The following is a 60948-nucleotide window of genomic DNA, read 5'->3' as shown; positions in this document are numbered from 1 at the left end:
ATGTGGAATAAGTCAAGGTGTTTGAGTACTTTCCGAATGCACTGTAGGTGTTTTTACACTACAGGTGTGTGTGAGTGAAAGAGATGTGCTCAAAGCTCTGTTTGTTTGCACAAGGGTTTGGCCATTTGTAAGACATACCACATGCATTTGACGCAGAGAGTCAAATGCAAGACAGCTGTAATTTATAGTAGATGTATAATACTGTCCTATTTTTATTGTTGCAATATTTGAAATATACGATATTGTAACACCTGGGGTGTAGTGGGTGAGAAGTCAGGCGCAGGAAGCAGAGTTCAGGGTAGTGCTAACTTTTAATGCACAACAACGGTGAACATACGCCAATCAAAACAAATGCCCCAAACACGGGGGACTTAAACAATCCGTGACACATAGCCGCGTACACATGTACATCGAACAATCCCGCACACAGCTGCTGGTAAATAAAGCCCAACCAATCAGCCTAAAACAAACACAGGTGAAACCAATAAACAGAAAAGGGGAAAAGGGATCAGTGGCAGCTAGTAGGCCGGTGACGACAACCGCCGAGCGCCACACGAACAGGAAGGGAAGCTACCTTCGGTAGGAGTCGTGACAGATACCTTTTTGCCTAACTGTAGAACTGTAATACTGTTGCATGACTTTTGATATTTTAAGTTGAAATTGTGCAGCAATATAGATTTAAAACAATCTGTTATATCAAATGAAGTGCTGTTAATATAGACCACATGGATAATTAAGTAAATCAGATTTACAAATAAAGGCTTGCTAAAGTGCCAAAATTCAGCATTTTAACCTTTTTTTTTACTCTTGAGATGGGAAGACATGTTTTTTTCTGAAATTTATGACAGAATGCCAAAATTAGGTGAAATCAAAAACAATGAGTTTTAAAAAAACCTCAGAAGGCACTAAATTGGTGGAACGCCCCATATCTAAATTCCTCTATCTTTACTCACCTTATTCTCATATTTAGCCACTAGATGTCAGGCTATACATTCAAACCATGGTGGAACAGGCCTTAACGCAAAGGAGGATAGCACAGCAATGACAGCGAACCAGATCCATCCAGTGAATGATTGTTACTTGAAATGGTGCCATTGATCATCTCATCAGCCTCATCTACACAAACACAATGCTATCTCAGGGACTTGGGGACGAGGCACACGTGCTGCTGTATCATCTGCTTGTCTGTCTACTAATTAGAGGACTCTGAATATTATTATCCTTTTATGCATAAATACATGTTTTTCAGTGAGGAAGTGAGTGAGATGTAGGGAGAAACAGAGAGATAGGATGGAGAAGATCGAGAGCGCAAGAGATAGAGATGGAGAGCGATGCCTGCTGTCAGATTTGATCTAGGTCAACAGGGGGAGTGCTCATTCTTTGATGCACGCCTGCGTACCAAATCTGTGATTGAACATTTTCTGTTACTCAGGCCTGCCACCCACAGTCTCTGCTCTCATTTTATCATGTGTCATTCCTGCTCATTAAATACTCATACATCTGTCCTGGCTGCCATGATGTAGTGCCTCCGAGCTCTGGTAGGGAAGGTGAAAGACCACTTGATTCTCTCTCTCTGTCTTTAATGAAAGCCAAGGGCACAGGGATGAATTGGCGGGTGATCAAATGTGTTCGTCAAATGTGTGATCATATCACCAACTGCACTGTGCTAATTTCAGTGGTTTGAAAATGAGATACCGATCGAATTCTGCAATGCTTCTCTGAAGGAGAGAGAAAAGAGCGCGAGAGAGATCTTTATATCAGGTGTTGCACATCCTGTACACAGCTGGGCCTAAAGTTGATGATTCAAAGTGCTTGATTACATATCTGAAATGATTCAAATGGGGTCTGAGCACAGTGTCAGTATTGTTGTGGATGCAGGGAGAGCGCTCCAGCCCACCCGTCTGTCACATGGAGTAAGGGGAAAGACATTGTGTGTGTTGGAGTCATCCCTGTTAAAGAGATTCTCCAGTACTTTTGTATACTTTTTAGCCAGTAGTTTTGAAAGCCAAAAGTGGTCCCTGAAAATGGCATACTACATCTATGCAGATGCACCACGTCATTGAACTCTATTGCACTCTGCTGTGTGTGCCTCTTGCTAGCTGTTACTTAAATGGCAAGGGGCTCATTGGATAGAACTCTGATTGCTAGGGGCTGGAAATGTAAGGAAAATGGCTCATCACAGCTTCCAGAAAAACAGTCAGCTTTCAAACTAGGGATTTTGTAAATGTGTTCATAGATTATGTTTGTATGAACTACACATTGACACATCCAGCCAAAGGGGGAGGTTTAAGATATACTTACAAGTCGCCAAAGTGCATGTCTTTAACACGGCTAGGCCCTATTTTCCTCTATCTGCTTGTTTACATCCCAGATTCCAGACTGTTAACCTTTTGCGTCATCGCATCGCAAGACATGCTTTACCCATTTACAACAGCCTAAACTCTATGTTTGGGTGCCGGACAAAATCGCAGCGATTGGGAGATTAGTTTTCTTTTCCATAGTAATGGTATGTGGTTATGATAAGGACTGGAGTCTGAGACAGTGTGGGTGTCGGGGAAGCCGTGTCTGGACCTTTCTCTGGTCGATGTCCTTTAAAAGAAGTCTAGCTTTCCTGTTCGTGCCACATTTGTGCCACCTTACCGAGCAGGTGTTGTGACATCCCTGCCACATGGCGAGTAGCAGGTATTATCCTTGGCTGTACCACACAATGCCAGACACCAGTGCCAAGATGCGAAACACATTCTCAGGGACGGGATCGACAACAACAATGGACGTTTTACAAGACCCAAAACAAAGCCTCTGCTTGCCTTAAGTGGAACAACAATGCAGATATCACATAACGAAATGATACTGCATGGTTACTCAGTTATCACTTCCGTTGTGATGATGCAATGTTTTGAAATGGAGAGGCTGGTGACCTGATGCTGTAGCTGAGGTGGCAGTGCAGGCTGGCGGCGAGCCTGTCTGTGTCCCTGTCTCCCAGGGCAGGCTGGGTGTACTCCTGCTTGGAGCTCCTCAGCTCCACTCCGTACTGCTGGGATCCAGGGTTCTGTGGGATCCGGGGGAGCCGACACTGTTACCTCGTCTGATATGAAAGCTTGATCAAAGCTGCCCCGTTCTGCCCGACCGATTTCCACAGGATTAAGGATTAGGGAGACATGAAGCTGGGAGAGAGGCACAGAGACCATCTGAGAGAGAAGGGGAGAAACAGAGGGAGGGTGAGACAAAGTCATAGGGATGTAGAGAGAGACAGAGCAATAGTATTAGAGAGAGGAGAGAGAGAGAAGGGGGATGGGTAATGATGGACAATCACTGTTATGAATGAATGGTGCTTTATGCAGCCATTTGGACTGGCACGTGCATCTGTTCCTAAATGAAAGTAGGAGTGCACAGCAGGGCCACTGAGGATGGAGTCATAGTGACAAACAGGCTGTAAACAGCAGGAACATGTCATAACAATGATGATGAAAAGGTTTATCTCTGTCTTTTAAACAATACCAGTAAATTCATGTTTATGACAGTTTGTGTCATTGATATGTCATCGATAGCTAGTGATCATTTGCCCTTTCAGTTCAATGTCGATCACTGGACTTGATGGAAGTGAGAACTCTGTTGAGATGATGAACACAAGATGCAGAACTTGCTAAATTCTAGAATTTGGTTGCGCGATACATTTCCTGTATATGATCAGATATGCTTATTTTTCAAGATGTAATTTGCATGTCGCAGTCTTTTTCCCCACACACACGCACCCTCAACACATTCTTATGTAATCAAAAGGGCAAATACCTAGACGTTCTAAATGCAGCTTATAGGAAATCCACAGTAAATCTTTCAATGACAGTCATTTTGTCTCAGCAGAATCATCAGCATAGCAGAGATTTGTCTCTTCAGATTGAGGAAAACCATGTGACTTTAACTCACACAGGGAGTGTGTATGGGCACCAGAGCAAAGATTGTATACCTGGTATTTTCAGGTGGGATTAGAAATAAAATAACAAAGATAGACCACAAAACTGTCTTCGACATTCTTGTAACCTTTATGTACTTTTTGGTCAACCTTGTGTTTTATTACACTGAAAATAAATGGTACCGTACGCTAGGGCTGGGCGATGAATCAATATCAATAATTATCGAGGTAATTACTTCCCTCAATAACGATATAAAAATGTTTAGATTCATTTTCGATAATGTCGAGATAGAATAATTAGGTACAGCAGCCCATTTGACCTCTGACGCAGCAGGAACGTGCGGAGAAGTGACAATGTGCACGTGGAGAGGTACACGCCCACTAGAAACCACTTAGCACCTCGAGTGATGGAGTAGCCACTATTAACCACGTAAAATGAGTGATGTAGGCGAAAACGGTGGCAGTGATAGCCATGGAGAAGGAGCCGCTTCCAACGAAGAAATAAGTGATCAAAATGGTTCATCTGTTTCAGTCATTTGGATTTTTGAAGTCCGACAAAGAGCAGAGCAGTGTTCGGTGCAAATTGTGCTGTGGACAGGTGGCTACGAAGTCTGGTAATACGACAAACCTTGATAAACGCCTCTCAAGCACCAGCCAATCAAGGGATGTTTGCCTGAAGCAGTCAACACTGACAGCGTGTATGCCCTACAAGCAAACATCGAAAAGACAAAGACATCACAAATGCTATTATGCATTGCATTGCTAAGGATATGTTACCAATTAGCACAGTCGAAAAAAGGAAGGTTTCAAGAGGCTTATCAATTGAATTGACCCCAGGTATGTGCTCCCTGGCCACAAACACGGAACTACTCTTTTACTATAAGTAGAATTGTATGTGTAGCTCATGTAATTAAAGAAAAATGTAACCTTTATTTAAGTAGGCAAGTCAGAACAACTTTTTATATACAATGACAGCCTATCGGGGAACAGTGGGTTAACCGCCTCGCAGATCTTTACCTTGTCAGCTTGGCGATTCGATCTAGCAACCTTTCGCTTACTGGCCCAATGCTCTAACCACTAGGCTGCCTGCCTAGTGGTTTGTTCAGGCATTAGGCATTCTTGAGTCTGAAGCACATATGCACCTTTTAATATTGTGATGATTATCGTTATCGAATGAAAAAATATACGGATATCGTGATAATTGATTTGCCATTTCGCCCGGCCCTACTGTACGCCACGCTTTTCACCAGTGGCAATGCAGCATATACAATCAGGATTGTATGTCAAATCAACTGTATATGTAAATGTAGGGCACTTACTGTATATATTCAAATCCCTTTAGGTATAAGAAAACAAGATGCTATTCATGCATAAAGATGGTCACAATGACCAGGTTATTTTGTAGGTGAACGTGTTGTAGTTAAAGTTGCATATGATAGTGGCAATGAATTGGGTCAAGAAGACATTGTTTTCTTATGAGGCAACTTCAGGGAGGCTAATTCATGCCTCGAGAGAATGAAAGGAATAATTTAGGTGGCAAACTGTGGATTGGACCATATCCCGTCCTTTATGTCTATGGTTTGGCACATCACATGTTGTTATTGGAGGTTATAACCTCTAGGGAATTCTAAGGGGAGACAAATAGGTAGAGCCATTCTCCTCCCCTTGGTTTCTATCTCTCTCTTTCTCTCACTTTCTCTCTCTACCTCTTTTGCCAAATTACTGGTTCTTAAATTGTACGGATGAACAATTCCTCATGTCCAGTCTTCCTTACAGGGTGAGAGTGAGAGAGGCAGACAAAAAGTGAGAGACTAGAGAGAGACTGAAAGATTGAGTAGCTAGCACTAGCTCATTTATGACCCATAACCCAGCAGGCAACAAGGAGGGAGAGAGAGGCTGCAGTGGGACAATGACAAGCTTCCAACCCCCCTCACAGCATCTGCCTGTCAGGCTGGATTAACAGGTCTGGTTGAGGGGTCAGGGGTCAGTGGCAGACATGTCTACTAGTACCTTACCCCAACAGATGTGCTGCTCCTCACTGGATCTAGTGAATTCATTGAGCATTTATTTCATAGCATTTATTGAGAGCATGGTGTACTTTAGGAGTTCTAAGAATTACAGTTCTCATTTCCTCACCACATCCCCAGCAATCTGATACTGGGTTTCTTTCTCCTAGCCAAGGGGTGTGAGAAGACTTCCTTTACTGCTATTGGCTCAAACCGAGGAGTCTCCTTACACACACACACACGGCCCTTGTCCTTAATGATGGATGTGCAGTCAACGTCATGCAGTGGCTTCAGCAATATAACCTTTGTGTGTGTGTGTTCCCTTGTTATGGGTATAAGCAGAAGGCCTGTTTTTACCAAAGATAGATGAGGTGATGAGAACAGCAAGCACCGCCCCTTCACATCGCATAGTAGCATTTTTAATTTGTCAGCATATCTATCTGTTCTTCGTTAGAGCCAATAGCAGTAAAGGAAGTGGTCCCTCTGTCACAGAAACTGTTGGCACGGAAACAGCACATTACACCATTATCCAATCCCCCTCCCAGTCCCCTAGCGTCATCCCTCCTCTCCCGTCCCTTCATCTCCCCTCCACACTTTCTCTATCATGCATGCTATTCTAGACATGAATGAAACCACAGCCAATCCTACTGTTGCCTTTACATAGACCAGAGAAAGAGAATAAGCAGGGTTGTTATACATTGAAAAACACACATAACCAGTCCTTTCTATTGCTGCTCATAGTGGTCTCTGTCTGTTTTTATTTCCATGTTTTACATTTTCCCTTCATATTGCAATGCAACAAATAGATTGTATTGTATTCTGTTTTTGTCACCACTCTGTGTTCTGTTTAGCTTGGTGCCATTTCCCCCCTCTGTTTCTCTCATGATTTAATCCTGTCCATTTCCCCCTTCTCTTTATCTCTGCTGACTCCTCCCTTCTCTTTATCTCTGCTGACTCCTCCCTTCTCTTTATCTCTGCTGACTCCTCCCTTCATTTCCCTCTCCCTCCGCTCTCTGACACACTCAAACACGCACACATGCCCTCCTCCCCCATCGCTGCAGTGTCTCAACTGCCTTGGAGCAAACCAGAGAGGAAATAGAACAGACAATAATAAGAGAGACGAGAAAGAGGGGGATAGAAAGAGAGAGAGTATGAGTGGAAGAGAGAGTGTGTTATAGGAGAATGTTGGACTAAGAGTGGATTGCACACTGCTTATCTCTCCCATGCGAGTGTTTGTCTGCAGTATCCCTGGTGAACGGACCCTGGACGTTGAAACGGTAAGCCTGCCTGCTTTATTTTCTCACACTCTTTCTTTTTGTCATCACCACTAAGTTGGCCCTCTTTGTTTGGCTGGGGTGAGGAGTTGCTGTGTAATTGGATTCAAGTGGAGGAACAGGATCTTTTTTTCTCCTCATGAAGGTGATGTTCTGAGATGGCACCAAGGCAAGGCTGTTTCTCCAGTTCCCTCCTCTCTGTGTAGGTGGACTAGGAGAGCCAGTGTCTGTGTACATATCCTCCTTGATACAGCCTTCATAGATACAGTATATGGTTATGTTGGGTAATGGTAAATAGGGATGTGTGCGTGCTCTGTCCATCTCATCGTTCATGAGCGAATGAGAATGAGAGAGGTAAGAGAAGGAGAGAGGTAAGAGAAGGAGAGAGGTAAGAGAAGAAGAGAGGTAAGAGAGGAAGAGAGTGAGAGAGGTAAGAGAGTGAGAGAGGTAAGAGAGTGAGAGAGGTAAGAGAGTGAGAGAGGTAAGAGAGGGAGAGAGGTAAGAGAGGGAGAGAGGTAAGAGAGGGAGAGAAGTAAGATAGGGAGAGAGGTAAGAGGGGGAGAGAGGTAAGAGAGTTGGGAGATAAGTAAGAGAGGAGGGAGAGAGGTAAGAGAGGGAGAGAAGAGAGGTGGGAGAGAGAGGGGTAAGAGAGAGAGAGAAGTAAGAGAGGTGGGAGAGAGGTAGGAGAGAAGAGAGGTGTGAGAGGGAGAGGGGTAAGAGAGGTGGGAGAGGGAGAGGGGTAAGAGAGGTGGGAGAGAGGTAATAGAGAGAGAGATAAGAGAGAGGGAGAGAGGTAAGGGAGCCAATAAAAGTACTGTCACGTAGGATCTGCTGATGACTGGCTTAGCGAGACAATGAATGTGACTGTGCGGTGGGAGGTGCACACACCCCATGGAGTGTTGCTCTGCAGGCAGGCACTGGGCTGGACAGATGAGCAGTGGCTTCACACCGGCATTTTAGCATCTGCCCTTGCAGCGCTCTGCCTGCCATCCCACATCAACAATAACATCAGCACATCGATCGAGAACCGTGTTGACCCAGGATGGGTGTGTGCGAGTGTGATTCTGAGAAAGTGACAGAGTGTGTGTGTTTCCTGCTCTCCAGTGGCCACAGCAGTGAGGGTCATTTGTGACATTTTGTGTCTCTACAATTCCTCATATCGCTAATGGAGCATTGCCATGACTCGTGGAGTGGGGGTTATTCGGCAACGCAGGGGTGTGTGTGTGTGTGTGTGTGTGTGTGAGAGAGAGAGAACCTGCGCAGGGAGGGGTCGAGAGGCTAGGGGTTTTAACAGTAGGGAGAGAGGAGAGATGGAGAGAATGTAAGGATAAACATTGAGGGGACAGGGCTGTTTAGCCAAGTGTCAGCTGGAGATGATGGACGATGTTGACTTGAGAACTGGCTGCATGCGATAGGCCCAAAGAATGAAGTGAAACAGCCAACATCCAGGCCCTCGGACATCTAAAAATGGAGGCAAAAATTGTGGAATAAAAATGCCTTGGGAACCTCTGGAGGAACACAGATAGTGAAATGAACCAGAGGATGTGAGATGAATAGCAACCTCTCTTCTGCTCCTCGCAACCTACAAAAGCAGACCACATTGCATGAATTTCTTTGCAATATTAATGTAAACGGGGAGAGAATATAAATGCACCGACGACGGCAAACTGAAATCAAGACTAGCATTTATTATAGCACTTGATGATACAGGCTGGCTTTAATGTGATTATACCATATTCATGTCATGAAGTGCCTATTAAGCAAACATTGGAGGAATACAGGATCTGCTTTCACAAATGAATGTAATGTAAGATTACATACACAGACTACTAACAGATCACTGTTTTTCTCTCCTTTTTACAAATTGTATGGCAATATTTTATATATCATTTTTCTGGCTATGTAACTGCAGTGTAACTTCTACATACAAAGGATAGACAGCCAAAGCATGTCTAGTGTCACTCTTGCAATCATCAATCCCAATAAATCAAATAAAATCATTGTTCAATCTAAATACCTATCATATTTTTGATGTGATATTATAATAAATGTGATGAATTAAAATCTATAACAATTTCACCTTCAATGTGTAAGATGTTAGGTTTACACATAGAATGTGCTAGAAGGACCATGTAGAGTAAAAATGTGACGTGTACCAAGCAAATGTAACAACAACCAAGCCCAAATATACTATATATACATCAGTATGTGGAACCCCTTCAAATGAGTGGATTTGGCTATTTCAGCCACACCCGTTGTTGACAGGTGTATAAAATGGAGCACACAGCCATGAAATCTCCATAGACAAACATTTGCAGTAGAATGGCCTTACTGAAGAGCTCAGTGACTTTCAACGTGGCACTGTCATAGGATGCCACCTTTCCAGCAAGCCAGCTTGTCAAATTTCTGCCCTGCTACCGCTGCCCCGGTCAACTGTAACAGCTGTTATTGTGAAGTGGATATGTCTAGAAGCAACAGAGGCGAAGTAGTATGCCACACAAGCTCACAGAAAGGGACTGCTGAAGCACATAGTACGTAAAAATCATGCAACACTCACTACCGAGTTCCAAACTGCCTCTGGAAGCAACATCAGCACAAGAACTGTTCGTTGGGAGCTTCATGAAATGGGTTTCCATGGCCGAGCAGCTGCATACAAGCCTAAGATCAACATGCACGATGCCAAGCATTGGCTGGAGTGGTGTAAAGCTCGCCGCCATTGGAATCTGGAGCAGTGGAAGCGCTTTCTCTGTTGTGATGAATCACGCTTCACCATCTGGCAGTCCGGTAGACGAATCTGGGTTTGGCAGATACCAGGAGAACGCTACGCACAGTGCCAACTGTAAAGTTTGGTGGGGGATAAATAATTCTCTGGGGCTGTTTTTCATGGTTCGGGCTAGGTCCCTTAGTTCCAGTGAAGGGAAATCTTAACGCTACAACATACAATGACATTCTAGACGATTATGTTCTTCCAACTTTGTGGCAAAAGTTCGGGGAAGGTCCTTTCCTGTTTCAGCATGACAATGCCCCCGTGCACAAAGCAAGGTCCATACAGAAATGGTTTGGCCTGCATGGAACACTAACCTCAACCCCATCGAACACCTTTGGGCTGAATTGGAATGTCGACTGCAAGCCAGGACTAATCGCCTAACATCAGTGTCCACCTCACTAATTTGCTTGTGGCTGAATGGAATCAAGTCCCTGTAGCAATGTTCTAACATCTAGTGGAAAGCCTTCCCCGAAGAGCGGAGGCTGTTATAGCAGCACAGGGGGGACCAACTTCATATTAATGCCCATGATTTTGGAGTGAGATTTTCAACGAGCAGGTGTCCACATACTTTTGGTCATGTAGTGTAGGTCCGACATTTCACATCTTGGTGTGCTTTACGTTATTGGGGTATGGCAACGATTTATACTGGTAACCCTAGAGAGAAGAAACTTGACCCATAGTGATGTTTGGCACTATCTCAAGTAGCTGCCATGTCAGTAATAGCTCCTTCTGCATTATGGGAGACGTCCACCAAAGACAGAACTAGTCTGGTCTTTCAACATATGCCTCATCACTCCTACAAGGGATAATTAACGAGGAGCTATGCGTTCTTTGGAAAATAATGAACATCATGGACGGTGTGTTCCACGACGTGCTTGTATCATGGGGTGAGACCATGGTGCGGCAGGGTAGCCTAGTGGTTAGAACATTGGACTAGTAACCGAAAGGTTGCAAGTTCAAATCCCCGAGCTGACAAGGTACAAATCTGTCGTTCTGCCCCTGAACAGGCAGTTAACCCACTGTTCCTAGGCCGTCATTGAAAATAAGAATTTGTTCTTAACTGACTTGCCTAGTTAAATAAAGGTCAAATAAAAAATTAAATGGTATAATACAATTCTTAAACTGGGGGGTTAAAGCCCTGAATACTGACTGACTGACAGCCTTGGTATATCAGACCGTATACCATGGGTATGATAGAACATTTATTTTTACTGCTCTAATTATGTTGGTAACCAGTTTATAATAGCAATAACGCACCTTGGGGGTTTGTGGTATATGGCCAATATACCACTGCTAAAGGCTGTATCCAGGCACTCGGCATTGCGTCGTACGTAAGAACAGGCCTTAGCTGTGGAATATTGGCCATTTACCACACCCCCCCGGGCCTTATTGCTTAAATATATCCTCAAACAAAAACATCCAGTAGCCTAAGATCCATCATTCTGTGTCTGTCTTTACTATTACACAATAATAAGTAGCTCTCTGGAAATAACTACTGAACCACAGGTCAGGGATCTTAAAAATATTAACTTAGAACATTTCCCCACTTCTATTTACAGCCTAGATGACACTCTATTATGATGTGGCTTGATCACCCATGCAATGAGAGTGTGTTTGAAGCCTGAAGTTGGGCTGAGAGGAGAGGGAATGTGGCTTAACCAAAGCAGTCAGGGGCAGAGTGTGTGAGCGGAGTTGAGTGGTCGAAAATGCCGCTCATGGAGCGCTCTGGCTGATGCTCCACGGTCTTTCCATTTGCTCTGCTAAAAACCACTGATGCTCCAAATTAGCTCCATTCATTAAAATCACAATTTAACCAACACCTATCAATGGTTGTGACTACCTGGCCCTACCATTTGGTTTTGAAGTATTGAAACCATATGATTTAAATGAAAAGTATTATAATAAACATGAAAAGGTGAATGTAAGAAGTGCTCATCTTTTCAAATAGGTTACATGTCAAATGAAACAGCATATAAACTCTCTAAATAGGTCAGGAGCCAGACAGGGAGCCTAAGAAGGAGCAAAAATGAATTATTTAGGCTATATTATTTAAATTATTTCAAAGCTATAGCCTAAAAAGAAATACATTGTAAAAGCATTTGCGAGTACGACACACTAGGCTGGTTGTCGGGGACATTAAGCGCTCAGCATTTAAGCAACATTTTGTTGTATTAAATCATTATAGTCTATACATTGCGCATATAGGCTGTTATTTACTTAGAATTATATATAAATTAAACGATGCCTTATTAGGCTCAGTCTACAGTGCATTTGAATCCATTTTTAGAAACACCAGTTTGGCCAGAGTCTGTGGCTTCACGCTCATGTGGTGGTCCCAGGAGAGCCGGTCAGCAGTGGAGAATATCCTCTCAGCATTTGCAGAGCCACTGTGGATGCTAAACACCCTTTTGGCCACTTTTGCCAGGCTGGGCAGGGATGCATATTTTTTTTCCTCTATAGGGAGGCCTAAAGGCTTTTAGGCAAAATAACCCAATCAAAACAGAAAGCTCTTTGCAAGTTGGAATACGCCAGGCCTATGGGCCAAAATCAATTATGACCTATTGTATAGATAATATAACAAAAATGAAGGAAACTTTTCAGAGATCAGATTTTTTTGTTAATAAATACTTTGCTACAATGACACGTAATTAGCTGCCCACCTCGTTCCTTTATTTTAGCATGTGCCGTAGTAAGTACACCATCATGCTTTCGGGATATGTGTCTTTTCAGATTCCACAATGATTCTTTAGTTGTGGACACTACATCACCACACTCCCTCTCCTGATCCTCCTCATCTTGATTTTGTCACCTTGATTTTGCACCTGTGTGTTTCTTTATGAAAATATTTAGCGAATTCCATTACAGTAGCTAAAGCAAGGGGCTATAGCAGCACACAAATACATGCTGGGCCGGGCATGCCCCGAGCTCATGAAGTGAGCGCCATTGGAGTGGGCTGGAAGGCCGACGCTCCAGAATCTCGCCCTGCGCTCCAGTCCAACTGGGTACGCGCTGCTCCTTGCTCCTCTCACATGCTCTGGTCAGTGGTCACTGGTAACCTTGGCTGTAATGATGGATGACAGGGATCAGCTTGTCATACCAAAGTAAATCACACTTCTCCATTGAGCGCGCTAAGGTTTTTCACACAAATTGGTTGAACTCACACACACACTCACGTCATGCCATGCCATTGCCCATGTGGTGCCATACATGACACAATGTAATATAACTGCCATATGGGTCTATATTACATACTTGAAATACTGGCACAGCAGTACTAGCGTAGCACAGCATGTTTCTGCCATTTTGAATGGGGCTTTTAATAACCTGCCAGTAAAGTTCCCCAAAGAACATATCAAACAGGACAAACAACAGTTATGTTCAGTTTCACCCCTGCTAACCAATCTCTAACATTGCCTCAGCTACTCCATTGTGTGACATAATGGCTTGGGACTGTTCTAGGGACAGCTCTAGCTTTAAAGTGTCATGCCCTTGTAGGGAGTAGACCTGGCTGACTTTACCACTTAAATCGATGATATTATATAGTACAGGGGAAATGATACAAAATGCCCCTCTCCTCTTGCACTTAAGTACAATGATTTCTGTGGACACATTCATGTTATATCATATTACTCTAGGCCTGCAGGCTGTGGGAAAAGCCATCAAATTGTTCTGCTAATTCCTTCAGCAATTGAATAACTCTGATAACCCACTCTGGAATGCAGTAAACACATAAATAACGCTTACTGTTAACTGTTTTTAGCAGGATACACCTTTCTCTTTGTTATTCTGTTAGGTCAAATACTGTGTCATGTCTTGTGACCCATTGTGCGAACTGGTTCTATCTCTGCTGGCACCTGAACCAACCAGTTTCTCTGCTTTTCTCCCCAGACTCAGGATAGGTGTTGCTCTAGTTACAGTGCCTTGCAAAAGTATTCATCCCCCTTTGCATTTTTCCTATTTATTTGCATTACAACCTGTGCTTTAAATTGGACATACACAAAATAGGCCAAATTGCTGAAGTGGAATGAAAAAAATGACTTTTTTTCTAAAAGAATCTAAAAAATAAAAACTGAAAAGTGGTGGGTGCATATGTATTCACACCCTTTGCTATGAAGCCCCTAAATAAGATCTGGTGCAACCAATTACTTTCATAAGTCACATAATTAGTTAAAGTCCACCTGTGTGCAATCTAAGTGTGACATGTTCTGTCAGATGATCTCAGTAGATATACACCTGTTCTGAAAGGCCCCAGAGTCTGCAACACCACTAAGCAAGGGGCACCACCAAGCAAGTGGCACCATGAAGACCAAGGAGCTCTCCAAACAGGTCAGGGACAACGTGGAGAAGTACAGATCAGGTTTGGGTTATAAAAAAATATCAGAAACTTTGAACATCCCACGGAGCACCATTAAATCCATTATTAAAAAAATTGAAAGAATATGGCACCACAACAAAAATGCCAAGAGAGGGCCGCCCACCAATAAAATCAGAGAGAGAGGATTTCTAACTCAGTTGGACTGAACTGAATTGGGGTGGAGCTTTGTCCGTTCATAGTAACATTACAGTAAATAAGGATTCGATTATCATTGAGTCTTATGAAAATCTACGTCAATTCATTTATATTTCTCTAGTTCCTTCCTCTCTTTCTCTCTAATCCGCTCAGAACCAGTCCCTGTGTGTATGCCTGAGGACAATGGGCCCTCTTCCCAGCACTCCTTACTGGGCGTAGAGCAGAGGGACTAACAGAGCATCTTTGTGTTCCATTCCTCACACATAACTGTAGTCATATGACAGACAGCAAGGAGGTGGAGGAGGGGAAGGGTGGTGGCGGGGAGGGATGGAGGAAGAGAAGGGTGGTGGCAAGGAGGGATGGAGGAAGGGAAGGGTGGTGGCAGAGAGGGGGGACTGGACTAGAGGACCATCGGGGGTGTTGAAGAGTGTTTCAGGGGCGACATTATTTGTGTGTGTCTGTGCTGTGACCATAGCTGCTGCTGGCTGTAGGTCAAGAACCTGGACAGCACGACCAAAGTGTCCCAGGGAAATAAATGAAGCCTACCTAGCTGGCGCATTTGGTTCCTTGGAAGTTGTGGGAACATATATTCACACAAGCCACATGTTTCCTGACAGGTAAATCTGAACTTTTTTTTTTTTTTTTAGTTCTGAGAACGGAAATGAACATTCTGCCTGTTCTGGGTACATAAATATTTAGGTTGCAGGGAGGTTCTAAGAATGTTTGTCTATGGTTCCTTGAATGTTTTCCTGGGAGGTTTTATTAACGTTCTGAGAACAGAAATTATAGGTTATTTGAAGGTAATTAAATAACGTTCTGAGGACATTTTTTTCAGTAAGATATACAGTGAGGGAAAAAAGTATTTGATACCCTGCTGATTTTGTATGTTTGCCCACTGACAAAGAAATGATCCGTCTATAATTTTAATGGTAGGTTTATTTGAACAGTGAGAGACAGAATAACAACAACAAAAATCCAGATAAACGCATGTAAAAAATGTTATACATTGATTTGCATTTTAATGAGGGAAATAAGTATTTGACCCCCTCTCAATCAGAAAGATTTCTGGCTCCCAGGTGTCTTTTATACAGGTAACGAGCTGAGATTAGGAGCACAAGGGAGTGCTCCTAATCTCAGTTGGTTACCTGTATAAAAGACCTGTCCACAGAAGCAATCAATCAATCAGATTCCAAACTCTCCACCATGGCCAAGACCAAAGAGCTTTCCAAGGATGTCAGGGACAAGATTGTAGACCTACACAAGGTTGGAATGGGCTACAAGACCATCTCCAAGCAGCTTGGTGAGAAGGTGACAACAGTTGGTGCGATTATTTGCAAATTGAAAAAACAAAAAAGAACTGTCAATCTCCCTCGGCCTGGGGCTCCATGCAAGATCTCACCTCGTGGAGTTGCAATGATCATGAGAACGGTGAGGAATCAGCCAAGAACTACTCGGGATGATCTTGTCAATGATCTCAAGGCAGCTGGGACCATAGTCACCAAGAAAACAATTGGTAACACACTACGCTGTGAAGGACTGAAATCCTGCAGCGTCCGCAAGGTCCCCCTGCTCAAGAAAGCATATATACATGCCCATCTGAAGTTTGCCAATGAACATCTGAATGATTCAGAGGACAACTGGGTGAAAGTGTTGTGGTCAGATGAGACCAAAATGGAGCTCTTTGGCATCGACTCAACTCGCCGTGTTTGGAGGAGGAGGATTGCTGCCTATGACCCCAAGAACACTATCCCCACCGTCAAACATGGAGGTGGAAACATTATGCTTTGGGGGTGTTTTCATGCTAAGGGGACAGGACAACTTCACCGCATCAAAGGGACGATGGACGGGGCCATGTACCATCAAATCTTGGGTGAGAACCTCCTTCCCTCAGCCAGGGCATTGAAAATGGGTCGTAGATGTGTATTCCAACATGACAATGACCCAAAACACACTGCCAAGGCAACAAAGGAGTGGCTCAATAAGAAGCACATTAAGGTCCTGGAGTGGCTTAGCCAGTCTCCAGACCTTAATCCCATAGAAAATCTGTGGAGGGAGCTGAAGGTTCGAGTTGTCAAACATCAGCCTCGAAACCTTAATGACTTGGAGAAGACCTGCAAAAGAGGAGGTGGGACAAAATCCCTCCTGAGATGTGTGCAAACCTGGTGGCCAACTACGAGAAACGTATGACCTCTGTGATTGCCAACAAGGGTTTTTCCACCAAGTACTAAGTCATGTTTTGCAGAGGAGTCAAATACTTATTTCCCTCATTAAAATGCAAATCAATTTATAACATTTTTGACATGCTTTTTTCTGGATTTATTTGTTGTTATTCTGTCTCTCACCGTTCAAATAAACCTACCATTAAAATTATAGCCTGATCATTTCTTTGTATATATTTTTTTTAATATTTCAATGTGCGGGGTACAGGTTAGTCAAGGTAAGTTGCACATGTAGGTAGGGGTAAAGTGACTATACATAGACCATAAACAGCAAGTAGCAGCAGTGTCGGGGGGGGGGGGTCAATGTAAATAGTCAGGGTGGCCACTTGTTCAGTAGTCTTATGGCTTGGGGGTAGCAGCTGTTAAGGAGCATTTTGGTCCTAGACTTGGCACTCCGGTACCACTTGCTGTGTGGTAGCAGAGAGAACAGTCTATGACTTGGGTGACTGGAGTATTTGACAATTTTTTGGGTCTTCCTCTGACACCGCCTAATAGAGATCAACCGATTAATCGGAATGGGCGATTAATTAGGGCCGATTTCAAGTTTTCATAACAATCGGAAATCGGTATTTTTGGACACCGATTTGGACGATATTTTTTAAATATTTTTTTACACCTTTATTTGACTAGGCAAGTCAGTAAAGAACACATTGATATTTTCAATGACGGCCTAGGAACGGTGGGTTAACTGCCTTGTTCAGGGGCAGAACAACAGATTTTTACCTTGTCAGCTCGGGGATTCAATCTTGCAACCTTACGGTTAACTAGTCCAACGCTCTAACCACCTGCCTTACATTGCACTCCACGAGGAGCCTACCTGTTACGCGAATGCAGTAAGAAGCCAAGGTAAGTTTCTAGCTAGCATTAAACTTATCTTATAAAAAACAATCAATCAATCATAATCACTAGTTAACTACACATGTTTGATGATATTACTAGTTATTACTATCTAGCGTGTCCTGCGTTGCATATAATCGATGCGGTGCGCATTCGCGAAAAAGGACTGTCGTTGCTCCAACGTGTACCTAACCATACACATCAATTGCCTTTCTTAAAATCAATAAACAAGTATATATTTTTAAACCTGCATATTTAGTTAATATTTCCTGCTAACATGAATTTCTTTTAACTAGGTAAATTGTGTCACTTCTCTTGCAACAGAGTCAGGGTATATGCAGCAGTTTGGGCCGCCTGGCTCGTTGCGAACTGTGGGAAGACAATTTCTTCCTAACAAAGACAGCCAACTTCGCCAAACAGGATGACTTTAACAAAAGCGCATTTGCGAAAAAAAAGCACAATCGTTGCACGACTGTACCTTACCATAAACATCAATGCCTTTCTTAAAATGAATACACAGAAGTATATATTTTTAACCTGCATATTTAGCTAAAAGAAATCCAGGTTAGCAGGCAAAATTAACCAGGTGAAATTGTGTCACTTCTCTTGCGTTCATTGCACGCAGAGTCAGGGTAAATGGAACAGATTGGGCCGCCTGGCTCGTTGCGAACTAATTTGCCAGAATTTTACGTAATTATGACATAACATTTGAAGGTTGTACAATGTAACAGCACTATTTAGACTTAGGGATGCCAACCGTTAGATAAAATGCCGAACAGTTCTGTATTTCACTGAAATAATAAATGTTTTTTTTTTTTAAATGATAGTTTCTGGATTCGACCATATTAATGACCAATGGCTCGTATTTCTGTGTGTTACTATGTTATAATTAAGTCTATGATTTGATATTTGATAGAGCAGTTTGACTGAGAGATGGTAGGCAGCAGCAGTCTCGTAAGCATTCATTCAAACAGCACTTTCGTGCGTTTTGCCAGCAGCTCTTCGCAATGCTTCCAGCATTGAGCTGTTTATGACTTCAAGCCTATGAACTCCCGAGATTAGGCTGGTGTAACCTAGGTGAAATGTCTAGCTACTTAGCGGGGTGTGCGCTAATAGCGTTTCAATCGGTGACGTCACTCGCTCTGAGACTTGGAGTAGTTGTTCCCCTTGAGCCGCAGTTTTTGTGGAGTGATGGGTAACGATGCTTCGAGAGTGGCTGTTGTCGATGTGTTCCTGGTTCGAGCCCATGTAGGGGCGAGGAGAGGGACGGAAGCTATACTGTTACACTGGCAATACGGGTACTTCTTGTTTTAGTTTTTTCTTGTAAGCAGGAATCAGCAGAATAGAATAATGGTCAGATTTGCCAATTGGATGTCGGGTAGAGCTTTGTATCTGTCTCTGTATGTGGAGTAACGGTGGTCTAGAGTTTTTTCCCTCTGGTTGCACATGTGACATGCTGGTAGAAATGAGGTAAAATGGATTTAAGTTTCCTTGCATTTAAGTCCCTGGCCACTAGGAGCGCCGATTCTGGATGAGCATTTCCTTGTTTGCTTATGGCCTTATACAGCTTGTTGAGTGCGGCCTTAGTGCCAGCATCTGTTTGTGGTGGTAAATAGACGGCTCCGAATAATATAGATGAGAACTCTAGATAGTGTGGTCAGAAGAGCAATACTTCAAGACTTCTTTAATATTCGACATTCCGCACCAGCTTTTATTGACAAATAGACACACACCCCCGCCCATCGTCTTACCAGACATAGCTGTTCTGTCCTGCCGATGCACAGAAAACACAGCCAGCTCTAGTGTCGTCGTTCAGCCACAACTCGGTGAAAGATAAGATATTACAGTTTGTAATGTCCTTTTTGGTAGGATAGTCTTAATCGTAGATCATCAAGTTTTTTTTCATATGATTGCACATTGGCCAATAGTACTGATGGTAGTGGTGGTTTACACACTCGCCTCCGAATTCTCACAAGGCACCCCGACCTCCGCCCCCTGTTTTCTCCATCTTTTCTTCACACGAGTGACAGGGATTTGGTCCTGGTCTTGAGAAAGCAGTATATGCTTTGTGTTGGATTCATTAAAGAAAACAATCTTCGGCCAGTTCGAGGTGAAGTCATCGCTGTTCTGATGTCCAGAAGCTCTTTTCGGTCATAACAGACGGTAGCAGGAACATTATTTACAAAATAAGTTACAAACAATGCGAAAAAAACAAACAACACACCACGGTTGGTTAGGAGCCCGTAAAACCTCAGCCATCCCCTCCGGGAGCATTATGCATGAATAATGCCTAAGCAAATTAATTTCCATATGTCCTGTCTGTGCTAGGAGTTTAAAACAGTTAGCCCAAACTAAGCTAGCAGTGTTATTGAAACATTATTTAGTTACCTTCAAATAACCTATAATTTCCATTTTCAGAAGGTCAATAAAACCTCCCAGGAAAACTTTCAGGGAACCTGTCACGCCCTTAGGCCAGGGTGTGACTAGGGTGGGCATTCTATGTTCCTTTTTCTATATTTTTGTATTTCTTTGTTTTTGGCCGGGTATGGTTCTCAAATCAGGGACAGCTGTCTTTCGTTGACTCTGATTTGAGAACCATACTTAGGTAGCTCTTTCCCACATGGGTTTTGTGGGTAGTTGCTTTCTGTTTTGTGTTTTGCACCTGACGGAGCTGTTTCGGTTGTTCTTTTTGTTACTTTGAATTTAGTGTTCAGTTCTATTTAGTAAATGACGAACACGTACAACGCTGCGCTTTGGTCCTCACCTTCTTGCACCAACGGCTGTTACAGAACCATAGATAAACATTCTAAGAACCTCCTTGCAACCTAAAAATGTACGTTCCCAGAAATTGCTTCATTCCCAGAACCAATGGGAAACCAAAAACGTATGTTCCTGTCACACCCTGGTCGAAGTATATTGTGTTTGTCTTTATTTATTTGGTCAGGCCGGGGTGTGACATGGGTTTATTTGTGGTGCGTTTTGTCATGGAGTTTTTGTGGGGTGTCTAGCAGAGTCTATGGCTGCCTGAGGCGGTTCTCAATCAGAGTCAGGTGATTATCGTTGTCTCTGATTGGGAACCATATTTAGGCAGCCATATTCTTTGAGTAGTTCGTGGGTGATTGTTCCTGTCTTTGTGTTTGCACCAGATAGGGCTGTTTCGGTTTTCACATTTCATTATTTTGTAGTTTTTTCCTTCATTAAAATATCATGAATCATCATCACGCTGCATTTTGGTCCGACTCTCCTTCACCACAAGAAAGCCGTTACAGTTCCCACAACTTCCAAAGAACCAAATGTGCTAGCTGGGTATGCTAATGAGGATACCTTTTGTATTCATGCATTCCAACTATGCCAGTATATAGGAAACAGAGTGAATTATGTTATGCTGCTTGATGAAGTTAAACAAGTATTCAGACTGATTGAACTTTCGAAACGACATTTTATTTCAGATGAATTTTCCTCATCATGGCCCAATGATGAAACCACCAACTGCAGGATGTAACTGACAGTGGCTTACAGCATTATGAGGGTTTCAGTCAGAACAGAGTTACAGAGGGTTTCAGTCAGAACACAAAATGACGGTTCCCCCACAGTTTCCAGTCTGTTGCAACAACAGCATTTTTGACATGACCAATATGAAACTGTGTTTGTGCATGTTAGTAGAAGGCAATTCCACTGTAACAGAATTGCGCTGAGACTTAGATTTTTCACTTAAAATGTATGCCAAACAAAAAACATTGATTTCAAAGTTTAACAAACCATACATCTGCACAATGACTGCCTTTTAACAATTTACACGGAACATTTTACAAAAACAAGTACAAGAACTATGCAGATGCAATGAATTTCAGTAAAATATCCCTCTTTTTTTTAAGTGACCACATTTTCCCACAACTGTTAAGTATCTGCTGCTTATGATTCAAGGATGTCTGCAGAAAAGAATGGGGTGTAATTTATGACATTACACCTGGTTATTTAACTACAGTAAGTGAAGAGGATTTACACCCGTTAACAGAATTGCGGTTATGGAATTTTATCATGGGTCCCTGATCTGTACTACACAGAAATGCATAATTCTGGATATGAATGTCATTCTCTTCATGGTGTTGTATCCTAAATAGGTACACAAAGGTTGAAATATCCAATATCCTCCTTTGGATATGTAGGTATTATTCTACACACTGGCTATTATTTGAATGAGATCCAACATCAAACAAGACCAAATTCGGTTGGTCCAGACCGGACAAAATCTGAACCAATCATAGATGCCTATATTTAACAAGTTTGGACATCAAAGTAATAATAATTAGGTGGATAATAGTTTCAGTATAGTTTTAGTTTTTTAAACAGATTTGTTAATTATTTTATTTCAGTTTACTGAATTGTTTTTTCATGATTTGGTTTTCATTTTAGTTTCAGTTTTAGTTGAATGTAATAACCGTGGTGTACTCAACTGTGTACTGAAGTATACTTTACTTTTCTTTACTGTACTACTGTACTGTAATGTACTGTCCAAACTTGTTAAACATAAACATCTATGATTGGTTCAGATTTGTTTCAGTCCGCAACAAGTCATGTACGTCGATGTCTGGGACAAATGAAGGCCATACGTCTGTGGACATTGAAATCTGAATAGGATGATTTTGCAAACTAAATATAAGAGTTATTAGTTGGCAGGGGTCTTTACTTCAACATTGTGTTTATATGTATTTCTGATAGTTCTTAAGACTTTCTAGTAGATGTTTTCTAAGACCCCTTTTCTATCTGTTTCACAATAAATCAAAGCCTTTACACGCACACACACACACACACACACACAACTTGGAGAAAATAGGCTTTGTACACATCAGAAATAATGTCCACATAAGTTGGAGGCAATTGTGTTTCCTCAAGGTCATTGATCATTACACTATGTGATGAAGTACCAAAGGCCAAAAACACAGTCTAAAACTTTGTGGATTCATGCTTGAAGTCATCAATTCCCGTTTTTAGGCAGAAAACAAGCACATTCTTGCCTTGTCTTTCTATATATCCCTTTTGTTAGGGAGAGAGAATGCCTGTATCTACAAGCCATGGTAGTATGCAGGCGAGCAAGCATTTCATGAACACGTTCTAGACCGAGGACAAGAGGGAGATGCCTCTCCATGTAGATGGATCATCTGGAACATAGTCTTTTTATGATATTCTGTGGATAAGAGCACCCTTCCATGAGTCCGGTACCTTTCCATTCATCAGACAGACTGACACACACACATACACACAGCTTGCTGGACTCTCTCCACCTTGTACCATCCTTTCTCTTGAGAAGGCTGGCTTACTGCTCTGCCTGTGCACAAACGTGCCATTGTCAGCACCGGCCATACAAGCAGTGTACCGAAGGGTATCCAAGCATAGACCTCTTAGCTAAATACCCAGGCCCAGAAAAAGAGTAAGTGAGTGTACCAAATGTTGAACAAACACAATGGTCAAGGCCAGATCTTCAGTCTACACTGTAAGTGGCCCATGCACAAATGTTCTCAAACAACTGAATGATTGCCGGGGTTGAAAACCAAAACATGTATCAAATCATTCAGTTAAATAGCTATTATTAGGGCACTTGGTAACGTGTGTGTTGTGTAAAAGACCACAGCATACAGTGGGTTTTTGAAAGAAGCTTAGTCATTGTGCTGGCGGAGGAAGCATTACTTAATACTGTGTGCTTTCTGTGTGCGTCCGTATTTGGGATGTGTGTGATGAGACAAGTTTTATGGGTTTGGTAACACTTTATTTGAATGTTCCCTCTTAATCTCTACTTAAGATAATCATAAACATGAATTACATTGTAATTCTAAGTGTAACAATAGTTTACGACAACAGTCTGTGCTGTAAACATGTTATGACAGAAATGTTTGATTAAGTGTTACAGTGTAGAAGAAAAAAAGAGGTAAGAGGAAGAATTCTCATGATAATATTCCCTCGATGACGTTATCCCTGGCAGGAAAGAGTAATTGTGAAGTTGGCCCGCAGTCCTATCCCAGCAGCCCCAATAGGGGAGTAAATGCTCTCACTATGACCCAATCCCACACATCCCACACCCAGCTCCCAGAACAGGGGAGGATGCCTGGGATTTCCTGAGGCCAATTAAAAGTTCTGGAACGAGTCTGGAAGAAAGAAACTTCTGGGTGTCCTCTGATGTACCCCAGGAGGCTTAGGAAATTAATGATTATAATAAATGACTTGAACTTGCTGATTGAACACAAGGGCCCAGATCTGGTTGCAGCTCTGATCCATTTATCCATATAGAATAGAATGAGACTGTCAGAGGCCCTGAGCTTCACCTCATATGACAGGAATTCTGGGTAATCCTGGGGGAAAGTCAGCTGACACATCTTGGAGTAGTTAAGGTGTTATCTGCTAACCCCCTCTCTCCCCTCTCCACTTCCCCACTTCCCTCTCACTGTCATGTGGGAGAGAGAACTCAGACCCAGAGTTCTGATGATGGACTCATTTTTAGGGATTTTGAAGACTCATTTGGCATTTGTGATCTAAATGCATAGTTTGATTCAGTGTACTATCTGTGCAAATTCCAAGTCTACTGGGTATCTGACAGTCACACTAATGTCTGATAATGCGTTGTATATAGAGGCCTGTTTCCAAGGTTTGATGTATTTTAGCAGCATTCCATTCCTCAAGGACAAAGGACAGGAAGGTAGGATTATGAACTGGAATCATGTCTGGGTCATTATAGGGAAACCAGGACCAGTCAGAGCACCAACCAACCAGCATATTGAAGCAACAACTATTTGGGCCAAAGTCCCAATCTTGCATAAAGCAACACTGAAGATCAATCAGTCTGCGACCTACATCTCCTATGGTTCTGACGTAGGACGGTACGAGCGAGCTCACCGGCAGTGACTCACTACAGCGAGACAGACCATTTTCTAGGTTGGAAAATGTGTACTTCAATTGTTTCCAGACTGCAAAGCATTTTCACTTAATGTCCACATTTACTCAACATACGAAGCCAGTCATCATTTTCAGAGGCAGGTGAACATTGTGCTGTCTGCTTGTGATGGAAGGCTGTAGTGGATTTACAATGATCTATTTCTCTGCTGCCTGCGGGATATTATATTGACTTTTTGGTTCTGGTCTGAGTTTTTAGACGGCAGAGGAGCCTGCTGGTTTTGTATGCTTGGTTTTGCTTCAGTTTAAAGCTCTATTTTAACACATTCTTGGGTGAGCATTTCGATCTATTGGATCAAATTCAATACATTTTGAATTATAATAAAATCCATCGCTAATGAAACCCTAAAATTGATTCACGCCTTGGAACGTCTAGGGTGGTCATGGGTCATTCCTCCTCTAGTTCTTTAACCAAATACTGTAAATCAATCATCTCCGGTTAATGAATTTTGCAGCACAATGCAGGCGATGCATTAATAATTACAGTGATTTCTCAGTGTTCCAGTATCAGCCATGTAACTCTCGCTGCCTCAGTTTATCATCGAAAGTTTCCACCACAATGTCAATATCCGTACTTTTTACTCAACCAGTTTGTTAATCATTATTTAAATTGCCAGTTTTGTGACTATGTATTGTTTTCTTCTAGCTACTTCAGTTTAGCTCAAGTTCCCGGAATCCAGCACACTATTAAACACCGATTTACACTGTTATTAAACTGTAGGTTAATCCCTCAACTGTTAAATATGATTCTTAGCAGCATTATGCTGTTAATAATCCAGACCTTTTGGACCTTTAAACACAGTGACCACCCACTTGTCCACTGATAAGGTGTTTTTCCCCACCCGGGCTCTAGAACTAAGACCACTGCTTACTGTCTGGCAAGGTTAGTGGGATTTTCTCAGTTTCAATTGCATTTGTGTAAGTAATAGGTTAACTTCTTAATGGTAATTTGGCAAGCAAGTTAGCTAGTTGAGTGAACAGAGACTGTACTTTAGATAGATGTGGGAGGAGTGAGTTTTAGGATTGTTAAATTATTGTAAATATTTGCCATTCTATGTCGTACATGCGTCACTAAACAACTATAGTAAACACTCCTATTAAAATAAGTGCTAAGTGCTACTAACTTTACCCCTCCTCATCCACTCCCTTTCTTTCTCTCGCCATCTGTCCTTCTCTTAACTTTATATTTCTCTTCCTCTGCCTCCCAGTCCCAGAGTACTTTGCTTTGAGCTAAGTTCTCAGGAACAATTAAATGGCTGATTTAAGTCATGTGTACCCCATCAACCAGTCAGACGTCACAGTGTGCCTCAGAATCCCTAGCTTGGTGCGAGAAAGATTTAAAACTCGTGTCTTCAATACAAATTAGTAATTTTCTACAGAACAGGAAATTCCAGGGCCCTGCTTTTTCTAAGTAAATTAACAACACATATGTGGCTCAGTATTATTGCACGGCCTCATCCCATTGTTCACTAAATGATTTATTGGAACAAAAAGCCTGTGTTGGCTAAATAAATGATTTAGGCCCAGAACTGTCTCATGGTAAATGTTTTGATTTACCATTTTTATTGCATTACTAGTTTGTTGACAATGGTTTTACTGATCAGTTGGATGGTCACAAGGCTGGCAAGCCATTGTCTCTGTGTCCTTGTCTGTCTATTGACACGTTCACCTGCAGCCCTCCCATCCAACCAGCTAGAATTCACAGGAATATTAGGTCCAGATTTAGTCCACTCTAAGACAGATCCTTGAGTTTTTTGCAGAGGAGGCTGGTGGGAGGAGCTATAGAAGGATGGGCTCATTGTAATGGTTGGAATGGAATAAATGGAATGGTATCAAACATATGGAAAACACATGTTTGACTCTATTCTATTTATTCCATTCCAGCCATTACAATGAGCCCTCCACCTAGCTCCACCCACCAGCCTCCTCTGGTTTCTTGGTAGCCTAAGAGAAAGAAAGATGCTATGATTTTGACTCAACATTTATTACTTTTAAGGTGGTCTAATTCAATCACTTTAATTCAATATTAAAACAATCTAATTGGCATCCTACTTTTTAGTTTGGCGATGACGACAAAGAAGAAGAGGTAAAATTACATGTCAAGCAGCATGGATCTAATTTCTTAGTATAACTGCACACAGATCCACATTCAGCTGTATGAATGCCAAAGGCAGTTTGGACAGCCTCATGCACACCATTGATCGGTGTAAGTGATCAGGAGTCCCATCAGGTCAGCTCTTCTTTCACCCCCACCTTTCTTTACCATAATCTCGTTCACCAAGCTAAACTTGGCACCGCACGTGAGCCTACTCACAACCTATTTAGGTTGCACTGCATTTCTCATTATGGTTGAAAACTCGATAGGCAAATGTGTCGCTCAGCTCAATTGTCTCCATGTCTACCAGGGGAGCCAGGTCAGGGAGGGTAACTGACTGACCAGTGAGTCTGGTGTCCTCAGTACCCCCAGTCTACCAGGCTGCTCTGTCACCACAGGAACCCTAGCCTCCGGCAGGGAGTAAACCTTCTACCCTCCATCTCTCCCAAAGCACTGTCCCTGCACTGCCATGGACCAATTGGTAAATGGAACATTAAACGCATAAGCATTGTGCAAAATGATATGAGTGCTATTTCAGAGGAGGGTATGCGGTGTGAGGGGGAAAGGGTGGTATGAGTGTGTGAGGGGCGTATGCGTGTGTTTGGGGTGAGGGGGGTATGCGAGTCTGAGGGGGAGAGGGGGGCATGCGTATGTGTAGACATGAGTGAATGGGGCATATTGCAGAACGTAACTGCTGTCGAGCTGCTTTACATAACAACGGCATTCATTAATAAGACAGAGATGCCATTGCACTTTTTGTCAGAACTTACATAACAATCTATTTATTGCTCAAAGCCAGGCCTGTTCAGTGGCAGGAGAGATGAATTGGTGGCATACTAGGTAGGCCTCGTAACCCTGGGCCTGGGGCTGCATGCTGAATGCACTCAGGACCATAGAGATCAAACTGCCCAGGACTGCTGTCTACAGTTTATCATATCTAAAACACCACATCTATAGATGTATTTCTGACTTTTAAAACAGCACTTCTGTATACCAGTATTTCGCTTATTTAGAGCGTTGGGCCAGTAACCGAAAGGTTGTTAGATCAAATCCCCAAGCTGACGAGGTAAAAATATGTCATTCTGCCCCTGAACAAGGCAGTTAACCCACTGTTCCTAGGCTGTCATTGTAAATACGAATTTGTTCTTATCTGACTTGCCTAGTTAAATAAAGGTAAAATAAAAGAGTGTACAGTATATTTCAAAACATATGAGTCTGGCTGTTGGAAAATGGACAGTACAGTAGGTTTGCTCTACCTTAAACACCTAACATGATCTCTCTCGAAATACAAAATCGTCCCCCTAAAAACAGGAACACACACAGCTGTACAACTCATTTATAAACTATTGGTACTTAAACAACAAAAAAAAACTTGTTCAATACTCATCACACTCTCCACTGTTCCTCCTTCATTTTTAAAACATAATGACCTGAGCAAAAACATTACTCCTGTGTCTAGCAATCACTAAGCATGACACTAGCACAAAAATAGCACCTGCTTGTGCTTCAATTCTGGCTTGGTTTTCATTGTCTTGCTCTTCAACCTCTTTTTAATTCAGCCCAGCCAACTGGATAAAGATAAGCTAGCAGACAGATCCCTTTGCAACCTCTTTCAAAGTCCTCGTTATTTGTATAATAAAAAAATACAATGACCACACTACATGTGAAAAAGAGTGAGAGAAAGATGGCTCATTCAGTAGTTGTCATGTGTAGATTGACTGTAGATTAGGACATGGACCACAAATAATTGCTTCAAGAATATCGTATACAACATTTTCCATTTCCTTAAGAAAAGAGTCTTGCTAAGTCCTGTATTAACATCAATCCACCTCAATATACACCTCAATATTAACATCAATACACGAAAAGCAAAACATAAATATTAATAATATTAACAATAATAATCTCCAGAGTTAGCATCCCCTGAGACCGGAGCTGTGTTCGAAAACTCATACCAACCCCACTAACCGTATATTAAGTATATACAATCTAACTAACTACCAAATGTTTATTGACTTGATTATTCATGTCATTCTTAACTAAGTGGTAAAGTCGTTGTGCGTTCTCAATGGACATTGTTAATTAGGTAAGATTTCAGAGCACTCTCGTCTGAGTGTTCCAGAGCACAGAATAACTGATGAATTTACGAACGATCAACACCCATTGAATATGGCCGGTGTCAGTAAAAATGTGTTATTAAATTGTTGCCAGCTGCACAGTTACAGTCACCAATGCTCTGGATAACCATGAAAACATCCTAATGAGCTCTACTAGGGCAAGTAAAATGGTAAGATTGAGTTGTTGTTTCATTTGTGTCTGAGACCTTCATGCTGCTCATCTCTGCATGATTGAAGAAGTCAGTGAGCTCCGTCGGGTCTATTTAAAAATGATGGGTGGGGCAGCCAAACCTACTGCGTGATAGGGAAAGACGAGATACCCGATCTGTCCAACGTATCACCTCTAAAATGTAAATAAAACACTATAAAGAGTTTACATAATGTGTCATTACATACCTATTTGAAGGTTTGTGTCGAAATTTGAATCGGGTTTTTAGGACGACGCTAAAGTTATCTTCAGAAGTAACAACTTTGGCTTGGAGTGATGATGCAAAAAATGAATTAATTCAGTTGTACAATTGACTAGGTATCCCCCCTACCCTGTCCCTGATGACACGTCACAATTTAACGTTCAGCATCGGAGGGGTCAGTTTTTCAACTTTTCTCCAATAATATCGGGCCATTACCATGTCAACCAATGCTTGAATAGAAACGTAATTCACACCCCAGATTGATGCCAACACAGTTGCTACAGTCCCATTAGTTTTCATTGCAGCCTCATTTAAAAATCGCAGTTGCGTAAATTTGTACAGAATGGGGTTAGTCAACAGTACACCCTTCGCAAGATGTCTAGCAAGTCATTTCTTATGCTAACAAGCTAGCAAGAGTGTGCATAGCAACAGCATCAACCTCCGGTAGACAGGCATAGCGCTAGTACGCTCAACTGGAAGGATGCCGTTCGTTTACAGTATACTAAAATCAACTAATAGTATAAAGTATGTAGTATATACTCATTAAGTATGTAGTATACAGTATACAGATAGTATGGGTATTTGAACACAGCTCGGGTCTGATATCTACGGAAGTTTATGGAGGAGCGCTTCAAAGAGACTTCAAAGAAGGCCAGCCTACTTTCTGATACAGAATGTATTTGATTTATTAGGATCCCCATTAGCCGACGCCAATGGCGACAGCCAGTCTTACTGGGGTCCGACACATAAGGAGAAAGAGATCATTGAAAGACATTATTGACACTATCGCCCATAATAAACCTTAGTGCGCTGTGATAAACTCTGTCCAATTGCTTCAATACAGTGGTACAGTAGCTAGATTCATATAGACAATATCGCTATAGTCTATAACCGGTATGGATGTTGATTGAATTATTTGTTTTCTGCTATTTAATGAAAGGCATGACCTTTTCCTATAAAATAAGCAAATATTTATTCCTAATTTCTTAACTAACTCATCAATAAGCTTTTTAAAAGATAGCTTTTCATCACCCAGATGTCCAGATATTTATAAGCAGAGACAAGATCAATGAGGGCATCATCCAATGTACGTATGCATAAATCATCAGATACATTTTTATGTGATTTTGAGAATAACATATACTGGGGCTTTACCTGCATTAAGCACCAATTTCAGTTCAACAAAGGCTTTCTGCAAAACAATTAAGGCAGATTGAAGTTCCCGAAAGAGCCTGGTCAACCGTGGGGGCAATAGCATACTGTAACGGTTTCCCAACCGTACTAAGAAGGAAATATTAGGTTAGGAGTCACTGTCTCTTTGAGGGCACAGCGGTTCCATACTTCCACGTATCAACCCGAGAAGGCACCCAGGTCACAGATGTTTGACCTGGTCCACCTAGCAAAAAAAAATGGCTAGAACTCACAATCCTCTATACTGGGGTCATCGTGGAAAGAATAGTGATTGACCACTACATCCGGGGCTTACCTTACGAGCTGAAGAAGTTGTCAGCCAGGGCAATCCCACCACAGCGGTGGAGTGGTGAACCTCGTTTAAAGCCATGTCGAGCAACTGACAAACTGCTCAAATCCAGCTGACTGGACAGAAACACCAAGGAAAAGGGAGGCCTCAAAGAAGGAGCAAGACATCCCAACTGCAGACTCCACAGAGCATCTGGAGAATGTGGGCGCAAGGACCCTTTTTTTACAACCTGAAGCAAGGGCTAGGCATAGAGGGGTTGATACCGACACCTGGAAGTGCTACCACTGTGGAGAAATAGGACACATCGCATGGACCTGTCCCAAGAAGGAGGACCCCATGCAGGTCGACATTTCTTATCTACACCACTGCCATGTCGTTTCTGCCCATGTCCAAGCCCACTGCCATCCCCCGCACCTCAGTCAGATACAGGTCCAAGCCCACTGCCATCCCCTGCACCTCAGTCAGATACAGGTCCAAGCCCACTGCCATCCCCCGCACCATCGTCAGATACAGGTCCAAGCCCACTGCCACCCCCCGCACCTCAGTCAGATACAGGTTCAAGCCCACTGCCATCCCCCGTACTTCAGTCAGATACAGGTCTAAGCCCACTGCCATCCCCCGTACTTCAGTCAGATACAGGTTCAAGCCCACTGCCATCCCCCGCACCTCAGTCAGATACAGGTCCAAGCCCACTGCCATCCCCCGCACCTCAGTCAGATACAGGTCCAAGCCCACTGCCATCCCCCGCACCTCAGTCAGATACAGGTCCAAGCCCACTGCCATCCCCCGCACCTCAGTCAGATACAGGTCCAAGCCCACTGCCATCCCCTGCACCTCAGTCAGATACAGGTCCAAGCCCACTGCCATCCCCCGCACCTCAGTCAGATACAGGTCCAAGCCCACTGCCATCCCCCGCACCTCAGTCAGATACAGGTCCAAGCCCACTGCCATCCCCTGCACCTCAGTCAGATACAGGTCCAAGCCCACTGCCATCCCAGCACCTCAGTCAGATACAGGTCCAAGCCCACTGCCATTCCCAGCACCTCAGTCAGATACAGGTCCAAGCCCACTGCCATCCCCCGCACCTCAGTCAGATACAGGTCCAAGCCCACTGCCATCCCCCGCACCTCAGTCAGATACAGGTCCAAGCCCACTGCCATCCCCCGCACCTCAGTCAGATACAGGTCCAAGCCCACTGCCATCCCAGCACCTCAGTCAGATACAGGTCCAAGCCCACTGCCATCCCAGCACCTCAGTCAGATACAGGTCCAAGCCCACTGCCATCCCCCGCACCTCAGTCAGATACAGGTCCAAGGAAAAGAAGTAGATGCTCTTCCAGACTCCGGGAGCATTGTCTCCCTTATCATGCCTTCACTACTAACCCAGTTGCAGAGGACTGCCGCTCCAACCATGCACATCACCTGTGTACATGCTGACACCAAAACATTGCTCGCTAAAGCCGGTGGCGAATCGCATCTCTGCATGTCTGGCAGACATATCAGTGTGGATAACGGATCACCACCTCAAGCTGAACCTCGGCAAGACGGAGCTGCTCTTCCTCCCGGGGAAGGACTGCCCGTTCCATGATCTCGCCATCACGGTTGACAACTCCATTGTGTCCTCCTCCCAGAGCGCTAAGAACCTTGGCGTGATCCTGGACAACACCCTGTCGTTCTCAACTAACATCAAGGCGGTGGCCCGTTCTTGTAGGTTCATGCTCTACAACATCCGCAGAGTACGACCCTGCCTCACACAGGAAGCAGCGCAGGTCCTAATCCAGGCACTTGTCATCTCCCGTCTGGATTACTGCAACTCGCTGTTGGCTGGGCTCCCTGCCTGTGCCATTAAACCCCTACAACTCATCCAGAACGCCGCAGCCCGTCTGGTGTTCAACCTTCCCATGTTCTCTCACGTCACCCCGCTCCTCCGCTCTCTCCACTGGCTTCCAGTTGAAGCTCGCATCCGCTACAAGACCATGGTGCTTGCCTATGGAGCTGTGAGGGGAACGGCACCTCAGTACCTCCAGGCTCTGATCAGGCCCTACACCCAAACAAGGGCACTGCGTTCATCCACCTCTGGCCTGCTCGCCTCCCTACCACTGAGGAAGTACAGTTCCCGCGCAGCCCAGTCAAAACTGTTCGCTGCTCTGGCCCCCCAATGGTGGAACAAACTCCCTCACGACGCCAGGACAGCGGAGTCAATCACCACCTTCCGGAGACACCTGAAACCCCACCTCTTTCAGGAATACCTAGGATAGGATAAAGTAATCCTTCTCACCCCCTTGAAAGATTTAGATGCACTATTGTAAAGTGGCTGTTCCACTGGATGTCTTAAGGTGAACGCACCAATTTGTAAGTCGCTCTGGATAAGAGCGTCTGCTAAATGACTTAAATGTAAATGTAAATGTTAGGATTAACACCAGCAGAGGGCGGTTCAGAGGTAACCTAGAGTTGATTGAAAACCTACCATATCCCATGCTACTGGGTGGCGACTGTCCATATTTTCAAGAATTGTGTAAAAGACTACAGGACAAAGGAGATGGCTGTGCCAGTAATAGGGCATAACCAGGTCCATTTACATTTTCCATTGAAAATAAAATAGAAGAACAAGAACTCCCTGACCTATGAAAGGAAAATTAACAAATTGGTTCTTACCTGCCCGACTCCCGTAGCCGGTATTCAATTTCTCCTGGGAGAAGAAGGAGAAGGAAAGACGAAGAGGTAGGAAACCGAGTGGGGATCAATGGGCCAGAAATGGTGGAAGAGGAGGAAGAAAAAGCGCACGGTGAGGGGCCTGGAAATTCTTATGCCAATGAGATTTTTCCTCCCGAGTTAACACAGTTTAGAGGAAAGTTTCGTACTGCTCAGCTGGAAGACCCCACGCTACAGAACGCCAGACAGAATGTCAAGGTAATAGATGGTATATAAATCCTGCTAATGTACTCACTTTTCCAAATTTTTCCATGAGAAACAATCTCTTATACCAGATCACGAAGTCCAATTACGTCACAGTGGAGCAGCTGTTGGTTCCAACCCCGTTTCGGCAGACAATGCTGAGCCTGGCCCATAGCCACTTAATGGGAGGACATTTACAGAGAGACAAAACACAAGAACGGGTGTTACAACACTTCTTCTGCCGTGGGTGTATGCGAATGTGGTAAGGTATTGCCAGAGGTGTCCTGACTGTCAAAGAACCTCACCCCTTCCTGATTTACGAAATCCCTTAATCCCGTTGCCAGCGATGGACACACCATTTGATATAATTTCTATGGCTTTAACTGGACCATTTACCATGGTCTGCAAAAGGTTTTCAACATATATTGGTCGTGGTGAATTATGCCACCAGGTATCCCAAAGCTATTCCCCTGCGTAGTGCCAACACCAAGAGCATCACCAGAAAGCTGCTACAGATGTTCTCCCGGGTAGGTTAACACCGTGAAATCCTGACGGACCCAGGTATGGTGTTCATGTCCAAGGTGATGAAATATGTATGTAAATTGCTTCAAATCAAACAACTACACACTTCATGCACATCCCCCAGACCGACGGCTTAGTCGAGAGATTTAATAGAACCATGAAATCTATGCTCAGACGGACCATGGAGCGGGATGGGCGAAACTGAGATCAGCTGCTGCTGTTTTTGGTGTTTGCCATAAGAGAGGTACCCCAGGCATCCACGGGCTTTTCCCCATTTGAGCTATTGTTTTCCCACAGGCCCAGAGGATTGCTAAATGTGACGAAGGAGAACTTGGAACAGCCCAGCCCCCACAACACTGTCATAGAAATGAGAAACGCATAAACCGTGTAATGCACATTGTGAAGGAACATTTACAGCAGGCCCAAGAGTCGAGTGTATCACCACAGTCCAGCTCAACCCCGAGAGTTTACCCCAGGGGATCGGGTTATGGTGTCAGTACCCAGGACGGAATGTCAATTTCTGGCCACATGACGGGGTCCCTACAAGGTGCTGCAGAAAATGGGGCCTATGTACTACCTCATCCATCAGCCAGGGAGAAGGAAGCCAGAATAGGTGTATCATATTAACCTGTTAAAAAAAGTGGGTAAGTCAAGAAGCATGGTGGGGGGAGGTAAACAAACATACAGACTTCAGTACTTTCGGCCACTTCCCCTTCTTCCGAGAACCTGCTGGAAGATATTACCCTCGGAGATGTATCACCTTCCCAGAGTTACGTTTGTTGGTTATGAAAAATAAAGATGTGTTTTCGTCCTTACCAGGACATGCCCATCACATCCTACAATGACATCCTCACGCCTCCGGGGATAAGGGTTCATCAAAAACCTTTACCGGGTGCCAGAAGCGAAGAGAGCTGCAATAAAAGAAGTGGGGAATTTGTTGGAGCTGGAAGTCATTGAAGAGTCACACAGTGCGTGGTCCAGCCCAATAGACCTGGTGTTGAAACCAGATGGTACAATACGATTCTGTAATGACTTCCGTAAGTTGATTGTCATTTCGGAATTTGATGCTTATCCCATGCCGAGAATAGATGAGATGATAAAAAAAAGCGGAAATGCCCGGTTCGTTAGTACACTTGACCTAACCAAGGGGCATTGGCAGGTTCCTCTGACCCCTGCAGATTGTGAGAAGACGGCATTCTCAAATCCAGACGGCCTGTTCCAATATGTGTGACTGCCCTTTGGACTTCATAAAGCCCCCGCCATGTCTCAAAGGCTGATGAACCGCATTCTGCGGCCACCTCAATCGTATGCTGCTGACTACCTGGATGATGTGATAATCTACAGCCACACATGGGAGGAGCACCTAATCCGATTAACAGCGGTCATACATGCCCTTTGGGAAGCAGGACTCAAAGCCAACCCAAAGAATTGCATGCTGGGGGTAAGTGAAGCAAAGTATCTGGGCTATTCCATAGGGCAAGGGTTGATCAAACCACAAGAGAAGAAGGTCACTGCGATCCAGAATTGACCTCGCCCAGTGAATAAGTAACTGGGAATAACCGGTTCCTGGGAATAACCGGTTATTAGACGTTTCATCCAGGATTATGCAAACATTTCAGGAACCCTGTGTGACCTGACCCGGAAGTCCCAACCTGCCATGGTACAGTGGAACCCTGCAGCCGAAGAGGCATTTCAGAAACTGAAAACTGCCTCATGCACTGCTCCTGTATTCGCCAGATTTTTAGAAGCCTCTGGTTATACAGACAGATGCATCGGACACTGGAATTGGAGCTGTACTCTCGCAGGAAGTTAATGAAGAGGAATACCCTGTACTGTACATTAGCCGTAAATTGATTCCCTGGGAAACAAAATATGCAACAGTAGAAAAAGAGTGTTTGGCAATCAAATGGGCTCTGGAGTCCTTGAAATATTATGTTCAGGGCTGCAAGTTTTTATTGATGACAGATCACGCTCCCCTTACCTGGATGAAGCAGAATAAAGACATTAACGCCCGGATCACCCGGTGATTCCTCAGCCTCCATCCTTTCCACTATCGGATCATGGCAATGTTGATGCCATTTATCGTATGCATGCCATGTTTTCTTCGACCACTCTGACCACAGGGTCAATGCTGAGGGGGAAGGTATGTAGTGGTTTCAGGGGTTGTGTTGTGGATGGACGTTATGTGCCTGCGGGGTTTCTTTGTTTTTTTGGCTGCCAGGACCATGGACAGCAATGTGAAGTATTCCCCAGAGGCAGGACCACAGACAGCTCAACAGCCACACCTGTCTCTAGTTGTAATCATAGCCAAACTGCAGACGGGTGAAACCATTCCGTTCCTCTACCTAACCATGCCCTGAGGTATTTCTTTTACCCCGGCAGGTGAAGGAGTAGGAGGTTATTGGAGAGACAGAGCATACAGTGGAGAAGGAGGTTTTAAAGAAGGAAATTATGATTTCAACAAGGATTGGACCCCCAAAGACAAAGCTTGGAGGACCTTCCACTGGTGGCGAAGTGTTTACTTTGTTTGTTTTGGGTTTTGTATATCAAGAATGCTGCCAAAGCCTGCTAGTAATAAACAGTTTTAACCCTTCACTTGGACTGGTGTAGTGTGTTTGTATGTGTAAACCCTGCCCGGCGCCGAAACTGCTACAGTACAATACATCTGCATGTAACAATTTTTACCAGATAGACCAACATTGTTTATATAGACAGTAAAAATGACAGGACCTAAAATGTCTTTCCTTTCATAATATCAAGGAAACCTGATTTAATAACACTGTCAGCAAAAAACATTGTATCCTGTCTGTCAAGTAATTTTCAAACCAATTACATGACGCCTGATCCATACTGATTGCAGACTATCTTTAACTGTATGGAAACTGCAAATGTTGCTATGGCATGAAACCAGACCAAATACTATTTAGAAGAATCACTTCTGATTTTTCTCTATAATGATGCCAGAGTGCTGACAATGAAGGTGGTCATGATGGAGTAGAGGGGGGGGTGGAATTGGACTGCCTCAGGCAGGGAGGGTGGGGGCTTCGAGCTAGGCTAGCTTGACTCCACACACCTGCAGCAGTGGATGGCATTGGGAGGCGTGGTAGGCTGGTGGTATGGACAGGGGTTCTAGCCACAGGCCGGCTGTTGGTAATTCTCCAAGATCAGAGCTGTCTTCCAGGGCTGTTAGGTCCACCTCCACTGGGGTAAAACTGTTTGATAGCCGGATCAGATCTTCCAGGATAGATGGAGGCCAGCCAGACTGCCTCCTTCCCGACTTCTGACACCTGGGTAGTGACCAGTCTCTCCCCTGGGCAGCGGAGTTGAGCTTACCATCTGTCCGGTGGAGTGGAACAGATCAAAGCTGCCCGATTCATTGGCACCCTGGCTGTAGGAGGCACTAAAGTCCATGATGCGATTTGCTTGGGATGCAGCTAGGTCAGTGAAGTTTGAAAGCAGGTTCTGCTTTTGTCGCAGCTGAGCTAACAACCAGATAATCTCTTTTCATAGCTGCTTGATTCTTGCATGGAAATCATCTCGCACCTATCGCATTTGGGCCTAGTCATGTATAAATACACTGGTAGTCTAGCACTGCTAGCATGCTAGCTAGTAGGATCCAAGCTCTGGTCAGGTTGGGGAGGTCCCAGCCACAGGGGCTAACTACGATGCTAGCTTGTAACTAAGGGTGTGTAGTACAATGGAAACGCTAATCCAAACGCTAACCCAAAACGATATGAAAAAATAAAAGCGCCATAGATTAGGCTTTAAACAGACATCAAATTCACATGCCAAACAAATTGAAAAACACCGGCAACACACCAATCGGCCGTGATGTATTCTGCCTCGAGTGTTGATCTGAACATGTACACATGCTGATGCAATGTCATGCATGTATTGGGTTTTACAGAGTATACACATATTGTACAAATGTACTATTTTAATTTGATCACTCTGTTGTCCGGGATAATTTTCCTGCGCAACAGGAAATGCAAATTGTAGTATATTAGAGGTTTAAAAAGTTTAATTTAATTTATCCTCACCAAAAATGTACTAACACCTACAACAATGTATATTTATTATTATCACTTAATAATTAATGTTGTTGCAGGATTATTTTTCTGCTGTGAGATACTGGTCAAATTAAGATATGCCTACGAGGATATAATATAGACATGTGCATGCATTATGTCTGTTAACCAGGAATCTTAGATTACCCAATTGTTTGAAGATTAACATCACCTGCCAATCTAATATGATTGACCTGTATCTGATGGCAAATTGGTGCTTTCCACTATCATGAGAGAAATAGCCCATTATACAACAGTGACAGACCTTGACTACAGTACAGTACATGTGCTAATTTCTAGTAATGATTAGATATTGTAATTATTTGCGGCACAGTGAATTAGAAATACTGGGAGAGCTCGGGCAGAGGAATCCATTGTGCCGTGTGCAACAATCGGTGAAGGAGAGGCGAGACAGTGACAGAGTTGGTCTCACCCTGACTATCACATTACCTCAGTGCTCACCATTAAACACGAGTCTGGCCTGGCCTCTCTCCACGGCCCCTTCAGCGCTCCCTCTCCCTCCTCTCTCTTACTCTTAAAGGGACACACCCTCACTACAGCACACAACGTCATTATTTTCCACATCAAAACTACTGTCCTTGAACTGGTGACGTGTGCTCTGGGTAATAGGGTTTGAAGTGCATCCAGTTATACCATTTCAAATACTACAGTTTCATATGGATTTGAAAGGGTAGGTTTATTGTACTTGACTGATATCATGTTTGTGAAGTGATACTAACACTTAACACATGCCTTGCGAGCAAACGTGCTCTTCTGTGTATCAGAAAGCAGTTCTGTAGTTCCGTGAGCAGTGGAAGCGCTGCACTGTGCCTATTTTATACCTGACTAGCTGCATGTTTGGAATGGAAGGCCTGCCGACCGACCTCGTGCCTCATACTTCCCCTGGTGTTTATGCATTCACATTAGCATAATGCATACCTTGTCATGCCATCAAGTCAGTGGCCTACATGTACAATTAACTGGTCAACTGAACAATGTCTCCTTTTATTTGAGGGTATTTTCATACATACCTGTTTTACCGTTTAGAAATGCATGCACTTTATGTAACTGAACAAATAAACCCAACCACCCTCCAAACACACCAATACAGTCGTGAAGAGGGCACGACAAAGCCTATACCCCCTTAGGAGACTGAAAAGATTTGGCATGGGACCTCAGATCCTCAAAAATGTCTACAGCTGCACCATCGAGGGTATCCTGACTGGTTGCATCACTGCCTGGTATGGCAACTGCTCGGCCTCTGACCGCAAGGCACTACAGAGGGTAGTGCGTACGGACCAGTACATCACTGGAGCTAAGCTTCCATCCAGGACCTCTATACCAGGCGGTGTCAGAGGAAGGCCCTAAGAATTGAACGGTACCTGAGTGCCAAGTCTAGGTCCAAAAGGCTCCTTAACAGCTTCTACCCCCAAGCCATGAAACTCCTGAACAGCTAATCAAACGGCTACCCAGACTATTTGCATTGCCCCCCCCACCCCTTCATTTACGCTGCTGCTACTCTCTGTTATTATCAATGCCTAGTCACTTTAACTCTACCTACATGTACATATTACCTCAATTACCTCGACTAACCTGTGCCCCCGCACATTGACTCTGTACCGGTACCCCCTGTATATAGCTACGCTTATTTTACTGCTGCTCTTTAATTATTTGTTAAGTTTTTACTTATCTATTTTTACTTAATACTTATATCTCTTAAAACTGTATTGTTGGTTAAGGGCTTGTAAGTAAGCATTTCACTATAAGGTCTAATTGCTCCTGTAAACAATTAGACCTTACAGGAGCAATTATTAGTATTCGGCGCATGTGTCAAATACAATTTTATTCGATTTTTGATATGATTTTCATGTGTATGACAGTCTGTACATTCAGAGGGACATGGTTAATATCATTCACAAGAGCCTGAATTAAATGTGGGTTATTGTTGCATGATCATGAGAAAATACACATCACACCACCTCCTCAGCAGTTATTTTACATGTTTAAGTTTGAGTAATTTAGCAGATGCTCTCATCCAGAGGGACTTACAGGAGCAATGAGGGTTAAGTGACTTGCTCATCTTTTTTAAATAGATTTTGAACCAGCAATCTTTTGGTTACTGGCCCAACACTCTTAACCTGTAAGCTACCTGCCGCCCAGTGCCCAGTTATCTGAAGAGACATTACCTCAGAGGAGGCAGTACGGCGACTAGAACGAAATGAGCTCTTGCACCGTTTGTTGTAATAACTCCTTTTATGGCCTCTGAAAAATCAGTGATGTGCAACTTTCTAACTGGTTTGGCTAGCTCTGCCGTTTTGAGAGCTGGTGCAATCAGGTGCCTGAAGCAGAAGAACAATACTCTTCTCTCTGTTTGCGTTGTGTGATGCTTTGTTGTGTCTTTGTTCTGCTGTGTCAGACAGTCTTTCCAAGAGTGGACCTCAACTGACTGACAGCTTTGGGAAATGTGGTCTCTCTCTCTCTCTCTCTCGCTCTGTGACAGGTCCGAGGAGTGTAGTCTGGCCAACAAAACTAGGCCACAGCGTGATTTCACATTTGTTACACAGCCAATACCATACGGCCTGTCCTGTCACAATGTGCATCTATTTATCACAGAGTCCCATGGGCGTAAGCTCACTCAACTTGTCCGAGCACTGAATGCAGCCCTTTCACTGTAATGTATGTGCAGTATCTCAACACATTACATGCAGTGTATTCACACTAGAATTTCAAAATGTAAGCAAATGTTAATAATCCATAAAAATTGTGCAAATGTTTTCAGCATTTTGTAGACAGCGTTTTTGAAGGCAATCTGTTTGTTTTCTGTTGTAGGCTAGATATCCAAAGCTGAGAGAATTGACAGTTTTTCTTAAACCATGCTCCTGCAGGATCACAAACTGGATGTTAAAGGACAGATCATGCTTTGCAGTGGAATTAAATAGTGAGGGGCACCTGTCGACTTGAGGCAGTTATTTTCCACTGTGATAGTAAATAAACAGCACCCCTTATATCAGTTTAACAAGGGAGACAGGGGAGAAAGAAGGGGAGGGGAGAGGCCAAGGGAGAAGGTAGGAGAGATGCCAAGGGAGAAGGTAGGAGAGAGGCCAGGGGAGAAGGGAGTGAGAGGCCAGGGGAGAAGGGAGTGAGATGAGAGTGGATAGGGGGAGAGACATTAATCTTGATCTGTTTCCATTTCACACCCTGGAAACCTTTTGTGTTTGCTTTTGTGTGTGTGAATGAGTGTGTGTGGATGCACGTGTGTGTATGCATGTATGTATGTCTGTACATGTGGGTGTTTGCTTGTGTGTGACTCAGCTCTGAATGGGTCTATGGTAACACAGGGCTGCATGGGGAGATAGATGGGAGAAACTCCTGTTAGAAACAAACAGTAAAGAGGAAATGAGCACAGAGAGGGACACTATGGCAACACAGCTGGGGAGCCGAGATACAGGTCAGGGCTTTGACCAAGAGAACGTGTGCTGTGTCCTCAAATGCCTTTTAGCGGACACACATGGTCAGCTTTGGGGGGTACAATATTTTGTGTTTCACTGTCTACATGTTTGAGTGTGCATTTGAGTATTTGTATTTTGTGTGTTTGTGTTGAGACGTTTATGAAGCAGTTCACCTCTTTGTTCCTCTCGGGCTCCTATGCTCTAATTCATCATGACTCTGTGCTCATTGCTCATGTCTCTCCTCTTCTTCTTTTGTTGGCAGGAACGGGGGCTTTCATTCGCCTGAGACGAGGAAACAGAGCAGAATATAGCCCAGAGAGAAGGACAACGCGGGAAGGACTGACGTGGATGACTGCAGTCACAAAGATAGGGAATGGCGACGTGAGAGCCATGAGGGAGGAGAGCGAGGGGGTTTTGTACACCTACACATCATCCCTGAACACTGTCTCTACTAACACCTCCCTCTCCCTTCCTGCTCCGCAAGCTTCCTAAGGGGGGTAACCCCTGATATGACCCCCAGCCCCCGTGGCATCAGGTAGTCCAGCCCCAGCTCCAGGCTCTGTGTGGGCCTCCCAACATGTCCTGGTAGAGCTCTACGGCAACGCTAGTCGCAAAGCCTGGGATAAACCCACAGAAGACCAACGGACATACCCTAGACCACGAGGATAATAAAATACTCCTGAGTCATTCCTGCTCTGTGGTTCCCATTTCTCTCTGTGTGCTCTGAGTGGCAGGTTTGAAGGAAAGTGTCTCTCTCTCTTCCCATCAAGCCCCTGCAGCATTAAGGATTCAAACATAATCCAATCCCTGCTCTGACATACATTCCTTTTTTCTTTTGCCTAGTCTCTCATCTCTGCTCTTTTTGATATTTCGGATTATTTCGGTTTGATCCCATACACGCCATTTTTGCCACCCGGCACGTTCTCTTCTGCGATCACCACGTTTTCCTCAGTGTTCACCGCGTGGCAGACGACCATGGGTTGCCGGCAGAGTTCAGAGGAGAAGGAGGCGGCCCGGCGCTCCCGGCGGATCGACCGCCACCTGCGCTCGGAGAGCCAGCGGCAGCGGCGTGAGATCAAGCTCCTTCTGCTGGGTACCAGCAACTCTGGCAAGAGCACCATCGTCAAGCAGATGAAGATCATCCACAGTGGAGGCTTCAATCTGGACGCCTGCAAGGAGTACAAGCCCCTCATCCTCTACAACGCTATTGACTCGCTCACACGCATCATCCGCGCCCTCGCCACGCTCAAGATCGACTTCCACAACCCTGACCGCGCCTACGACGCCGTGCAGCTCTTCGCCCTGACCGGGCCGGCCGAGAGCAAAGGGGAGATCACAGCGGAGCTGCATGGGGTAATGAAGCGCCTGTGGGATGACTCAGGAGTGCAGGAGTGCTTCTGCCGCTCCAACGAGTACCACCTGGAGGATAACACTGCCTACTATCTGAACGACCTGGACCGCATCTCCTCCAACGAGTTCATCCCCACCGTGGAGGACATCCTGCGCTCCCGCGACATGACCACGGGCATCGTGGAGAACAAGTTCACCTTCAAGGAGCTCACCTTCAAGATGGTAGACGTGGGGGGGCAGCGCTCAGAGAGGAAGAAGTGGATCCACTGCTTCGAGGGCGTGACCGCCATCATTTTCTGTGTGGAGCTAAGCGGCTATGACCTCAAGCTCTATGAAGACAACCAGACGGTAAGGGAAGCCATGGGCAACACACGCAACATTAGCCATTACACAACCAGTCAGTTCCTGTCCACACTCTGTCATCACACCCTTGGGGTGTGCTGTTATCTATGACACTGTGGTGTTCTCCTCTTCACACTTCTCAGGGTGGATTACATTTAAGGTCAATTCTTACCACACGACTTATTTTTGCAGAATTGAATATACTGTACATCATAATATCATTCAAAATGGCAGAGGCCCAAGTTGACCTCTAGCATGTGTCCTCAGAATGTTGGAGGTAAAGGATCAAGTAACAACCCCTATCTAACGATTCAAAGAGGAACATGTATCTGACATTCTGTGTAGATATGATATCTTTGCCCAGTGAAAGCATGAAAAGGGAAGACTTTATTCATAGATAGAGAGCTAACTATTGCGAGAAGCATTGATAGCAGATAACACATGCAACAGCACATGAGTCTCATGCTATTTCTGCTGCTTCATTACTACTTCTATACAAACGTTCTGCATTCCCCTGAATGCTACTTCTCATAAAACAACATAGAATGCTTTTGTCATGGTCTAGATTCTCCTTATCTACAATATATTTCCCGGAAAACATGTTAGTTACAGAGAGGTTTGGATCTTAGCTGTTAGAGAAAGGGAGGGAAAGTTGCTGCTGTAACATATGACAACGTGCATTGTGTTCTTGTTTGTAACCTTTAGCTATACTCTACCTTCCTGTGGCAACTGTGGCCTGATAATTCACGTGTAACATAAATAAGACAAGATGTACTAGGTCCTGGCTGAGTTAGTACATGAAATCAATTAGTTTTAGCGAGTTATAAATACATTCTTCAGAGGAAAATGCAGTTAGGTGTTAATTGAGTTCACAGTGTAAGGTGTGAGGGTGTACCTGTGAGAATTAGCAGCTTTCGAGGGCACTGTTCAGCAGTGGGATGTCGCAGGTGCAGGAACAATTGACTTCCTGGATGAAACGGGGGGGATGAAGAGAAAGAAGGAGAGGAAGTCAGGAATGGAGAAGGAAAAAAAGGGATTGTTAAGAATTCAGAGCCCCGACTGCTCTCCTCCCCTGTCTTTGAGAACTCAGCCAGTGGACATTATTTATGAACTCTGGGTGTGGTTGGCAGCCACAGCTGATTTGGGACCTTATCAGTAAAGTGTCTGTTGGAACAGTTTACACAGCTTTCCCCTTTATTGCCACAGGCTTTTTCAACCCAATGTGTTTTCAAGGTTTGAGAGATGAGCATGAATAACATGAATACTATTTTAATTGTTAATTAGACACTATGGAATGTTGATAGGCCTGCACAGAGGTTAGTTATTCCAATCCACATCATATGACGTGTTGTGTTCAGAGAAACATTTTGTTCTAGTACAAACCAAGTTCTGGTGTATTTCAAGCCTTCAAGCACGTCATATGATGTACGATGTTTGAAATGACGAAAACAGCTCCAGCAGTAGTGGTGTCTGACTCTGACACATTTTCTGTTGATATACTACATGGCCAAAAGTAGGTGAACACCCCTTCAAATGAGTGAATTTGGCTATTTCAGCTCCATAGACAAACATTGGCAGTAGAATGGCCTTACTGAAGAGCTCAGTGACTTTCAACATGGCACCATCATAGGATGCTACTTTGTGGTAGGCCACAGAAGCTCACAGAATGGGACTGTCGAATGCTGAAGCACATAGAGCGTAAAAATTGTCTGTCCTCGGTTGCAACACTCACTACCGAGTTCCAAACTGCCATCGGAAGCAACGTCAGCATTACAATAACTGTTCGTTGGTTCGTTGGGCGCTTAATGAAATGGATTTCCATGGCCTGGCCGAAAGCCACACACAAGCCTAAGATCACCATGTGCAATGCCAAGCGTTGGCTGGAGGGGTGTAAAGCTTGCGGCCATTGGACTCTGGAGCAGTGGAAACGCGTTCTTTGGAGTGATAAATGACGCTTCACCATCTGGCAGTCCCACGGACTAATCTGGGTTTGGCGGATGCCAGGAGAATGCTACCTGCCCGAATCCATAGTGCCAACTGTAAAGTTTGGTGGAGGAGGAACTATGGCTATTATTGTAGACAATTCTGTGCTTCCATCTTTGTGGCAACAGTTTGGGGAAGGCCCTTTTCTGTTTCAGCATGACGATGCCCCCATGCACAAAGTGAGGTCCATACAGAAATAGTTTGTCGAGATTGGTGTGGAAGAACTTGAATGGCCTGCACAGAGCTCTGACCTCAATCCCATCAAACACCTTTGGGATGAATTGGAACACTGACTGTGAGCCAAGCCTAATCTCCCAACATCAGTGTCCATCTCACTATTACTTTTGTGGGTGATTGGAAGCAAGTCCCCTCAGCAATGTTCCAACATCTAGTGGAAAGCTTTCCCAGAAGAGTGGAGGTTGTTATAGCAGCAAAGGGGGGACCAACTCCATATTAATGGCCATGATTTTTGAATGAGATGTTCGACGAGCAGGTGTCCACATACTTCTGGTCATGTATTGTATCTTGAAACCGTAACTTCAAATCCTCACACACAATGGACACAGAATCCCCGGGTAACATTATGTCCCAATGTGTCTCATAAACCTTTGGAGCCAGATTAGAATGCGTCTGAAGAGGCAGGGATTGGCAGGGAGGCTAGCAGGGAGACATGGAGGGATTCTGAGACTGTTAGGAAGTCAGAGAGGAAGAGAGTCAGGGAGGGAGTCATGGAGAGAGACAGCATTAGGGCTGGCCCAGATTCTCAGTGGCTACCTCCCTGCGATCCCCCATACCTCCTCTGAGGGAGTTGACGCCGCTCATTCTCAAATAGCAATCTCTCTCTCCCCCCTCTCACAAAGGACAAAATGACTCCGTCTTAAACAGGAATATATTTTGAGGTATTTATTTTTTTGTGTGTGTATTGGTGCAGAAATCTTTCTTTGAGTCACTGTGAGACAAGAAGGAACCCCTGGCATTATCTCTAGGCAGTTTACTGATGCCACAGTTTTTTTTTGTCAGTATATGTGTATGGGACAGCTAAGGATAGAGGAGTCTTTAGGTTAGAGATAGGGAGAGAGCAGGAAACAAATTATCAAGATAAAGCTTCCTAGAGAGCCACAGCAGAACTGGGAGAAGAGTGACTGAGAGCTGATGTTTCTCCACAGAGAAAAAGTGCTGGATCTACAATTACATGAGTAATGGAGTGGGTATGGCTCTATAGTATAACCTACTCAACTCACTAACCACAGTCATCATTCTGCCATGCCCTTTAACAAAATGGACCCAGTTGCAATGGTTACCTTAAACTGCCAACATCCTTTGCGCAATCGGCTGATGTTGAATGTCCAATTTATTATTATTCTTTTTTTGCCAAGGCACCTGATTGGATTAGATAGCTCATGTGATGTTTCTCAGCCATTGACAGACAAGAACAAATGATGAACAAATTGATGTAACAATAGCATAGCTAATTGTTCAGCTTTGGAATATTGGTTTCTGTGAGCTGTAATGACTTATAGTGCTTGCCTAGTGCTTGATCTTGGGGAGAGGTGAGAAGGGGAGAGAAGATAAGAGAGAGTGGGTAGGGTGTGTGTCTGCCTGTAGATTTGATCTGCAGCGAAAGGACAGGACAGGTCCAGAGGTAATTTCAAGGAAGAGTTTGAATACAAGAGGCTGGGGAACGCATGATGACCTTTGACTATGATATGCTAACATGTAATACAAGGCTGAATGACTGCAAAGAGGACATGAATGGGCAGAATCATGAGTACTGTATCCGTAGAATTAGGAATTAGATCTCAACTCTCTCTTATTCCATCACATGTAGTGTAGTGCTGAATCACTGGTAGGGCATGCTACACAGGGATGTTAGACCCACCAGCCCATATTCCCTGATGCATTTACCCTGTCCCATCTCTGTCTTCATAATGAATTGGTTGCCATGGCTTCAGTTGCCTAGCAACAGACCAGTCAAACGCTCCTAATCCTGGGCTGTTGACAGTGAGCTGTGACTAGGGGAGGGGGAGGAGGACTGTACAACAGACAGCAGCACTGGAGAGAATAGATATGAGGTGTGTGTGCACGTGCGTGCACTTCCGCGTGTGTGTGTTCTGCCTGCATGGGTGCGTGTACTGTAAGTAAATGAATGTTTGTATGCGGTAGGGAGTGCACAACAACTGGGTTGCATACTGGGTGTATGTGAGGTGAGAACAAAGTACAAGGGCTTGTTGGTTGGAGTGTTGTACAGTGGACATACATTTCAAAGAGCTGTTACAGTGATCTGTGATTGCACTCTAAGCCCCATAGACATAGTAGAGATGTTAAATTAAAGTGTCCAGTGACTCCAGAGAGGATCCAGAATAGGACCACACTTATCAACAGGTTTAACATCTCCTAAGGAGCGTAGGCGTACTTTCTCACGCTTCAATTTAACAAGTTAATATGAAAGTCCTAATTAAACGAGTTAAGGTAATACAATTTTATATTAATGATTAGGGAATTATGTCTAATTGGAAACTGGGTTTCACAGCAGATAGGATGACATAGAGCAGGGGTATTCAACTCTTACCCTATGAGATCTGGAGCCTGCTTGTTTTTAGTTTTACCTGATATTGCACCCACCTTGTGTCCCAGGTCTAAATCAGTCCCTGATTAGAGGGGAACTGTCACGCTCTGACCGTAGAGATCTTTTTATTCTTTATGTTTGCTTGGTCAGGGTGTGACTCAGCTGGGAAACTCTGTTCTTTGTTTCTATGTTTTGGCCAGATATGGTTCTCAATCAGGGACAGCTGTCTATCGTTGTCTCTGATTGGGAATCATACTTAGGCAGCCTTTTTTCCTTTTGTATTTGTGGGTAGTTGTCTTTGTTAGGAGCATTATAGCCTAAGTAAGCTTCACGGTCGTTTCCTTGTTCTTTGTTTTGTTGGCGAAATTTATCAAAAAAAATAAATGTCCGCTCACCATGCTGCACCTTGGTCCGGTCATTTCCACGACGACAGCGATCGTGACAGGAACAATGAAGTGGAATAGGCTTCAAGGTCCAGAGTTGAGTTTGAGGGACATACAGTGGCTAGCGAAATTATTCATCCTCCTTGGCATTTTACCTATTTTGTTGCCTTACAACTAGGAATTAAAATAGATTTTTGGGGGGGTTTGGATCATTTGATTTACACAACATGCCTACCACTTTGAAGATGCAAAATAGTTTTTATTGTGAAACAAACAAGAAACAAGACAAAAAAAAGAACTTGAGCGTGCATAACTATTCACCCCCCAAAGTCAAAACTTTGTAGAGCCACCTTTTGCAGAAACGGCAGCTGCAAGTCTCTTGGGGTATGTCTCTGTAAGCTTGAGCAAAACTGCTCAAGCTCCTTCAAGTTGGATGGGTTCCACTGGTGTACAGCAATCTTTAAGTCATACCACAGATTCTCAATTGGATTGAGGTGTGGGCTTTGACTAGTCCATTCTAAGCCAATTAAATGTTTCCCCTTAAACCACTCGAGTGTTGCTTTAGCAGTATGCTTAGGATCATTGTCCTGCTGGAAGGTGAATCTCCGTCCTAGTCTCAAATCTCTGGAAGACTAAAACAGGTTTCCCTCAAGAATTTCTCTGTATTTAGCACCATCCATCATTCCTTCAATTCTGACCAGTCTCCCAGTCCCCATCACCATGCTTCACTGTGGGGATGGTGTTCTCGAGGTGATGAGTGGTGTTGGGTTTGCGCCAGACATAGCGTTTTCCTTGATGGCAATGCAGCTCAATTTTGTCTCATCTGACCAGAGTACCTTCTTCCATATGTTTGGGGAGTCTCCCACATGCCTTTTGGCAAACACTAAACGTGTGGGTAAACGTGTTTGCTTATTTTTCTGGCCACTCTATCATAAAGCCCAGCTCTGTAGAGTGTACGGCTTAAAGTAGTCCTATGGACAGATACTTCAATCTCCACTGTGGTGCTTTGCAATTCCTTCAGGGTTATCTTTGGTCTCTTTGTTGTCTCTCTGATTAATGCCCTTCTTGCCTGGTCCGTGAGTTTTGGTGGGCGGCCCTCTCTTGGCAGGTTTGTTGTGGTGCCATATTCTTTCCATTTTTTAATAATGGATATAATGGTGCTCTGTGGGATGTTCAAAATTTTTAATCCAACCCTGATCTGTACTTCTCCACAACTTTGTCCCTGACCTGTTTGGAGAGCTCCTTGGTCTTCATGGTGCCACTTGCTTGGTGGTGCCCCTTGCTTCGTGGTGTTGCATACTCTGGGGTCTTTCAGAACAGGTGTATATATACTGAGATCATGTGACACTTACAGTAGATTGCACACAGGTGGACTTTATTTAACTAATTATGTGACTTCTGAAGGTAATTGGTTGCACCAGATCTTATTTAGGTGCTTCATAGCAAGGGGGTGAATACATATGCACGCAGCACTTTTCCATTTTTTAATTAAATCTATATATTTTTTAACAAGTCATTTTTTTCATATCACTTCACCAAATTTGGACTATTTTGTGTATGTCCATTACATGAAATACAAATACAAATACAAATACATTTATATTATAGGTTGTAATGCAACAAAATAGGAAAAACGCCAAGGGGGATGAATACTTTTGCCAGGCATTCCACTCTTGGCTTAGCTCTTGAAACACTCACCGACTATGCAATATAATGTAGTCAATATTTAAACATAGTTTACAATCTCAAACTCAGTTAGTCCTTGCCTCTCCTAATCCACATAGAGCATTTCTACGAAGCCACCATGTTTTCTCCCAACCATGCATGTATACCAGGAGTGTCAAACTCATTCCATGGAGGACCTAGTGGCTGTGGGTTGTAGTTTTTTCCCTTTCAATTAAGACCTAGGCAACTAGTTGAGGGGAGTATCTTACTAATCAGTGACCTTAATTAATCAATCAAGTACAAGGGAGGAGTGAAACCCGCAGACACTCGCCCCTACGTGGAATGAGTTTGACATGTGATGTTAACCAACACACAGCAAAGTGCACTGTGTTGTAACCCAACACTTTTGCCAGTAAATAATAGGGGTGTCTAGCAAGCAGTAGTAGTCATGTGAGTTAGACTTTAGAGTCCTTGATGAATGTGTACATTGTAAATCACAATTATTACGGTATGGAGAATGTATGGGGGGGACATCAATGACAGTAACACATTGAAACATAAAAATTGCTTGTGGAACCGTCTTGAATTCAAATGATCCTGGAATGAAATGTTGTTTTATAGGCTGCACATTTAGAACCCCGAGCTTTTGATTGGATGTTGCAAAGAGCAGCAGCACAGTGTACAGCCAGCGAGAGGAGAGAGAACTGAGACAAGAGAGAGAGTGTATGTGTATAGAGAGCCCTTTTCTTTGAGGCTCTGCCAATTATATGGTAGTGCCATATGAAGCGAACCTTAATGAATTGAATTATGGAGGGGTGGCTCTTCACTCACTCCAGGATATATATTTACTGGAAACAAAGCATTAACACAGGGTTGAACCTCCTCATTAATACTTAAGCGTAGGCTTGTGTGTCTAGAGTGCTCAGGGAGAAGGGGCACTGCCAGGAGGCCATGGAGAGGGAGGGTGATGGTGTGTGTAGAGTCTATGGGAGAGGGGAGCTTCATGCTGTGTGCTGCTACCCTGGTACCCACTCCCCTTTCCCTCCTTGCCACTCTCCCTCAGAGAAGCTGTAACTCTTACTATGATGGAGTCGGCAGGTACGGAGTATAGAGGATCCCAAAGCACAGTGAGTGGGCTTCTGCCTTCCTCTCCATGCAGCAGGGCTCTGGCGTAGAACCTCTGAGAACATGTGGAGGGCAGGAGCCACTGGCTCTGACCTTATTTAGTGTACACTGCTTAGGGCCCTGAGCTCAGTCCCTATTATCAAATGACATTGTATTTGTCACACGCGCCGAATACAATAGGTGTGGACCTTACCGTGAAATGCTTACTTACAAGCCCTTAATTAACCAACAATGCAGTTTTAAGAAAATAGAGATAAGAAAATATTTACTATAAGCTAAAGTAAAAATAAATAACAAAAATAACAAAAATGAGGCTATATACAGGGGGTACCGAGTCAATGTACGGGGGTACAGGTTAGTCAAGGTCATTTGTACAGGTAGGGGTAAAGTGACTATGCATAGATAATAAACAGAGAGTAGCAGCAGTGTAAAAACAAGGGGGGGGGGGGGGGGTTCAATGCAAATAGTCCGGGTGGCCATTTGATTAATTGTTCAGCAGTCTTATGGCTTGGGGGTAGAAGCTATTAAGGAGCCTTTTGGACCTAGACTTGGCACTCCAGTACCGCTTGCCATGCGGTAGCAGAGAGAACAGTCTATGACGGGTGACTGGAGTCTTTGACCATGTTTTGGGCCTTCCTCTGACACTGCCTGGTATATAGGTTCTGGATGGCAGGAAGCTTGGCCCCAGTGATGTACACACTACCCTCTGTTGCGGCTTACGTTCTGATGCCGAGCAGTTGCCATACCAGGCGGTGATGCAACCGGCCAGGATGCTCTCGATGGTGCAGCTGTATAACTTTTTGAGGATCTGGGGACCCATGGCAAATCATGGCAAGTCTCCTGAGGGGGAAAAGTTGTTGTCGTGCCCTCCTCACAACTTTCTTGGTGTGTTTACCCAGATAGTTTGTTGGTGATGTGGACACCAAGGATGCCTACTTATACCAGAGAAAAGAGCCTGTGTCTCACGCCACTGCACCGGTTCCTGTTTGGAGAATCTCTAAGCTCCACCAAGAGCTGCTTCAGATCCATAACAAGTCCGTATATTGATGATTGGTTCATATAATTTATAGTATAAAGGCATCTGAATTAATTTGCCTAGTCCCTGGTTTAACATTGCACACATATCTCTCTCTCTCTCTCTCTCTCTCTCTCTCTCTCTCTTTCACTCTTTCTTGATCTTGTGATTTGCTCAGAGCACCATGATATTTTGTGTAACCTTTTAAACAGCAGCCCAGTCTTCGAAATGAGCTCCTCCTTCAGTCACAAGCTACTGGATACACACGACATGCCTGCAGCCTCTCCAGCCCCATCCATATCTCTCTCTCTCTCTCTCTCTCTCTCTCTCTCTCTCTCTCTCTCTCAGATAAAGGCACATTCTTGCAGTACGTCTACTGTTAATCATTGGGGGGCTTTAATGTAATATCAGATCTATCAGGCCTAAGGTTTTTGTTAGTCACATAGATATTGTACATCTTTGGAAAAGCATAATCCATTACTGTGCTCTACTTGCTGCATCTGTACTGATGATGTCAGTCAGATTGTTCAAATTTTCACATTTGGCTTCACCAACTGCCCAGCATGATCAGCAACTGTTTCCTTGTTATACTTCTATAACAACTACACTACCCAGTAATATGTGCAAATATTTTTCAGTATGCCAGTATTTTAGGGAGCTGTTATAACGTCCTCTTTGTTTTTTTTAACATTTAATGGGTTTTAGAGGTTTGAAACACAAACATTCACCAAAAGTTAAAAAATGTTGGTAACAGAACTGGCTCCGTTTCAGGAATTTGGAAAACATTTTTAGAAGAAAAATACAACTTATCCTAGGGGTTTAGATAACGCACAGCTGACATCTCTGAGGCAGCACAAAACAAATGGGTCTTAGTCTGGTGGTTCAAAAAAACTAAGAACCACAAGATATGCATATTGCGTAATTTAAAATGAGTCCAAAAATACAGTCTAGCAATCATAGAAAGAGAAGAGACAGTGAAGTTGTGTTTTGGGCAAAGCCAACGTCAGGCAGGCTATGCTTATGCTTCCATGACTAAAGCTGAAGGGTTGCGTAAATATGTCATCGCTGAGTATATGTTGGGCTTAAGAGATGTACTCAACCTATCAAGTCTATTCTGTCGCTTAGTCCAACTGTTCACACTGGCAATTGTTCCTGTACATGGTTGAGTTCAGAGTAACACACAGTGGAGGTTCCATGAAACGTAATACCTTTGATTTGTGATACATTTCATACTCACCTGACCTAAAAAACAAGTCTTTGATGTGCTATTTTACTGTAACTCAGTTAGTGTTTATGTGGGCCGTAACATTTCTCTACTCATGCTAAGGTTAGTGACAGAGGAGACATGTGCTCTGTTTTCCTGCAGGATGAGAGATTAAGTGCAGGTCTTTGTCTGACCGAGTCATCATCACATGTTTAGACAACATAGAAGCCAACACCTTTGGCTGCTCGAGTTGAAATCTATGACGTGCAGAGCAACAGCCACAAATATTGTTTTTTATCTACACTATAGGTTCAAAACCTGTTCTCATTTTCAATGAGTTATTGGCAACTTTGTATTACATTTTTTGGCAGATATAACAGTTGAAGCAAATCATATTCACAACCAATAACCAATAAATGATAGATTAAATCAACTCCAATTAATTTAACACAATCAAGGCTACAAACAGCCTGTATGTAAAATAGCATTCAAAGGATCCTGTGAGATAGCTGGTTCATTGTTTGTTGAACAGCCATTCTCCCACATATCAATAAGCTGTGTCTCATGTCAGTACGCAAACGAAAAAATCTCATTATTGACTCTTCTCCTTCTCTCCCTCCCTCCTCTCTATAGAGTCGTATGGCAGAGAGCCTGCGTCTGTTTGACTCCATCTGCAACAACAACTGGTTCACCAACACCTCACTCATCCTCTTCCTCAACAAGAAGGACCTGTTGGCCGAGAAGATCAAGCGCATCCCTTTGACCGTGTGCTTCGCCGACTACAGAGGTCAGAACACCTACGAGGAAGCAGCGGTCTACGTGCAGCGCCAGTTTGAGGACCTCAACCGCAACAAGGAGACCAAGGAGATCTACTCGCACTTCACCTGTGCCACAGACACCAGCAACATCCAGTTTGTGTTCGATGCAGTCACAGATGTGATCATCCAGAACAACCTCAAGTACATTGGGCTGTGCTAGGACTGGGGATAGGGTGGGGGGAGAGCGGGCTGCTTGGCAGCAGTAGGCCCGCTCGCTACCAGGCACGGTACACACAAGGTCTGCCTGTCTCTCCGTCTCTTTGAGGAAGTGGAAGAAAGAAAAAACCTGCAAGGGGGTTGGGGATTGTCAGGGACAGGCTATAGGTTCAACCGACCTGCTTGAAATGTTAGATTTGAAGGTCAAAGGTCAAGATGGGATTCACCCAAGGTCAGCATAAATGTGTTTGCACTGAATATATAAGTATGTAGAGACACACAAACACACATGTACACACACATCCTTATTTTTGCTCACACACAAGGACTTGGGATCAACTGTCAAGCATTTGTTTGACATGGAAACACTGGAAACTGAAGACCGTGTCCCCTACCCTCTGCCTGCCAAACTTGGGATTGAGCAGTCCGAGTTCTTTACTGTCAGTTTCAAAGTTACATTTGTCTTTTTAGGTTGTTTGATTTACCTGAGTCATTGAATGCTGCTTTGCGAGAAGAATTTTGAAAATCAATAATTTCCTTTGGATTTTTCCCCCTTAAAAGGTGGGTTCACCTGGCAAGGTATAGGGAGATGATGAGTCACAGATGTCCTGGGAATATCGTACGAGGACATGATTTACTGTATATCACAGGGTTTCCGTCCATAGGAGAAAACTTCCACAGTCTGAAGCTGAAGTAAAGGGTATTTATCTACACACATTGGATCTCATTTTTTGAGGGCTGAATGGCTCTTCAAGGTTATTCTGTTGGTCTTTCTTTATTTGTCAAAACCTGCTTTTTAGAGCAGGTCTCTCTGACTTACCAGGAGAGTGTTTCACGCCATAGAGTCATCGAGTGTTCGCTAAGATCATTCCAGTTTCCAGCAACAAAGACTTTAAAAAACAGTGCCAATTTTAGTGTAAATAAAAACAGATCCCATCAATAATATTATCTTTTGGGTTTTTATTGACAGAAACCGTAAAACATGCATGATTTTGTTACTTTGGGATATTGATACATTTTTCTTCAGATATGATTACTTTTATTTTAGGTTTAACTAATATATTCCCCAAAAATATATATAAAAGTCAAACACTGTGTACGATTGTACAGCTGTTGTCTAAGAGGAATATATTGAAAAGAGTTCTATAAATTGAGATGATGGTGATGACATCAATGACAAGCTCATTACAAACCCAGCATGAGAACATAATGTGGATGGAGGGGAGGATTAAAGGAGAAAAGTTAAGACTGCAAAAAATATGAATGACAAAAAAACAAACGTTTCAGTTTAACCCTCCTTGCATTGTCTATGTGGACGTGGTTATACAGTGGGTTTCATGTGTAAATATGCTGTAAGGTTCACTGTTAAAACAAATGATCAATAAAAGGTTGAGTTAGAGTGAAAGAGAACGTGAAAGAGAGAGAGAGAGAGAGAGGGATGAAAGCCCCGCTCTACTCTCCTCCATCCCTCAACTTTTCAGCGAAGAGGATGATGTGCAAACTCAGCTAAGGGCTTCAGACTTGACTTTACAGGATGTCCAGTTCAACAAAAAACAGCCAATTTAGAAGAACTATAAAAAAAATAACAAATAAAATGAATTATGCAAATCCTGGTTGTGCAAAGAATGTGTTTTTGGGTGGTGGTCATGGGTAGGGTAGGGGTATACAGGGAAATACATGCTGCTATGTTTCAGATCTGCATGAGAAAAGTTTCCACAAATAGCATTCCAGACACTGTGGCTGATGAGGCACTTATGCCACTAATTCTAATCTCACACCACGCTCCCACTATTTCCCTCCATAAAGTATTTTCCAATTTGTGAGTGGGACATGCAGTTCCTAAACCATCTCTCTCTCTTCTCTCCTAAATAACCATAAAAAGAGCCTGTGCTTTTCTGGGCCACCATGCTGCACTACCAGGGAGGGACACATAATTGACACACCATTAGAGTAGGCAATTCAATTACTGGTAAATTGATTTATGTAATGAGAATTGTGTTGCAGCAGAGACGTGACAGGGTGGCAGAGGCGATTAGGATGACCACACATTCCACTCTAATTAGAGCACAAACCCTGCATGACCTTTTCCGACTGCAAATGGTTACACAGGTCACTGTTTGGCCAGCCACAGAGCCTCCTGCTTATTTAGAATGTATCAGAATCTATGCATTATTGCTTCATTAAGTTAGCTTGCATGGAAGGATCGACGTGACTGAGTAAAAACAAGGACAGTGTCTGTCAGAGCCGTGCCGGATAACTCAATCTCAACCCTGACCTGCTGACCCTGTAGCTGGACCGGGTTTCAACCTTGTTGACATCTAAGCCTCAGAGAGAGAGAGAGAGAGATCCACCAAGACTCCTATTTTGTGAGTGGTTATGGAGTAATAGCAACAGTAACAATGGGCATTTGTTTGAGTTGTAAAATGTAAATTAATTCCAGTGAAAAGAAAGCAGAGGCCTGCTAAAATCACACCTGGTGGCTGTCATGAGGAGTGATACCAACTGAGCAAGAGAAGACAGAATACTTTTGAATTACTGGATGGGAGGTGAATTTAAAGACATATGGAGATCAAACAGACTTAAAACCGTCGATGTTTTCAATCATCCATCATGGAACTATAATTTCAAAAGCTTCAGTACAAAATATATCTGACATCACGTGGCAGAGGCAATAACCACTGAGGTGCTGTGGACACAGTATGTTTTTTAATAATGTTGTTGGTGGGTGAAGTGGAAACAATGTGGAACAAAGCAAGCAGCAGCCATACATGGAAACAAGTTTTGCAGTTACAAAATTGTTAGGAATTACAACATTGAGGGCCAGAGCAATGTTTCTGGATCATGCTTTGTGTTTCCACCAGAAATGCTCTTAAGGCGTCTACTGGTGTTGAAATGCATTGTGTGCCCACTTGTAAAGCAAATGGCTTTATCTCTATTTGCTTTGTATCTTCTTGCTGTAACTCAGTGGGATCACAACATGATTTTTATAGATTTCTGTGCAATTTGCAGCATATGACAGACACCTCAAAAGACTCCAGTCGATTTTCTCAAGTGTATTAGTAATAGGAGATGACTGAAGATGCCCTTTGCCAACAGAGGTGTTGAACATACACAACATTTGATAAAACAAAAACAATGACAGGCCCAAATACCATGCTGAAAGTCAGGGAGGACATGTAAATGTCTATTCAAACGTCATCATTCAGCACAACTGTAATATGATCCTCTGCTAAAGTGCTGTCATATTTGTCTGTCTTGTCTCTGTCACTGAAAGGCCCACATTGCTTTCCAACAGGATAGGATTCATGTTAGGGAGGTGAGGGGTGCAATTAAGCCTCATACACTGTTTTACAGTCAATCACTATTGATCAGGGATGAAATGGAATTACACCTTGGGTGAGAAGGAGCTATTAACACACATGCATTCGGGTTAGTGGACATTAAAAGGACATTAGTTGGCACTGACAAAACATTGGCACACGGTGGCACAGTGATCTTGTTAAGACTTCCCTCTCAGGCACCAGGCCTGGGACCTATTTGATAGTTGGACAATCCTTTATAATTATAAGATAGGGGGATAATGTTTTATGTAGGTAGGATGTGGGGGAAAAGCAAACCTGTTTTGCATGACACAGCAGTATGCATGGATGGCTCTTTATCTGGACCTATGCTGCCTCCCTGTGGGTGAGAGTGGAACTTGCAGCAGCAGTGACAGATTCACAGCATACTGAGAAGACACCTGTCTGAAAACAGAGGTGGGATATTATGTCATAAATATATCTAACATTGCCCACTCCCCACCAGCCAGATAATTGCCCACTTCAAACAGTGTTTAAGCAGAGAGGCCTCTACATGTCTCCCCCTGAGACTTTTCCAGCTGATGAGAGACTCTCTGTAGCCAATCAATTCTTAATGAGAAAGAAGGAATTAAGCCTCTAGAGCTATCGATCATTTCAATGATTGCTCTTATTCACTTCCATCACACAGACAGTATCATCTGCAGTAATTTGGAGGACCTTGGCAATCAGGTTCATTTTTCTCTGTACACTTTTGAGAGCTTGTGTGTTCAACCATACTGACTAGAGAAGAAAGGGGAGAAAGAGTGGGACCACTGTTCTTACTAAAGAATATAAACTAAACACATACTTCAGTTTCATTGCTGTAACTTTCCAGGATTTCTCATCATTGCATAGATGGAACAGACTGCAGCTGGTTTCAAATAGCCCTATACCCCCTTCATAGAAGCTACCTGCCTTTAGCACCTTCTGATTGAAGGCATCTTCGGGGGGGCCTTTTGTTAAGAGCCCCGACGCTCGGTCTGAATGTGAACACGGTAGCCCATTCATAGAAGCTAACTACCTTTACCGCTCGTTGATGAAGGTATCTTCTTCCCGGAGTCCTTTTATTTAGAGCCCCGACGCTATTTCTAGAACCGTATAGCAATTGAGAATCGATTCACGTTATGATGGAGTATTTGGCTGTTTTGGCTGCCAGATCGAGTCTACCTCTGAAGAGAACATCGGTAGCCTCAGTGCAGTCAAAAACTTAATTTTCAAGTGTTTCATATATATCCACACTATCAGGTTGGGATAATACTGTTCAATTGTGAAAATTATGATCAATGCCCTTTAAGTGTAAGAGCTATTTGAAAAGACTACCTGAAATGTCAGCTTGTTTTGGTGGGATGAAGTTTTGACCTTCCATGGGGACACCACCATGTGGTAAATGAGTTTATAGAGCAATAAGAAAGAGTTCCAAACCTCTCTGTCAATAACAGCTAACTTTCAGTTTCCCTATCCCCACTCAGACCACTCCCAGAAAGTCTAAGCAAAAATCCCAGTAAGGTGATCGCTCTGCCATTTCCTGTTTGCATAATGTTTATGTGACAAAACAAGCAAGTCCAGGGTAGAGAATCATTGTACCATCTAAACCGCTGTGAAATATATTTTCCATAATAAAAAATATTGTATATTCAGCTGTTTGAAGCTGGTGTAAAAAAAAGAGTAAAAGATGCAAAAACAAAACTTAAGATAGGGAAGCATAGGAATAGCGCACATAGAACAGATCTACCGCTTCTTAGACTTCCTTTCAATGAGAATGAAAGATCACTAACTCACATTTCTATATGAATTTGGTCAGGTCGCCCAAAAAGTGACATATTGCAGCTTTAATTGTTACCCAGAAAGGATTTGATATTGAGATACAAAAGGGCGGTGTTGTGATTTAGAATTCTTCATGATTCTAGCTATGGGAACACCCAAAACATGTTGTTGGTTGGAATGGCCATATGCACTAGATATGCAGGTAACTGCCAAAATAAAGAAAACATGAACATAAAGTGTCTTAATTGTTGGGCCACCATGAGCCAGAACAGCTTCAATGCACCTTAGATTTGTCTTGAACTCTATTGGAGGAAGGCGACACAATTCTTCTTCAATAAATTACATAATTTGGTGTTTTGTTGATGGTGGTGGAAAATGCTGTTCAATGGCGAACGTGCATAAAGATGGCAGAATTCAGATATGATGTCATTGTTTTAGCACTATCCACTGAGTTTTATAACAACGTTTTTTTCCCCAAATTGCTTGTGTCTAGAAGCAACAATTGGGATCATGTATACTCTGCTAATGACCATGCAAAAAAAGACTCACGGAGAGCAATGTACAATTAAGCAAACTAACAAAATGAGGAATTTGTGATAAGTGCATGAGGGCCGCCATCTTTATGCACCTCTGCTAATAGGTTGAGATCAGGTGACTGAGATGGCCATGGCATAGGACCCTAGAGGCTCCCGAGTGACACAGCAGTCTAAGGCACTGCATCTCAGTGCCAGAGGCGTCACAACAGTCCCTGGTTTGAATCCAGGCTCTATCACATCCGGCCGTGATTGGGAGTCCCATTGGGCATTGCACATGGGGGGTGGCAGCCTAGTGGTTAGTCTGTTAAGCCCCTATTCTACAGGTGCTGATGTTGATTAAGGCAGCCCCCTGCACCTCTTTGATTCAGAAGGGTTGGATTAAATGCAGAAGACACATTTCAGTTGAATACATTCAGTTGAACAACTGATTAGGTTCCCCCCTTTCCCAATTGACCCAGCACTGTCTGGGTTTGGCCCGGGTAGGCCGTCATTGTAAATAAGAATTTGTTCTTAACTGACTTGCCTAGTTAAATAAATGAAAAAGTACAGTCAATGCTTATGAACTTAAGTTTTTTATGTGAATTTCCATATCATTGACACTAACAAAAGGGTTGAATTGTTCAGCAACATGTGCAGTGAACATGGCTTTGGTGATGAAAGGTACATCATGTATTTGTCATCTCCCTATCAGGCCACTGCATGCTGTGACATGGGCTTGGATGGTGACACACATCTTCTTCAAGCTTCCTGACTCAATTCTGGGGTCTTCAGTGGTTCCGGAAGCAAGGCCCTTACCTGGGAGTACAACAACAGTCTCTCTGTCTCGCAGTCATTCTGTTAACATACAGGTTATTGTATGTAACCAGTCAAATTCATACAAACTGCTACGGACGCAAGCGCCAACTTATATTCACTGTCCCATTCTTTAATCTTGTCTGGGATAAAGGTGAGAAACCTGTATGATATATATTAACACAAACGTATTCACTGTAGACATGACACTTGAATTGATTTTAGACCTTTAAAATCATAAACTCCAAGTATATTTGTCTGGATGTTTAAGTAATCACCAAAGTTAGTAAAAATATGAAGACCAACATGACAAACATGCTATGAAAAAATGTGTGTTTTGTTATCTTAAAATAAAACAATGTAAATGAATTGTTCATACAAAACTATTGCATTTGGTCCGTTGAAAGCATTT

At 43.5% G+C, this 60948-nt stretch overlaps 1 protein-coding gene and 1 long non-coding RNA gene across 2 annotated transcripts; one reads left to right on the top strand and one right to left on the bottom strand.

The window, feature by feature from the left end:
* Positions 1-292: 292 nt before the first annotated feature.
* On the bottom strand, positions 293-44170 carry LOC135562411 (uncharacterized). The gene is made up of 2 exons (XR_010459927.1): positions 44087-44170; positions 293-3188 (listed from the first exon to the last, which is right to left on the bottom strand). It is a non-coding gene; the product is annotated as an uncharacterized LOC135562411 (long non-coding RNA).
* On the top strand, positions 6934-55049 carry LOC115101246 (guanine nucleotide-binding protein G(z) subunit alpha). The gene is made up of 3 exons (XM_029620589.2): positions 6934-7193; positions 41762-43197; positions 53766-55049. The coding sequence occupies exons 2-3, from the start codon at positions 42475-42477 to the stop codon at positions 54108-54110; spliced, it is 1068 nt and encodes a 355-aa protein (XP_029476449.1). The 5' UTR covers positions 6934-7193; positions 41762-42474; the 3' UTR covers positions 54111-55049.
* Positions 55050-60948: the final 5899 nt, after the last annotated feature.

This window comes from Oncorhynchus nerka, linkage group LG19 (genome assembly GCF_034236695.1).
Source record: "Oncorhynchus nerka isolate Pitt River linkage group LG19, Oner_Uvic_2.0, whole genome shotgun sequence".
In the NCBI taxonomy this organism is placed as follows: Eukaryota; Metazoa; Chordata; class Actinopteri; order Salmoniformes; family Salmonidae; genus Oncorhynchus; species Oncorhynchus nerka.
This window is presented reverse-complemented; position numbering and strand designations above follow the sequence as displayed.

Bases quoted from the DNA above. Each gene is read 5' to 3' on its own strand.
- LOC115101246 (XM_029620589.2), top strand. From the start codon at position 42,475: ATGGGTTGCCGGCAGAGTTCAGAGGAGAAGGAGGCGGCCCGGCGCTCC. The intron at 43,198-53,765 runs GTAAGGGAAGCC...TCCTCTCTATAG, and splicing joins TCTATGAAGACAACCAGACG to AGTCGTATGGCAGAGAGCCT.